The sequence below is a fragment of the Capricornis sumatraensis genome, chromosome 4 (assembly GCF_032405125.1).
Source record: "Capricornis sumatraensis isolate serow.1 chromosome 4, serow.2, whole genome shotgun sequence".
Lineage (NCBI taxonomy): Eukaryota > Metazoa > Chordata > Mammalia > Artiodactyla > Bovidae > Capricornis > Capricornis sumatraensis.
In genome coordinates this window covers 50,471,655-50,543,551 of record NC_091072.1, presented here as the reverse complement: position 1 = coordinate 50,543,551, position 71,897 = coordinate 50,471,655, and the positions used below count along the sequence as shown (strand labels likewise).

The window sequence follows — 71,897 nt, the reverse complement described above, 5'->3', positions numbered from 1 at the left end:
GTTTTAGAAAAGGCAGAAGAACCAGAGATCAAATTGCCAAGATCCACTGGATCATGGAAAAAGCAAGAGAGTTCCAGAAAAACATCTATTTCTGCTTTATTGACTATGCCAACGTCTTTGTCTGTGTGGATCACAATAAACTGTGGAACATTCTGAAAGAGATGGGAACTCCAGACCACCTGACCTGCCTCTTGAGACATCTGTATGCAGATCAGGAAGCAACAGTTAGAACTGGACGTGGAACAACAGACTGGTTCCAAATAGGAAAAGGAGTACGTCAAGGCTGTATATTGTCACCCTGCTTATTTAACTTCTATGCAGAGTACATCATGAGAAACGCTGGACTGGATGAAGCACAAGCTGGAATCAAAATTGTTGGGAGAAATATCAATAACCTCAAATATGCAGATGACACCACCCTTATGACAGGAAGTGAAGAAAAACTAAAGAGCCTCTTGATGAAAGTGAAAGAGGAGAGTGAAAAAGTTGGCTTAAAGCTCAACATTCAGAAAACGAAGATCATGGCATCCAGTCCCATCACTTCATGGCAAATACATGGAGAGACAATGGAAACAGTGGCTGACTTTGTTTTTTGGGGCTCCAAATCACTGCAGATAGTGACTGCAGCTGTGAAATTAAAAGATGCTTCCTCCTTGGAAGAAAAGTTATGACCAACCTAGACAGCATATTAAAAAGCAGAGACATTACTTTGCCAACAAAGGTCCGTCTTATTCAAGGCTGGTTTTTCCAGTAGTCATGTATGGATGTGAGAGTTTGGACTATAAAGAAAGCTGAGTGCTGAAGAATGATGCTTTTGAACTGTGGTGTTGGAGGAGACTCTTGAGAGTCTCTTGGACTGCAAGGAGATCCAATCAGTCCATCCTAAAGGAGATCAGTCCTGAGTGTTCATTGAAGGGACTGATGTTGAAACTGAAACTCCAATGCTTTGGCCACCTGATGTGAAGAACTGACTCATTTGAAAAGACCCTGATGCTGGGAAAGGTTGAAGGCAGGAGGAGAAGGGGATGACAAAGGATGAGATAGTTGGATGGCATCACCGACTCCATGGACAAGAGTTTGAGTAAACTCCGGGAATTAATGATGGACAGGGAGGCCTGGCGTGCTCTGGTGCATGGGTTGCAAAGAGTTGGACACGACTGAGCAACTAAATTGAACTGAGTATCAGCGGTCATAAACAGAAGGTATAAAAATCTCCATGTGCAAAAATGCTTGGTTTTCAGTTCATCCCACACCTATTTCCACCTCATTGTGATTTTAAAATTTCTTTCTGTCTTAGGTGGCCCTTTGGGGTCTTGGTTAACTTCCATGTCCCACCCTGCCCCAGTCTTTCTAGGAACTGAAGGCTGCACATCTGTCTCCAAGCTTGTCCTGAGAAGCCCTCCCTGCCCCACCCCCAGGACTGTAATATTCGTCTTCTTCTGTACAGTCACTAAGCAATGCATACTCTGGGAAACTCTGAACCAAACTGCTTCCTATCCTGCTCTTCTACAAAAAAAAAAAAGAGTACCAAACACAAATACAGCTGAGGGATCAAAATATACAAATAAAGAGTGCAGTTCTGAGGCATATGAATTGCCCTAGTCATTCAGTAATGACTTTGGAAAAACACAAAGGGCTAATGTATCCTTTTTAGTAGATAACATTTGTCTTTTAATGTTCTCCTTGGCGACATTTGTTTATTTTTAGAATTTTGTGGCTAGCAGACCAGACTGGGGCATGATTGACCTATTCATTTATGCTTTCTTTAGTGTTGAAGGCAGTTGTTACCACTGAATCAATTCTGTCATGAACCAGACCAGCGGTAATGACCACCAGTACAAACGGGCTAGCGGTGCCTTGGGCTTTTATCCTGTAGGCAGTCATCATCTCTCTCTGGTTTATTCAAAATCTGAGGCGAAACATTCTTTGTAGCTGCAGCGCATTTTCTTTGGAACTTAAGTGGGTAAATGTTGATTGTCTGAAAGCTTTTTCAGGTGATGACATTGGGTTGTTAGGTGTAGCCTATTCCTTTTGGGTATGCAGATCCTTAATTCCTGTTCTGTGTACACTTATCAAAGCGTTAGATTGTATCCCGGTAGAATCTATCCTTCAGGACAGAATTCCAAGTTTCTTGTGTTGTGCATAGCATCTATTCTCTGTTTTCCTTATGTGGAATCTTGTTAGGTTGAATTAAAAAAAAATCCTTTACCATTAAAAATGTAAAAAGCAAGGAGAACAAGGCTCTAAGTAAAATAAGCCTCCAGTATATAGGGAGCCCTCACCCTATGTGTGTAATCCTTTCTCAAAGTATAGACATTGACTGTTTGGGGGGAAACTATAGGGCAGGAAAAACAGTCTCCTAGGTTCTCTACTTAGAGCCATCTAAATTAGACTGACAGATTAACAAGAGGAAAGCTTATTAAATTATTTAGTATAAGTTTTGCATGACATGGTAGCCTTTTAAGGAAATGAAGACCTGGGAAACACTTAAGTCTGAGTATTTTTAAACTAGGTTTGATGCAGAGTGGAAAGTCATGGGGAAATATGATAGAAGAAAAAAAACAGTATGAGCTAAGGGTAGTAAACTAGGGAAACTTAGCAAGGCCGGTTCCCCCAGACTCCTCTATGCCTCTCAGAGAGGATTCTCCTTTCCTCTGGGTATAGGAGGGCACCTCTCTTGGGGGGATGTGGGGCAGAGGAAACGACCTACTTCAGAGGAAGATCAGAGAGTCCTCCCTATACCTGTCATTTCTCGGATTCCTTCAGTGTAAAATTTTCAAAATGTCAAGGTACTATATTGTGCATGTTCTGAACCTCACCGCAACTGAACACATTTTTGCTTAAACAAAGACTCTTTGAGAGTCTACTGTGCTCTCTACACCTTGTCTATGGAAACAATAGGATGAATACTGTTCGGATTCCAGGGCCAGCTCACTGAAGCCTTTTCACCTCACTTGGAGTGAAGCTGTGCCACGAGATGTGCAAGTCAGACCTCTGAGCCCTGGGAACGACAGGCCACTTGACAAGACAAGAAGAGGAGAGGAGGAGGAGAGAGAGCGGTCCCTTCTGTTGTGGGGACTGACTCGCCCTAGGACCAGTGATTGGGAGATGCTTACTGCAATCGTGTTGTTTGGGGCTAGGCACTGTTCTACACGCTTTATGTAAAATACCTCCTTTACGCAGATCTGTTTTGGTTTGTGCCTCCAGCCGCTTCCCTTCCTGTCGCCCTTCTCCTCTCCGCAGCGCCTGTCTCCGTGTGACCTGGGCGCGTACGGGTGTCCTGTGCGCTCGGCTCTGCCTCCTGCACTGGCCTGATGGGCACCCCACAGCCCTCCATGCTCTACAGTCCTCTTCTCCAACGCTCACTCATCAAAGTTACCGTCACTTCACTGTAGCTGATCTTAGGTGCTAAGAAGAAACCCTTCAGAGATGATTTCATTTGCAAAGAGGAGACCTCATACGTCAAATGCATTTCTGGTGGTGTTTCAGGCAGGTGGGTCTGGCAATGAGGAACAGACACACATGGGTTCCAGGTTACTGAGTGGAAGGGTTGGCCCTTCTGAAGAGCTTGTCTGTGGAGACCACACCTTGGAGCTGTTTCTGTTTTCATAGCATCTTCCCTCCTCCACTTCTGAACATGAGAAAAGCACAGGGGAAAACTATCAGCAAAGAAAAATTGGCACACTCAGCTTCTCTTAAATTTTATAGAGCAGACCAAGGCAGGGGAAGTCAAGGCAATGCTGTGAAAAAAAAATGGGGATCTTCTTTGGGCTTCCCTGGTGGCTCAGATGGTAAAGAATCTGCCTGCAATGTGGAATATCCAGGTTCGATCCCTGGGTCAAGAAGATCCCCTGAAAAAGGGAATGGCTACCCACTCCAGTGTTCTTGCCTGGAGCATCCTGTGGACAGAGGAGCCTTGTGGGCTACAGTCCATGGGTTTGCAAAGAGTCAGCAAGTGCCTAACACTCACTCACTTTCTATCATTGTTGTTAATGTTCTAACACCTATATCTGGGGATTATTGGCTGACCCATGTGAGAATTAGGTCATACTTATTCCTTTTCAGGCAAGCTCTAAGTAGAAAAGAAAGTCTTAAAAATTAACTTCTAGAACTCTTAGATCATGATGGTGTTTTTTTTTTTTTTTTTAATCTCAATTCTTAATGATGATAGCAGACTAAAGCCTTCAAAGGCAGGAGGTGGTTTTCCCTAGTCATTTTTTGGGTATAGCTTTCTGAAGTAAGAATTAATTATTTCACAAAGGCATGATCTTTGCTTGCTTATAAGGCATGATCTTCGCTTCTGAACAGAAGGGTAAAGTCCTATTAGTCTTTGTCTTCTCCACATTAATAATGCAGAGGTTAAAAGCGATGACATCGTTTCAACTCAATTTTCATTTTTATTGTTGTAAAACTGTTTTGCATACTTTCCAGGGGAATTTTTAAAACAAGATTTCCACTGAAAGAAAAAGAAGTGGGAGAATGATTAGATGGCACTTCTTGATAAGCAAAAGGCACATTTACACCTCTCATGTATTTTTGTTTTTTTTTCTTTTTTTTGTTTTTTGTTTTTGTTTTTTTTCTAATGAATTGATTGTCAAATTATATACAATGAAATATCAGTGCATAATAGAATTGCTGACTAATGATCGCAAAGTCTGCTTTCCGAGGTTTTTTGTACTCACTGACCCAGGAAACCACTATTGCCTGGCTGGGCGATGCCACAGTTCATTTACATTTTGTGGCTCTAATCACAATTATAGTTAATTATTTGTGTTATTCTTTATATAATCTCTTCTTTCCCTATTCAACTGTGAGCTCCCTGAGGAAATTTCAGTCATGCTCACCTCTCTGTTTTGCATCCCAGGTGTGATCATAGCCCCCTAAATATAATAGGCTTCATAAATACCTTATGTTTACATAAATATAATCATATGCTGAATAAACAGATGATAACACTAAACACAGGAGGTAAGTTCATTGTGCTAGTTTAGCAATGAACTTGGCCAAGTTTCTTGGTAGTGAAGACCCAAGTGGAAACCGATTGGGCTTTGGTTCTAACTGCAAATAACATGTACACGAAGAGACACTTTTCTCTCAACTGAACCCAAAGCCACCAAGGAACAGAAATGACCACACTTGTGATTTTTGCAGAACAACCAAATACTTTTCCAATGTGCTATTTTACAGATGCTCTCTAAACATTTACACTTGACTAGTGAGAATGCTTTTGTAGATAACAGATTACATGGCCCAGGTACACTGATACCAGTGAGTTAAGATGGAATATAGTTTGGTGTTTAACTGCTCAGACTGTGGGGTCAGAAGGCCCTGGGTATGTGCTCTGGCTCCACTCCATAGAAGCCGAGTGATCTGAGCAATACACTCCCTCTGAGCCTTGGTTTCCATATTATAACACTAATCTCTACTCTTCAGTGTGTTCTTTGAGTTAAATGAGAGGACTTATATACTCCTTCAGACAAAGTAAATGCTCAATAAATGAGAGCTAGTATTACTAGCTTACAGTACTGAAGCAAAACTAGGGGAAAATCTAAAAAAAAAAAAAGAATAATGGCCCTTCACTGGCAGTCCAGTGGTGAAGATTTTGTGCTTCCACTCCAGGGCGTGTGGGTTCCATCCCTGGGGAACTAAGATCCCACATGCCCTGTGATGTGGCCAAAAAAACGAACAAACAAGAATTAATAGTGATCAGAATGATAAAAGTTCCTTACAATCTCAGAGGCTTGTGTGAGTGTTATGAAGTAACATATCTCCATCAATTCTTGAGTGAATTTTTCCCACCACAGGTATGGGAAATGAAGATATTTTATGTGAATGGATAAAGGGAGTCATCTTATAGATACCAGGTAGGAGAGAGCAAATTTGTTCTGCTGAGGAAGAAAAGATACCAAGCTTTGGCATTCTGACCCAGGCAGAATTGCCACTCAGTTGATTGAAAGTGCAGATGGCAAGGGTGAGTGTAAATGTAATCAAGTTCTTTTATCAAACATTTGATTAAGTTCCTGATTGAGGCTCCCAAGGTCAATACCACATAAAGAGAAAGGGCAGCAGAACGTTATGCCATCCTGGACTGTGGGGACGAGTCAGGTAAAAGGGGCACCTCCCAAGCTGCTGCATGAACTGAGGTACCTTTGGAGTCTGCTTATGTTGTTCTGTTAAAATGTTGCAAACTGCCACATTTGTATAGGTATAACTCTTTGAGTTTGGGAGTAAAGATCTCTAAGACCTTTAACACCAACTAGCCAATTGGTCTGCTTAATTCTTAGGAAGGTTTTTTTCTGCGTGAAACAGGAACGCCAACAACACAGAGTCCTTACCCTCCTGTTTTCTATAGCAGGAAAGCATTCAGTCCATTCACCTATTAATCGTCAAAATGAAATGGGTCTGCGACATAGCTTTCACTTGTAGCTGTACTCCTAATATGATGGAGTAAAGCATTATAGTGATAATATGAGAATAAATGTTTCTGAAATTTATAACCAGATAATGGAAGAAAGCTGATGTAGTTCAAAACACTAATTGATCCATGATTTAGGAGTGAGAACAGGTCATACTTTGATTCCATCTAGGCCTTACCTATATAGTTCATTGGAGAAAATAGTTAAGCAGTTTCATTTCCTATCTTGCATTTAGGGCAGGAAATCTAAAAAATTATAATAAAGTGAGTGAAAGTCTCTCAGTCATGTCCAAGACTTTGCAACCCCATGGACTGTAGCCCACCAGGCTCCTCTGTCCATGGAATTCTCCAGGCAAGAATACTAGAGTGGGTTGCCATATGCTCTACAGGGGATCTTCCCAACCCAGGTATCATACCCGGATCTCCTGCTTGGCAGGTGGATTCTTTACTGTCTGACCCACCAGGGCAGCCCTCCTGATCATATCATCTAGAGCAGGGTTCCACACACTCCCCAATCTGATGCCTGATGACCTGAGGTGAAGCTGATGTAATAATAAAAGAAATAAAGTACACAGTAAATGTAATGCACCTGAATCCTCTCAAAAGCCACCCCACCCCCCACCCCAGCCTGTGAAAAAATTGTCTTCCGCAAAACTGGTCCCTGGGGCCAAAAAGGTTGGGGACTGCTGATCCAGGGCTCTTCTGTCTCACCTGGTAATCACCAGCTACGTGTGGCTACCTAAACTGAAATGAATTAAAATTAAATAAAATTAAAATACCAGAGAGAGTCCCTTGGACAGCAAGGAGATCAAGGCAGTCAATCCTAAAAGAAATAGACCCTGAATATTCACTGGAAGTGCTGATGCGGAAGCTCCAATACTTTGGCCATCTGATGCGAAGAGCTGACTTATTGGAAAAGACCCTGATGCTGGGAAAGATTGAAGGCGGGAGCAGAAGGGGACAACAGAGGATGAGATGGTTGGATGGCATCACCGACTCGATGGACATGAGTTTGAGTAAACTCCGGGAGTTGGTGATGGACAGGGAGGCCTGGCGTGCTGCAGTCCATGGGGTCACAAAAAGTTGAACACAACTGAGCAACTGAACAACAACAAAAATATCAGTTCCTCAATCACAGAAGCCACATTTCAGGTGCTCGAGAGCCATTATGTGGCTGCCATATTAATCAATGCAGATATTGAATGCATCAGTCATTGCTGAAGGTGGACAGAACTGGACAGTTCTGTTCTAGAATCACTAAAATTACTGGCTGTTTATTTGGGATGGCTCCTAGGACCTTATAAAATTCCAACATCATTCTAAGCTGGTAGAATTGAGGAAGGTGATTCGTCCAACTATGGATGGAAATGTACACTTGTAATTCCTCTTGTAAATGTCATGCCCTAAGTATTTCTGTCCTGACATCTAAGAACGATTTCTCATTCCAACTGTAATGCTATGCTACTCGGTCTCTACTAAACAAGGGTTTTCTCATTAAACCTACACAATAGTTCTATGAGAAAGGTATTGTTATTTTCAAAATGCAGATGGAGAAAGTAAGGCTCAGAGTGATGAATCTACTTGTCCCAGGTTATTCAGCTGGTAAGGGGACAATAGGAACTTAAACCCTATGCTGTCTTACTTCCAGAGTCCTCTGTACTCTTCACCACCCTCTCCAGTCTATCAGAGAAAATTGAAATAGTGCTTTTTGTATACGAGCCCCTTTAGATCTTTAGATCCTTGAGCCAGACGCTCACATGTAGTCGCTGTGTTACCTTGAGCAAACAATGTAACCACTCTGTGCTCAGTCCCTCATCTGGAAAATGGGAATGATGACAGTAGCTGCCGCAGAGGGCAGTGAAAGATGAGCGCCTGTGAGCACATGGAGCAGTGCCTGGCCCTGGGAAGAGCTCAGTTAAGTGTTTGCTGTTATTATCTCATTCAGTGTTTTTGTTTTGAAAGAGATTGAGAAATAGCTTTTGGTAATGTCAATTGCTAATTATTTATAGGTCTGAAAAACCCTTCTAAAGCAGTATGTTTTTCAAGATATCAAACAAAAGAGACTGGAAGACCAACTTTCCTTCATCTCCACCCCCAAAAGTTGGCTGACTTCAGCCAACCTGCTGAGTTATCACGAAAGGAGAAGCTTTTCCAAAAAGCCTGTGCGCAGCAGCAAAAAGTCCTCAGAGTGCAGGAGGTTTAACCGAAGTTTAGACAGAGTCTATTTTCACTCACCCTTTTCTTTTTTTTGCCCCGAGAATGTAAGAAACGGACATAGGATTCAGAATGTTAGGTGGAAAGAATATTATCAGAAAGGGACCATGTAAGGAGTGCTGTCAAATGCAGACCTTACTTAGGGTCATTCATTTTGCAGTTCTGAACCTAGAGGACTCTAGGAGAGCCTTTCTTGTTGGCACCTGGGAAGAGGAATTCAGAGTTCATAAACAGAAAACCTGATGGGTTTCTGGGGCAATATTTTTTGTGAACTGGGCAGAAAAATGGAATGTCAGAGCTGGGCAGCCCTTTACTATCCAGGATGGAATAATCTGAGTATTCTGCCTAGAAAGAGGGTTGAAAGAAACCATGCCAGCTGGCACACAGTTCTGAAGCTGACGGCCCCGTACTCCACAGACACAGGCCATATCAATAGTGCCAGCCTCGGGGAGGGGCTTCCCAGGTGGCACAGGTGGTCAAGAACCCCCCTGCCAATGCAGGAGACACAAGAGATGCAGATTCGATCCCCAGGTTGGGAAGATTCCATGGAGAAGGGCATGGCAACTCACTCCAGCATTCTTGCCTGGAGAACGCTGGATACAATCCTCAGCCTAGTGAGATACAATCCTTAGGGTCACAAAGAGTAGGACACTCGTTCCCAGCACGCTCGCTCACAGCTTCAGGGAAGAGGGTTCTGAAACAATCAAGTTCCAATAGCAGAAAAACAAACACCAAAAAATTCCCCAAACACACACAGCAAAATAAATATCCAGGCCTCATCATTTTATTCTCCTTAGAAGTACTCTCGTGATGACCTTCTGGAGTCCATTACATTGTGCAACTTAGAATAGTTCTAAGAAAAGAGGGTGGTGGTGGATTTCTGGTCCCAGAAGAAATGGAATAGCCCCTCACGGTAGGAGGAGCAGAGGGAGAAATTCAGAAAGTGGGGCTCTTTTGGAAAATCTACAGTAGCATTTCATTTTCCAGTAGGGCTAATTCTCCTCAGGACATCCCTTCTGCAGGCCTTAGGTGTTGCATCAGGAGAATAGGAAGATGGCATTAAAGCTGTAGCCAGAGGAACTGAAACCGCAGCCTTATTTAAATAAGTGAGAGAAAATTTAGGGACAAGAACATTTCCTCCTTATTGCTTTCTGTTTTCTCCAAAACTCATTATTCTAAAAAATTAAGATTATTTCTACTTAATTTTTCTCAATTGATCAGTATTCTGTTTATAAAAGAAAACATAATGAGCTTCTAAGTGCTTCCCTGGTGGCTCAGCTGGTAAGGAATCTGCCTGCAATGCAGGAGTCCCCGGTTTGATTCCTGGGTTGGGAAGATCCCCTGGAGAAGGGAAAGGCTACCCACTCCAGTATTCCTACCTGGAGAATCCCCATGGACAGAGGAGCCTGGCAGGCTACAGTCCATAGGGTTGCAAAGAGTCAGACAAGGCTGAGTGACTAAGCACACAGCACAAATGCTGATATGTGCCAGGTACTGTGCAAGCCACTGAAGCATGATTTCGTCCTGTCCTCACAAACCTTGAGCGAGATTGATAGAAAGTGTCGGAACCAGGATCACAAACCCACAGCTCCCCACCCTTCACCAGGACACTGTTCTGTCTCATGCGAGTGTGTGTAGTCCATTTAAGAAAATCACGTCTGTCACCCCATTCCCACCCCATTCCCAGCCACAGTGAGGCCCTCAATTATAACGAATAGAAAGTTAGCTTGTGAAGGTTTTCCTTTTGAACTGTTTGTCAGCATGGGGTCCCTCCCTATCATTTTCAGTTCAAATGGGACTCACACCACTGTCACGCACATAGACACACACACACACACACACACACACACACCCTTTGATGTTGATCTCCATCTAAAATTCCTTGAAAGAATATAACAGCTGCCCACTGTCTGCCACAAACAGAGAGCGGGCCTTGCTTCAGATGTGTAAGCACCCGCATCCACTAAACCACTGATGCTTCTGTTACCGATTCCAGTTTCTTTCTTCTGACTTGAAGCTGGGCTTGTAGGCCTGTGGGATGCAGTCCTACATATGTACAGACATACACAATATCCATCTACCTGTCTGTCTATCTGTCTATCTCTGTAATTTCCCAGCTCTCTTAAAAAAAAAAAAGAAAAAGAAAGAATATAGCAACTCCTAAACAAACAGATGCCTGCAGGAGGCTGAAAGGGGGAGGGAAGGACCAGTCTTATGTTTTCTATTTTCTTCATTTTATTTCCCCCTACATCCCACTGAAGCTAATATAGTTGTTTTAGGCTTTCCATGAGAATATAACTTTACACTGAATGCCAAATGTAATTTTTCCCATAGTCTAGACCAGATGTTAGCAAACTTTTCCTGTACATGGCCATACAGTAAACAGTTCAGGCTTTGCACAGTTTGTCTCTTTTGCAACAGTTTAACTCTACAATTATAGGGAAAACAGTCATCGACAATATGCAAACTCATATACGTGGCTGTATTCCATTACCGCCTAGGGTATGTCCTCATCTACATTGCTGAAGACCCTTTGCCACCAAGTCAATGAGAATGTGGAGAAGGCAACCCCTAGAAGCTGCACGTGCCTCTTCTGTTCGGATTCTATTGGCAAGAACTTGATAACACAGTCATAACTCAGTGTTCAGGGCCTGAGGAAGTTAGTCTCGGATGACAGCCATGGTCCCTGGAGGGAAACAGACTGGATTTTTGTAAGGAAGAGTCTCCACTAAGGGGCATTCTCTTCCCAGGCTGACGGGACTGTGAGTGCGGAAATCATTCTAATACCAACTTCATTATCCTATATAATGACTGTAACAGTCCTATGGGATCAAAATTATTTCCACTTTACAGATAAGGAAATTGAGACATTATGTAACTTTCATAGAATATTGTTCCTTGTTATAGTACATTTTTCCTTTTTTATGTTTGTTTCCAATATGTCCTCAACTAGATCATAAAATTGTGTCCCCAGTCCTAACAGAATAGAACTTTGTTAATTGAATGAGCAAATTAATGATTAACATATGTTTATGTGCTGATGCTTGAAATGAAGAGAAGCAGACTTCTTGCTTCATAAGTAAATTTTTTTTTTCTTTTTTTCCGGCTGTGCCACATAGCACATTCCCCAACCAAGAATCAAACGTACATCCCTTTTAATGGGAGCACATAGTTTTAACTACTAGACCACCAAGGAATTGCCTAAATTATTTTGGTAAAAACAAATGTTTTAAAATTCATGTACTCAAGACATCTATTAAGGAGTGTTAAAGATGGCTGCTAATTTCTTCTGTAATGCTGTCATGGAATCATGTTTATTTGATTAGTCCATTATTCTAGCATTTGAAAATAATCAAAACTTGTCAAAAAAGCTAATAGTTCAATCAAATGGTTTTTGCATATAATACATAAAAATCCACTTGGTTAAAAAAAGGGAAAGCTTTCTATAGCCAAGGTTGGTCCTTAGATTAGAACGAGAAAAAGAAAGAAAACTACAATTCCTGAGTAAATTGTATGATGGGCCCTTTATATATATATTCCTCACAAAATCCCATTAGGTAAAGTGAAAGTCAGAGAGTCGTGTCCAACTCTTTGTGATCCCATGGAATTCTCCAGGCCAGAATACTGGTGGGGGTAGTCTTTCCCTTCACCAGGGGAATCTTCCCAACCCAGGGATAGAACTGGGGTCTCCTGCATTGCAGGCAGATTCTTTACCAACTGAGCTATCAGGGAAGACTATCAGGGAATTTTTATTAATATTTACATGTGCAGGAGTTTACAGAAAATAAGTGAAATTCAAGGAGGCAATTATACGCTGGAGCTTTTATACACTTCTTAGGAAAGACAACTTGAGTTAAATTGTGGGGAAGTGACTAACAGGAAGCAACAGTTAGAACTGGACATGGAACAACAGACTGGTTCCAAATAGGAAAAGGAGTGCATCAAGGCTGTATATTGTCACACTGCTTATTTAACTTCTATGCAAATACATCATGAGAAACGCTGGGCTAGAAGAAGCACAAGCTGGAATCAAGATTGCTGGGAGAAATATCAAGAACCTCAGATAAGCAGATGACACCACCCTTATGGCAGAAAGTGAAGAGGAACTCAAAAGCCTCTTGATGAAAGTGAAAGAAGAGAGTAGAAAAAGTTGGCTTAAAGCTCAACATTCAGAAAACAAAGATCATGGCATCTGGTCCCATCACTTCATGGGAAATAGATAGGGAAACAGTGGAAACAGTGTCAGACTTTATTTTGGGGGGCTCCAAAATCATTGCAGATGGTGATTGCAGTCATGAAATTAAAAGACGCTTACTCCTTGGAAGAAAAGTTATGACCAACCTAGACAGCATATTCAAAAGCAGACATTACTTTGCCGACTAAGGTCCGTCTAGTCAAGGCTATGGTTTTTCCAGTGGTCATGTATGGATGTGAGAGTTGGACTGTGAAGAGGGCTGAGCAGTGCCTACTGTAGCTGTTTCATTACTGCCTCTTCCTTAACTGCCCACCCAAGGAATTTAAACAGGATTATTCTATTTAACCACAGACCTCTGGGGCATAACCTCCAGGGTAGTATGAAGGTCACTGTTCTAACATCTCACAACCTGGGACTGAGTGCAGGTTTATCCATATACTGTTCTGGGGGAATAACAGAACCCACCTGTGGGATGCACTTGGAAGGAGATAAGGCAGTGTGAATGTGAAAGTCACTCAGTCATGTCTGACTCTGTGACCCCATGGACTGTGCAGTCCATGGATTTCTCCAGGCAAGAATACTGGAGTGGGTAGCCTTTCCCATCTCCAGGGGATCTTCCTAGCCCAAGGATCGAACCCAGGTCTCCCACATTGCAGGCGGATTCTTTACTAGCTGAGCCAGCAGTAAGGAGTATTACAAAGGGGCCTCCATTTCCATGCCCTCTGGCGGTAGTTTTCCCTTTAGAAGAAACTCCACCAGGAGGTTTATTCTTTCTGACTGAATTGCTTATCTCCAGGGCAGAAGGGCATCAGAGGGCAGACACACTGAAACCATACTCACAGAAAACTAGTCAATCTAATCACACTAGGACCACAGCCTTGTCTAACTCAATGGAACTAAGCCATGCCCGCGGGGCAACCCAAGATGGGCGGGTCATGGTGGAGAGGTCTGACAGAAGGTGGTCCACTGGAGAAGGGAATGGCAAGCCACTTCAGTATTCTTGCTTTGAGAACCCCATGAACAGTATGAAAAGGCAAAATGATAGGATACCAAAAGAGGAACTCCCCAGGTCATTAGGTGCCCAATATGCTACTGGAGATCAGTGGAGAAATAACTCCAGAAAGAATGAAGGGATGGAGACAAAGCAAAAACAATACCCAGTTGTGGATGTGACTGGTGATAGAAGCAAGATCTGATGCTGTAAAGAGCAATATTGCATAGGAACCTGGAATGTCAGGTCCATGAATCAAGGCAAATTGGAAGTGGTCAAACAAGAGATGGCAACGGTGAATGTCGACATTCTAGGAATCAGTGAACTAAAATGGACTGGAATGGGTGAATTTAACTCAGATGACCATTACGTCTACTACTGCGGGCAGGAATCCCTCAGAAGAAATGGAGTAGCCATCATGGTCAACAAAAGAGTCCGAACTGCAGTAGTTGGATGCAATCTCAAAAACAACACAATGATCTCTGTTCGTCTCCAAGGCAAACCATTCAATATCACAGTTATCCAAGTCTATGCTCCAACCAGTAACGCTGAAGAAACTGAAGTTGAACGGTTTTATGAAGACTTACAAGACTTTTTAGAACTAACACCCAAAAAAGATGTCCTTTCCATTATAGGGGACTGGAATGCAAAAGTAGGAAGTCAAGAAACACCTGGAGTAACAGGCAAATTTGGCCTTGGAATGCGGAATGAACCAGGGCAAAGACTAATAGAGTTTTGCCAAGAAAATGCACTGGTTATAGCAAACACCCTCTTCCAAGAGAAGACCCTACACATGGACATCACCAGATGGTCAACACCGAAATCAGATTGATTATATTCTTTGCAGCCAAAGATGGAGAAGCTCTATACAGTCCACAAAAACAAGACCAGGAGCTGACTGTGGCTCAGATCATGAACTCCTTATTACCAAATTCAGACTCAAATTGAAGAAAGTAGGGAAAACTGCTAGACCATTCAGGTATGACCTAAATCAAATCCCTTATGATTATACAGTGGAAGTGAGAAATAGATTTAAGGGCCTAGATCTGATAGATAGAGTGCCTGATGAACTATGGACGGAGGTTCGTGACATTGTACAGGAGACAGGGATCAAGACCATCTCCATGGAAAAGAAATGCAAAAAAGCAAAATGGCTGTCTGGGGAGGCCTTACAAATAGCTGTGAAAAGAAGAGAAGTGAAAAGCAAAGGAGAAAAGGAAAGATATAAGCATCGGAATGCAGAGTTCCAAAGAATAGGAAGAAGAGATAAGAAAGCCTTGTTCAGCGATCAGTGCAAAGAAACAGAGGAAAACAACAGAATGGGAAAGACTAGAGATCTCTTCAAGAAACTTAGAGATACCAAGGGAACATTTCATGCAAAGATGGGCTTGATTAAGGACAGAAATGGTATGGACCTAACAGAAGCAGAAGATATTAAGAAGAGGTGGCAAGAATACAAGGAAGAACTGTACAAAAAAGATCTTTACGACCCAGATAATCATGATGATGTGATCACTAATCTAGAGCCAGACATCCTGGAATGTGAAGTCAATTGGGCCTTAGAAAGCATCACTACGAACAAAGCTAGTGGAGGTGATGGAATTCCAGTTGAGCTGTTTCAAATCCTGAAAGATGATGCTGTGAAAGTGCTGCACTCAATATGCCAGCAAATTTGGAAAACTCAGCAGTGGCCGCAGGACTGGAAATGTCAGTTTTCATTCCAATTCCAAAGAAAGGCAATGCCAAAGAATGCTCAAACTACTGCATAATTGCACTCATCTCACACGCTAGTAAAGTAATGCTCAAAATTCTCCAAGCCAGGCTTCAGCAATACGTGAACCGTGAACTCCCTGATGTTCAAGCTGGTTTTAGAAAAGGCAGAGGAACCAGAGATCAAATTGCCAACATTCGCTGGATCATGGAAAAAGCAAGAGAGTTCCAGAAAAACATCTATTTCTGCTTTCTTTAGTATGCCAAAGCCTTTGACTGTGTGGATCACAATAAACTGTGGAAAATTCTGAAAGTGATAGGAATACCAGACCACCTAACCTGCCTCTTGAGAAATCTGTACGCAGGTCAGGAAGCAACAGTTAGAACTGGGTATGGAACAACAGGCTGGTTCCAAATAGGAAAAGGAGTATGTCAAGGCTGTATATTGTCACCCTGCTTATTTAACTTATATGCAGAGTACATCATGAGAAACGCTGGAGAAGAAACACAAGCTGGAATCAAGATTGCTGGGAGAAATATCAATAACCTCAGATATGGAGATGACACCACCCTTATGGCAGAAAGTGAAGAGGAGCTAAAAAGCCTCTTGATGAAAGGGAAAGAGGAGAGTGAAAAAGTTGGCTTAAAGCTCAACAGTCAGAAAACTAAGATCATGGCATCTGTTCCTGTCACTTCATGGGAAATAGATGGGGAAACAGTGGAAACAGTGTCAGACTTTATTTTTTGGGGCTCCAAAATCACTGCAGATGGTGACTGCAACCATGAATTTAAAAGATGCTTACTCCTTAGAAGAAAAGTGATGACCAACCTAGACAGCATATTCAAAAGCAGAGACATTACTTTGCCGACTAAGGTCCGTCTAGTCAAGGCTATGGTTTTTCCAGTGGTCATGTATGGATATGAGAGTTAGACTATGAAGAAGGCTGAGTGCCGAAGAATTGATGCTTTTGAACTGTGGTGTTGGAGAAGACTCTTGAGAGTCCCTTGGACTGCAAGGAGATCCAACCAGTCCATTCTGAAGGAGATCAGCCCTGGGTGTTCTTTGGAAGGAATGATGCTAACGTGAAGCTCCAGTACTTTGGCCACCTCATGCGAAGAGCTGACTCATTGGAAAAGACCCTGATGCTGGGAGGGATTGGGTGCAGGAGGAGAAGTGGAAAACCAAGGATGAGATGGCTGGATGGCATCACTGACTCGATGGACGTGAGTCTGAGTGATCTCCGGGAGTTGGTGATGGACAGGGAGGCCTGGCATGCTGAGATTCATGGGGTCGCAAAGAGTCAGACACGACTGAGTGACTGAACTGAACTAAGGGCAGAAGGTGTGATGTTTGATGAGGAAGCTGGGAGAAAGAACTGGGCAAACAAACCCAGTCTCTTCTTGGGTTCCCTTTATTTCAGAGCTTGTTGTCCAGGTCTCTCTTCTGCCTTACTGAGGGGACAGGAGAACCTGTGCCTGAATGTGAAGCCACGCAACCCAGACTGGGACTGTGATCTCTTTTAGCCGAGATCACACCTGGTCTCAGGGCTTCCCTGTTGTCTCAGATGGTAAGGATGCTGCCTGCAATGCAGGAGACCTGGGTTTGATCCCTGGGTCGGGGAGATCTCCTGGAGAAGGGAATGGCCACCCACTCCAGTGTTCCTGCCTGGACAGTTCCCTGGACAGAGGAGCCTGGCCGGGCCCCAGTCCATGGAGGCAGAGTCAGACACGATTTAGTGACTAACAATAACCTGAGCTTAATGAAGCTCAGGTTCTTGATGTCTCACCACAGAAAGAATTCAGTGAGAGACAAAGTGATAGGAAAGAAATAGATTTATTTAGAGAGAAATACACCCCACTGGCAGAATGTGGCCATTCTCAGAAGGTGAGAGCATCAAAAGGGGTTATCAGCTTTTATAGGACTGGTTAATTTCATAGGCTAATGAATGGGGGGCGGGGAGTGTTCCAGCTATGTTGGCTAAGAGGTGGGAATTTTTGGAAATTTGTCCAGCACCCATCTTTTGACCTTTATGGTTGGCCTTGAAACTGTCGTTGCCTCTGTGGGTGTGTCATTTAGCTTGCTGATGTGTTAGGAAGGGTGTAACATCAAGGCTCAAGGTCTCGTAGAAGTTGCCTCTTCCACCATCTTGGACCCATCTTTGGTTCTAATCACTTTGTGTCGGGTCCTTGGGCTATGTCATTCTTTTAATGGTTGTGCCCTGTCCCCTTCCCTCCTGTTTCAGGCAAGGAGGCCTGTGTTAGAGGTGAGGTCTGAACAAGTACAAAGCCATGTTCTCCTACTTACTTTTCCTGGGCTATTTTGATCTCCGTCTGCTTACCTCCTGCATCTGTCTTTCAACTGGTTCTAAATTCAGGCAGGGAAAATGGATTTTATTTACTGGCTGCCTGGAACCCAAAAAGCAGATAGATTCCTTTGCTTTCCTTGCTCATAGGAGAAGGTGTCCTAAATTCACCAGAAAAAAAAAAAATGTGTCTGAGCAAAGTTATACATAATTTTTGATGTGTGAACCAAGTTTTAACTTGTAGGTGTGAAAAATGCTTTTATGTAATTATAAATCTAAATGGGTATGGCTTTTCCACTAAAATCACAGTTTTTATTATTGGTGGTTCTGGTGAAATTTGCTAAATATATTAGAACTTTCAATATGTCATAAAAGCAAACTGGATATAAAAAAAGAACACCTAACAAAATGGAAAAATAATTATAATGCTAATAAAATATTACTAAAGTTGGAAAAATGGAAGTGAAATCCTTCTCCCTTTTAAGTTAAAGCCTCAGAGTGATTAGTGGTAGGAAAATACTGGGATCCTCCTCTGGTGCTAATTTTGATACAAGAAAGTCATAGCCCATTTGGGCTGTGAATAATTTTTCTTCAAATTTGTAGTATTTCTTACTGAGATCTGGGATCTCTTTCACACAAGAGAATCAGCACATGAACTCTGAACAAGATTAGCTCTAGCTCAGTCACTCAGTTATGTCCGACTCTCTTTTGACCCCATGGACTGTAGCCTGTCAAGCTCCTCTGTCCATGGGATTTCCAAGGCCAGAATACTGGAGCAGTTGCCATTTCCTACTCCAGGGGATCTTCCTGACTCAGGGACTGAACCTACACCTTCTGAGTCTCCTGCATTGGCAGACGGATTCTTTACCATCTCATCACTTGGGAAACCTCCTGAACAAGACTGAGTTACTCAGTGGTGTCTGACTCTTTGTGATCCCGCGGACTGTAGCCCTCCAGGCTCTTCTGTCCATGGGATCCTCCAGGCAAGAATACTGGAGTGGGTTGCCATTTACTTCTCCAGGGGATCTTCCTGATCCAGGTATCAAACCCTGGTCTCCGGCATTACATGCAGGTTCTTTACCATCTGAGCTGCCAGAGAAGCCCCTAGTCTGGGAGATATTGCCTGATTTACCTTCCTCTTTTGGCATCTCAAATTCTACTCTCCTCTGCCTTTCTTTCTGCTCTAGGTCTCCTTTGCTTCTCCTCTTCTGCCAACTCTTTAAATGCTGGAGTTCGTGGTTCTCTTAATTTCTTCTTTCCTTTTCTATAAGAATGCTCATCTACACTCCCTGCATGGAGGATTTCTAAATCTGTACTTGCCACTCGAGTTAGTCTCCTGAACTTCATGCATCACAGCTGTCTCAAACACAGCATGTCCAGAGCTGAACTCGTTTTGTGCACTCCTCCCAATATTGGGAGATTTCATGTCTAAAAGTCAGCCTCTCTTGAAAAACTGGAAAATCTGATAACACTGAGCCCATGTGACTACAGCTGGCTGGAGTTAGGGAGTAGCTGCGCCCTGTGAAGGAGGCCAGTGGTCTCCTGGTGTTCACAGTCTTGTCCTCTAAAGGAGGCCAGTGGTCTCCGGTTGTTCACAGTCGCGTCCTCTCCCTTCATCCTACACCTGGCTGACTTCACACAATAAATTCTTGGCCTGGCAACTGTATCCGTTTGAGTCTGTGACCGTGATCTAGGCCACACTACACCATGTGATGAATAAAGAAATAAACTGAAGAAACAGACAGCACAACTCTTTTTATGTTCTTGCTGAAATCCTTTCAGCTTTGGCCATGGGGAACTCTTTCAGAGCAGCCCCTCTGTCTTTCTGACATGCTTCATCGCTTTTACCTTTTTTTCAAACTTCCTTCCTGTTTGGCATTAGAAGATATTCCAGACTCGTATTTTCCCTCCCCAGTCCTAGAAAATCAGCCATTTCTCCTTTTCTAGGAAAATGGTATTTATAAATAAAAATCAGGGTGCTGGGTGTGCTTATTGCTATTAGAATACCATTGCTTCTAGACCCTCTCAATGGACAAAGCTAGGAAATATACATATATATACTAAGCTATCTATCTATTCATCTATAACATGAATTTCTGCTGATGGCCCTAATTCAGCACCCCAGGGCTCATTTTAGCCTTCTGTCCTTGTTTATGACATTTTCTTTAATAATGAGAGACCTGGCTCCCATTATCTACAATTATTTACTTATTTGTTTGAGCCTACTATTATGAATTAAATTGTGTTCTCCCGAAGTTTATATGTTGAAGTCCTAGCCCCCAGTACCTTATAATGTGACTTTATTTGGAGGGTGGCTTTACAGAGTTAAGAGGTAAGCAACTTAAAATGAGATCATTAGGGTGGGCTCTGATCTAATATGACTAGTAGCCTTAAAAATAGGGGAAATTTGGACAGAGACGCATGCAAAGAGGGAAGAAGATGTGAAGATACAGGAAGGAGATGAACATCCACAAGCCAAAGGGAAAGGCCTGGAGCAGATCCTTCCTCACTACTGTAGACTTAGAGCTGTGAGAATCCAGAACTGTGAGACAATCCACCTCATGTGAAGAGCTGACTCATTGGAAAAGACTCTGATGCTGGGAGGGATTGGGGGCAGGAGGAGAAGGGGACGACCCAGGATGAGATGGCTGGATGGCATCACGGACTCGATGGACGTGAGTCTGAGTGAACTCCGGGAGTTGGTGATGGACAGGGAGGCCTGCCGTGCTGCGATTCATGGGGTCGCAAAGAGTCGGACACGACTGAGCGACTGAACTGAACTGAATTGAACATTTATGTTGCTTAAGCCACCCAGTTTGGTACTTTGTTATGGCAGCCCTAGCAAACTAATACAGATTTTCTAGTGTACAGGTAAATTAGTTTTGAAATTCCTAATACTCAGCCCTATGAGAAACAGACTTACCAATCAGAGTACAAAGTTTGTGTGTAGCTCTTTTTGCCTTTAGCCTTATAATATCTAGTCACAACACTGTTTTCCAAAGTCAGTTCCTTTTCTACCTACCCCTTCAATCAATTAGATCATATTCAGTTCAGTTCAGTACAATTCAGTCCAGTTCAGTTCAATTCAGTCGCTCAGTCGTGTCCGACTCTTTGCGACCCCATGAATCGCAGCACGCCAGGCCTCCCTGTCCATCACCAACTCCCGGAGTTCACTCAGACTCACATCCATCGAGTCCGTGATGCCATCCAGCCATCTCATCCTGGGTCGTCCTCTTCTCCTCCTGCCCCCAATCCCTCTCAGCATCAGAGTCTTTTCCAATGAGTCAGCTCTTCCCATGAGGTAGCCAAAGTACTGGAGCTTCAGCGTTAGCATCAGTCCTTCCAAAAAAATCCCAGGGCTGATCTCCTTCAGAATGGACTGGTTGGATCTCCTTGCAGTCCAAGGGACTCTCAAGAGTCTTCTCCAACACCACAGTTCAAAAGCATCAATTCTTCAGTGCTCAAGGTTTCTTCCCAGTCCAACTCTCACATCCATACATGATTACTGGAAAAACCATAGCCTTGACTAGATGGACCTTAGTCAGCAAAGTAATGTCTCTGCTTTTGAATATATTATCTAGGTTGGTCATCACTTTTCTTCCAAGGAGTAAGCGTCTTTTAAATTTATGGCTGCAGTCACCATCTGCAGTGATTTTGGAGCCCCAAAAGATAAAGTCTGACACTGTTTCCACTGTTTCCCCATCTATTTCCCATGAAGTGATGGGACCAGATGCCATGATCTTCGTTTTCTGAATGTTGAGCTTTAAGCCAACTTTTTTCACTCTCCTCTTTCACTTTCATTAAGAGGCTTTTTAGTTCCTCTTCACTTTCTGCCATAAGGGTGGTGTCATCTGCGTATCTAAGGTTATTGATAAATGCAGGCAGTGACAAACTATTATATTACAATATTTGTAATATAATAGTTTGTCACTGCTTCATTCCATCCCAGGATTTCTCAGCATCTTGGTTGATTTTTAAAATTTCAAATACAGCAAATGGGTTTTGACAAACGCATCATGTCTATTTGGCTTCCCTGGTGGCTCAGAGTTTAAAGTGTATGCCTGCAATGCGGGAGACCTGGGTTCGATCCCTGAGTTGGGAAAATCCCCTGGAGAAGGAAATGGCAACCCACTCCAGTATTCTTGCCTGGAGAATCCCATGGATGGAGGAGCCTGGTGGGCTACAGTCCATGGGGTCACAAAGAGTCGGACACAACTAAGCGACTTCACTTTCACTTTTACATGTAGATGAGTTTCTACCCTAAAGCATCCCCTCCCTCCACAGTGCCTTCAGAGTCAACCCTTTACCACTCCTGAAACCCTGGCAACCAGTGGTATGTTTTCCATCCCTATAATTTTGCCTTTTCCAGAAGCCATATAAAGGGAATTATATAATATATAACCTTTTGAATCTGGCTTCTTTCACTAGCAAAAATGCATTTGAGATTCATCCATATTGTTGAGTAAATTAGTAGCTTGTTCCTTTTCATCTCTGAGTGGTATTCCCTTGTAGCAGTATTTATCGATCCACTTGTGGAAAAAACATCTTTATTGCTTCTGGTATTTTGCAATTATGAATGAAGCTGCTATAAATATTCACCTCCAGGTGTGTGTGTGTGTGTGTGTGTGTGTGTGTGCATGCATGCGCAGTTTTCAATTCACTTAAACACCCAGATATGAGAAAGCTGGGTCATATGGTGAGTGTATATTTCGTTTTATAAGAAACTGCTAAACTGACTTAATGACTGTGCCACTCTGCATTCATGCCAGCAATAAATGAGAGTTCCTGTTGTTCCACATATATACCAGCACTTTGTATTACCAGTTTTTTTTTTTTTAATTTGAGCAACTCTAATAGGTGTGTGATAATATCTACTTGTGGTTTTATTTATTCAATCTTATTTTATTTTATATTTAGCTACACCATATGGCTTGTGGGATTTTAGTTCCCCAATCGGAGTTTGAAACCAGGCTTTTGTCAGTGAGAGCATGGACTCCTAAACACTGGACCACCACCAAGGAGCTCCCCTAACTGTGGTTTTTATTTTCCAAGCACTGCATTTTACAGATTCATTCCTGTTGCCACATTACACCCCAGGTTCTGCTGTATAATTCTCTATGACGTGCATCTACCACACTTCACTATCAATCCTCCCAATGACAGACACTCCAACTTTCTCCAAATACTACCATGAAATTTATTTTCTTTATTCATTATGATCTAGAGATCTGAGTATTTCTTTACATTCTTTTCATCATCAAGCTACTTCATACATGAGGGAAAATAATATCTAAACAAATATTCAAACAATATCCAAACCATATCTAAAAATCTTGTATTGACTAGGTTCTCAACTTTTCTCACATAGACTCTGTGATAAGTGTAGAAATAATGTCGTTGTCCTCAAAAAAGGATGATTTATTAAAGTATTGTGACTTCTATTTTGTTTTCAATGACATTTCTTTCCTTTCTCCCTCCCTCTCTTTCTTTCCTCCTTGCTTCTTTCATTTAATCTCCCCCTAAAATATTTACTGAAAATCTTTGCCTGTAGTAGTCATTGTTCAAGCCAAGTGTATACACAGAGACCTGGCCTGCTCTGCTGTGGTGTGTGTTGGGGAGAAGGAAACATGGGAACATACAGACAGACAGAGAGGAAAGAGTTGTCTGAAAATAGACAAGTGAGTGCAGCCAGATTGGCCTTGGTGAGTCAGCAAGGATTCCCCACAGGAGATAAAGATTTGAACTAGATATTGAAGAATTAATAGAAGGGGAGAGCAGAAGGCGTAGAAACACTCCTCATGTTGAGGGTCTACTGCGTAGTTCAAAATCATAAAATGTGAGGTTCATGAAGGTAGCTAGTGGGACACATGGCTAGAAAAATAGGATGATTCTGATTGGGATGGGCTTTGCGGGGCTTATTTTGTCATGTAGACATCAAAGAGCCATTAAAGATTTTATTAAAAAGTTGACTTTATTAGATTTGTATTTTAGAACCATAACTGTGGCATTTAGGCCAGAGGGGGATGAGACTGGTAATAAGGAGACCAATTGCAAGTCTATCGCATATAGTTCAGGTAAGAAATGTTGAACACAGACGTGGCCTGTTTTCTCACTAAGTTGTCTATTTGTGAGAAACAAGGGAAAAAGTAAAATCTGGGAAAGTAGAACTTTATTTAGCATGTGAGTTAAAGAAGAAGAAAAGAAAAAAGAATCGAAGAGCAACATAAGGTATCCTTGCGGTGAAGGAATTGTTCTTTATCTTGCCTGATGCGATACAGAAACTTACAAATAACAACATTGTGTACAACTAAATACACACAAGTGGGTTGAAGTAAAACTGGGGAAACCTGAATAAGATTGTGGATTGTTGTTACCATTGTGGTAAACTGGGTAAAGTTTACACAGATTATTTTATACAATTGTGAGTTAATCTACAGCTACTTCAATGGTTGAGACTCTGAGCTTCCAATGCGGGGGCCTGGCTTTGATCCCTGGTTGGGGAGCTAAAAATCCATATGTCACCTGGTGCAGCCAAAAAAAAAAAGCAAAATAAAGATATTTTCAACCACCTTCCCCTGCAAAAACCTATTAATCCTCTTTTGGATGTAGAGGGGAGATTTAAGGCAACTTTCCCACAATTTGCTCACTGAAATTTTGGTTGATTTTATGTTGCAGTTATATAATAATTTGGAAAAAAAGGAAACCAACCAGGTTCAAACTTAAGATAAGGTACTAAAATGTGCAGTTTTTAGATGATAATTATGATTGGTGCCATTACATATTTTACATATTGATTGCGAGGAGAGAAAATAAACATTGCGTGCTTAAATGCAATCATTGCTCTGGGGTGGGGGCTTACATATAGTTTCTATTTGATGCTGTCAAAGTGACAAATTTTATTAGAATTATTCATATACTTTTCAGATGGGGAAGCCTAAGGGTCAGTATGTGTAAGTACTTTTGTGAGGTCACAGTGTTAGGATGAAGCTAAGCCTGTCTTTCAAACCTGTGTACTGTCCTATGACTTAGGGACAGTTCTAGACACAAGCACATTCAAGATAGCATCTCTGTCACTGATGTGTCTGGTTGAGCTCTACAGTGTTTATATCCAATATTTAGAAATGTGGAATATAGTACTTTTCTAGTGTGGACTATTTCAGCTCAGGAAAATATGTTTTCAAATTTGTGACAAGATGGCTTTGATAAAATATTTACCAATAAAATTGAGTCAAATATGATTAGACTTTAGTATAGTTCCTTCAACCTTTAAATAAAACAAAACCTCAGTAAGAAGTTCATAATGTTTAACTTTTATGGAATGTTTTCTATCTATCAGGTGCCAGGTTAAGCACCTTACATGCTGTTTAACATTTTACAATAAAATAGGGATAAAATGGGCTATGTGACTTCAAAGGCACACTTCCAACCCACTGGGCTACAATGCTGTAAGCATCCATCAAATGAAAATAATGGGGAATGAAGAAAAAAGAAACTCTAATAAAAAGTTTTGCATGATCCAAAATCAGTGACCAGACCCACCATTTATTGTAAATAAATTACATGAGTTAACTCCATTGTGTGATTCCGGGGCCTAACGGAGTCGAAGCCACGTGAAAACCTCAGTGGTTTATCAGATTGCAAAGAGTGGGATAGGACCGAGAGACTGAACTGAACTGATGCTCAGATCAGTCACCTTCTACCCTTTTATGTCTTTTTATTTTCTCCACAGCTCTTTCACTTACTAATACGTAACATTATTTCATTACTTGTCTACCACTTGCCCTATCTCACCAGAACACGAGGTCAATAAAATTAAGAATCGTGTCTTTCTTGCTCAATGCTATATTCCCAGTGTCTCAAGTTGTTCCTGACAAACATTTGCTGAATGACTGCCTAAGTGATTGTCCTCCTCTGGGCTTAAATGGTAGAGGTTTAGATTTACAAACTGTGGTTCAAAAGATCACTTTAGCAATCTATTTGCGTTTCATTTCTTAGATTGGCTAGGATAAATGAAAGAAAAGGGAGGAGGAAACTGGAGGAAGGAGCTGAGGAAAAGGGAGAGAGAATATAAACTGGTAATGATAACCCTTTGAATAGAGGGTGGGAGTTGAAGAATCAGAAATTAGGAGCCTTAGATCAGTGGCTGAAATTGGTGGGGTTCCCAAGAGTGGGTTAGAAGCCATCACAAAGGCTAATTTCAATTTGATCTCAGATGGTCAAACCACAAAAGGTTACAGAAAGGAGGTACAAGTTATTTAGCTTTGATTAGACTGCATTGGGGCTTCCCTCGGGGCTCAGACAGTAAAGAATCTGCCTGCAATGCGGGATATGGGAGACCTGGGTTCGATCACTGGGTTGGGAAGATTCCCTGGAGAAGGGAATCGCTACCAACTCCAGGACTCATGGGATCACAGAGTGGGACACGACTGAATGAATTTCACTTCGGACTGCATTGCTCTTGAGGCTGCCATAGAAATCAGTGCCAAGGGTACTGACATACTGGGCACTGGTCTACCTATCTTGTATATTGTAAATTCTTGAGGAGTCATTACTGATGTTATTATAATCCTTGTGAGTTTTACATGACTGTCGAGTAGAACGTCAATGAAGACAAATGGTTGAGAAACCAAAAGAATCACATGTGAAGAACCAAAATGAATGGATAAACTGAGGCATCTGTAGCATAGAGTGGGAAAGGCAACTAGTTTCAGTGAGGCTGGGAGCACTGAGGAAAAAACCTGTATCCTCTAAAGTGGAACTGGGTTAGTTACAATAGATGACTCTAAGTAGTTTGAAGTTTCAAGAACTACAACAGAGAAGAGTTGTTAAAGTTTTTAATCTCAATGACCTCTTTATAGTCTTAAAAATTTAGGAGTTCAGAGATGTTTTATGTGCATTAACGATAACTATATCATATTTGAAATTATTATTCTTTCATTTTAAACAACTGATTAAATGTTAACAATCTTTTATATGAAAAGTAACTACTTTCTAAAATAAAAAAATTGAGCAGAGTGGTTTTATGTTTTTGCAAATCTCTTTAATGTCTAGTTGAACAGCAGATGACTGAGATTCTAATATTTGCTTCTGTTTTCAGTGTTTCCATATCACATGTCATGTAGCCTCTGGAAAATTCCACTGTATAATTATGACAGAATGAGTGTCAAAGCAAATAACATTTTAGAATTATTATGGAAATACTTTTGACTTCCCCCTTGAAAGAGTACTGGAACCCTCCGACCACACTTTAAGAACCACTGTAAAGAGTTAGTATTAGTCAATCCAGCTTCAACTGAAAATAGCCATGAGGTTGGATTTACTTTTTCAAAATGAGGAAACAACGCTGTCCTCATTATAAAGCGTCCAGACCGTACACGAACATGCCATTTTCATCCATCAAACATACGAAAGCAGAAATGAGGGATCGCAAGTCAGGTAAAAAGATGGAGAAGTTGGAATGAAGAGCATCCCCGGAAGCCACGGTGACCCACTGAGTTCGGAAAAGCAAAACCGGCAAAAGACGCCGCCGAGGCGGTTAGGAGGAAAGAACTGTTGTTCTTACGGGGAAAAATGGGCGGGGAGAGGAAACGGTTACCCGGGATCGGAGACTTTGTAGGAATTAGGCCCCGACACGGTAGGGAACTAAGGAGCGCTCGCTGTCCGGATGCGGCAAGGCAGGACCCGGAGGTTGGCCTCCCGCCCTCATCCTTCCCGGTACCAGGCCGGGGTGGGAAGTTGGGGGAGGCGGGGGCCGAGGTGGGCCGTGAGCGAGGCTGGGGTCTGGGCTGTACCCCGGAACGGAAGGGGCGGCGAGTTCCTTTCTTGCTAAGAGCGTAGAAAAGAGATGGCTGGAGGCGTCGTAGGGGGCGGAGGCGGGAACCCAAGTCTGGCGCTGCGAGTTTGGAGGTCGCCGGGGGAAAGGAGGAAGGTTCCGTTGCTAGGCGACCGGTCCTGGCCCCGCCTCCCAGCCGCGTCGCTAGGAGACGGGGAGGCCGGGGGGCGGGCGGCGGAGCGGGCCCTGCGTGCTGACGCTGATTGTATATGAGCGCGAGCGGCGGGCTCTCGGGTCTTTTTTAGCGCCATCTGCTCGCGGCGCCGCCTCCTGCTCCTCCCGCCGCCGCCCTGAGTCACTGCCTGCGCAGCTCGGGCCGCTTGGCTCCCCGCGCTCGCCACCGGTAACGGGCTGGGGCCCGACGGGGAAGGGAGGGACGTGGAGGCCCCGGGCGGCCCGCGTGAGCGGAGGGGTGAGGGGGCTGGGGACGGCGAGCGGGGCCTCCGGGGCCGTCCGTGGAGGCCGGAGCCCGAGCCGCTGTGGGAGCCGCGACCCCGCCGGCGGAGAGGGCCTGCGGCTCGGCCGACGCTTCCCGGGAGAGCCGACTGGGAGGCGCGTGGGGCGGGGGAGCGTCGGCGCGGCCCGGGAGGGTCCGCCCCGGGGCCCTGTGAGCCCCGCCGGCCTCTACGCGCCCACGAGGGCGCGGCCCCGGCGAAGCCCTGGCGCCCGGAGCGGGGAGGCGGCCTCCCCGCTGGGAGCCGGGAGGCGCCCGGGGCGCAGCCCGAGCCAGGGTCTGGAGCCCACCGTCGCCGCGACGCCCACTCCCTGGAGGGGAGGCCGCGGGGGGAGGGAAGGAGCCGCGGAGGCTGCGAATTCCGACGGGAGGGAGGGGCTGCGCGGGGACCAGGCTCCGGGGCGGGGAGGCGGCGAGGCTCCGGGCTGCCCGCCCCCGGGAGGTGGTGACCCGGCCGGGAGGGGAAACCCCCGCGGCTTCCCTCTGCACGTGGCCGGGGCCCAGGCGCGGGTGCAGACCCCCTTCTGGTAGCCCTCCACTAAAAGTTGAGGAGGTGGTGGGATGCGAGGGTGAGGCAGGGAGCCAGTCAGTCCAGCTCTCGGGTTTGCAACTCTTCCCTGCTTCTCTTTGATCTTAATCTTTTTAGGTACCACAAGAAAGCGTGAATGTTACTTGGATGAAGGAGCGGGGCTTTCACTGCTAGGATTTTTAAGAATTATCGCGTGTAAAGCATTTAGGTTAGCTGTTATTAACAAGAGATTCTTTTGTGTCCTCTCAAGTACAAATTAGAATTAGGATGGGTATCTTGATCAGGGTTTTTATTTGGGAAGCGTTGATCGTAATTAGTCGACTCCTGAACAGTGGAAGTAAAGGATTTGGCCTGCAGTGTCTTTTTAATTCGTCGAGGGCTTCTGTTGTTTTCTTACTGGTTCCTGTATTCACGTTCCCACTGTAAGATAGCTGTTGGGTTTTTAACGTTATGGTGGAGGCGGTATGGGGTGAAATGAGACGCACAAGTAAACGTACTGAGCCAGGTTTGTAACCTGCTGCCTCATCAGTGCTTCATGCTTTGCCCTCAAAAAAAAAAAAAAGAGGCCGGGAAAGGAGGCGGGGAATGAAGGCCTGTAGGGGAGGGCTGGGTGTTTGGAGGAAGAAAGAGCCGGGCACGTGATGTCCTCAAGGAGCCCCAGTTTTATTCTCTGTTTGATTGTGGGTTTTGTAAGGACTGCATTTTAAAAGCTCACAACTTACACTGCTTATCTGATTTCAGGAGAGCTGAGCTGGAAAACGAAATTTGCCATTTTTGAAAGTAGGTGGCATCAAAAATACTTTTTCAAATTAGTGTTTTAGGTCCTGTTTTGTTGTTAGTTGTCATAACTACTTGTATACTTATTTTCCTTAGGAAGTAATACACCTTTGATTGGATAAAGGAAAAGCCTTATATTTAGAATAACTTATTTAAAGCTGACAGGAGATAAATGAGGTTTACAGTGACCTTCTGGGACTGATGTCTCGGGCTTATTTCAAAGTTGTCTGAGTTCGGGTTAGCGGCCCAGATCTAAAATGGGCCTTTTACTTTTTAAGAAGATTGGTCCTTTCATACTAGTCTGAAAATTTTTGTAAGTTTTATCTGTTGTAAGGTACCTGTTTTTGATATTGGACCTATTGACAGGGAAAATTGTTAAGCTGATATTAAATGTGACAGATTGTCTTTGTCATCTAAAGATTAAAAGAACAAAACGAAACCCACACGTGTACCAGAGCTAACTTAATCCACAGTGTTATTGCCTGTTTCCTTACTTGCTCAACTTGCCCATATTGCCTTGAGATGACTGATTCTGAACTCTACCAAATGTATTCAGTACTTATCCTTTTGTAGGAAAAGTGGCTAAAAAAGGTAGAATCTGTTTGACTTCAAGGTATGAAGATGTGAAAATTAAACATTGCTTTTCTTACTTTGTTTTCTGCTTGATAATTTGAAATACTAATGAAAGAGGCAATGAATCCTGGTCAATTTAGGAAATAATGGTCAATCCGTTCATACCCTCAAGTCTAATCAAATCTGTAATTGCTTATGTTCTTAGTTGATTCTTTGAGTAAATATTTTGGCTCCTATTTGGACATATATCTTATATCATGAGCCAAACAGGCAAATTGGTTATTTGATATAAATTGTTGAGTGGTAATGAGTGTTCTGAAGAAAAAGAGAGCTGGAAAGTGGGAGATGGAGGAGTATCTATAACCTCTTTACGTGAAGGAATTTGTTAAAATTACGCTAATATTAAGTCCCATTTCGTACTAATTCCATCTGAATAAGTTGGGCAGAGTAGGGATTAGAGCTTGAGCACTGCTGTTTTTACTCATCCTTGTAAGTTACTTAGTACTTCAACTGCACATCAGTAGATCACATTGCTGGACTTGCCAGGTCGTCTCAACCCAAAGTTAGTTCTGGTTACCAACTCTGCTTTCTACTGCTACATAGTTTGATATATTTTTACTTGTTCAGAAGTTTTATACATTTTGATTTTTATTGGAAAAGGGGTCATAATGTTGAAGAGTTTATTAATTACTTTGAAAATACTGTCTCAGGTACGGAGGGTATAGACGAATGAATACAAGCATAAAATAATAGGGTTTCTTGCATGATTATTCAGGCGATGTTTTAAAATTATTCTACATATATATAACTCAGTGCTCCTAGAGATAAATAGTATCAACATTTAAATGAGGAAACTGAGGTACAGAGCAGTTAAAGAACTTATTATCCAAAGTTACATAACTGAGAAATGATGGTTTATAATAAGGATTTTATGTTGGTTTAAGGGAGGTTCCCTTGACTTAATTGTACTATACAGTATATAGAGCTTCTCCCATAGCTCAGTTGGTAAAGAATCCGCCTGCAATGCAGGAGACCTCGGTTCGATTCCTGGGTCGGGAAGATCCCCTGGAGAAAGGGATAGGCTACCTGCTCCAGTATTCTTGGGCTTCCTTTGTGGCTCAGCTGGTAAAGAATCCGCCTGCAATGTGGGAGACCTGGGTTCGATCCCAGGGTTTGGGAAGATCCCCTGGAGAAGGGAAAGGCTACCCACTCCAGTATTCTGGCCTGGAGAATACCATGGACTATACAGTTCATGCGGTTGCAGAACTGAGCGACTTTCACTTCACTATACAGTATATATCTGCTTAGAATTTAAAAGCACTCTTGGCTTGGGTTCCACTGGGCTTCAAAGGATAGGTAAAGCACTTACAGTCATGAAGATTTCTTCCAATATATGTCTAATATGTGAATACCTTGTAGTTTTGTTAATGCTGATTGCATTTTCACCAGATTATCAGTCTGTTTATGTTTCTCTGCTGTTTGGTCAGATGGTACTATAGATAATGCGATTACTTGAACAGAAGATAGAAATAAGAGTGTATTTGGCTTGGGACCTGTATAGAAGCCAGTTCTAGATTGACTTGGTATCTCTGAAGTGAAAAAGTGAGCATAAAGAATGAGATGTACTGCTACTACAAGGTTGTGTTGGAATCAAGTTCTGAGCCCCTGGCCCACCGAAATTGTTGGTAGAACAGCAGTGTCCAAAATACAGGTTTGTTTAAAATGCATTCAGCTTGAGATAGGTCTCAGGTAAAGGGAAGTTCCTTTTGGGGTTTTATTGGTTCCTTTGAACCTTTTTGCTTTAAAACGTGTGTGTGTCCTTGCGCACTCAGTATCGCAGTAGGTTTCTCTCTGGAGTTTTCCAAGCAGGAATACTGAAGTGGATTGCCATTTTCTCCTCCAAGGGATCTTCCCCACCCAGGGACTGAACCCAACTCTCTTGTCTCCTGCGTTGGCAAGGTAGATGGGTTACCACTGTGGGCTTCCCTGATGGCTCAGACAGTAAAGAATCTGCCTGCAATGCAGGAGACCTGGGTTTGATCCCTGGGTTGGGGAGATCCCCTGGAGAAGGGAAAGGCTACCCATTCCAGTACTTTTGACTGGAGAATTCCATGGACAGAAGCACGCTACAGTCCACGGGGTCGCAAAGAGTTGGACACAGCTGAACAACTAACACTTGTTATAGTTTTCTTTTTGTTACCCTTTAAAACTTTACTTTAAATTGTTGATTATGCTGCATGGCTTGTGGGATCTTCGTTTCTCAACCAGAGGTGGAACCCAGTCCCTCACAGTGAAAGTACAGCGTTTTAACTGTTGGATTGCCAGAGAATACCCCAAACGTGTAGTTTTTAATGGTTGGCTATTTCACTGTGAAGCAGCTATTTTCTGCATTATATAACTGTAGGTTATATAATCTGTGTAGTAGGTGATAGGTTTGGCTTTTGGAATAGTGGAATTGGCATGGGTATTGGAAGTCAGGTTTTAATTCCTGCTGCTAAGTCACTTCAGTCGTGTCCGACTCTGTGCGACCCCCTAGATGGCAGCCCACCAGGCTGTCCCGTTCCTGGGATTCTCCAGGCAAGAACACTGGAGTGGGTTGCCATTTCCTTCTCCAGTGCGCGAAAGTGAAAAGTCAAAAGTGAAGTTGCTCAGTCGTGTCTGACCCTCAGCAACCCCATGGACTGCAGCCTACCAGGCTTCTCCATCCATGGCATTTTCCAGGCAAGAGTACTGTTTAATTTCTAGTTTTTTCATTTTTGTGTTGCTGAGCAAGTTGCTTACTATTTTATCTGCAAATAAGAGGAAAGCCTGTAAGTCTTAGAGAGTAAGCTCTGTAAATGTTACTTTTCTTTCCTGCTCGTTGGAAGTAAGAACAGAATCAAGTATACTGGAATGGTAGGTCATTTGATTTCTGGATGTCTAGCTTTTACACAACCACAAAATAATCAGCTAATGATCTGATTGAATCACTCATTTCCACCTCTTTCTCCATTGGAAGACTTTCTTCATGTTCAGGTTTTCTGGTAAAGATTTGCCTTCAGTCTTGTTAAGAACCCTGTCTTTACATTGAGATCTGTAACACAGTACTGGGTTGAACCTTTTATTGTAAATGTTAATCCTTAGGAATGTTTCTCCTTTAAATCTGTTTTTTTTCCAATGTTAGTACAATGATACCAGCTTTTGGTTAAGGATTGTATTTTACTATAAGTGGGATGCAGTTGAATTTTCTTCAATCTGATAGTTGTAAAAGGAAGCCTTTAGTTGGTTTATGTAATCACTATGATTAGGTTTAATTTTAATTTGTGTGTGTGTGCTTTTTATTTGTCCAACCTGTTTTAGATTGATGTAAAAATAAATATAGCTTCCCCAGTGGCTCAGTGGTAAAGAATCTGCCTGTAGTGCAGAAGTTTCAGGTTCAGTCCCTGAGTCGGAAACCCACTCCAGTATTCTTGCCTGGAAAATCCCATGGACAGGATCCTGGTGGGCTCCAGTCTATGGGATCACAAGAGTGATCTGTTTCTGGACTTTTGGGGTCACCCTAGAAATTACGTGTTTATTTAAGAACAGTAGAGTAATCCATTTCCTCCCTACTTACTCTCACTGCTGACTTAATATTATGGTAGTTTAAATTTGACACATTACACAGTGGTAATCTTTCCTTCAAAATACTTTATTTTGATAGTATGCTAATATCCTTATTGCCTCTCATTTCATCTTATGTCTTTAGACCTTCTCTTTGGGATCATTTGCCTTTTGCCTGAAGAATATACTTACAGAATTTATTAATGAGAGTGCTGGAGATATTTTAGCCTGAAAGTACCTGTTTGACCTTCTCAAAGGATGTTCCAGTTGGGTGTGTTAGTCTAAGACCGTTAGCTACTTTCAGCACATTGAGCACGCAGACCGTTCTGTCATCTTTTGGTCTCTGTTGAAGAGAAAACAGCTGTCAGTCTTAATGCGTTTGATGTTAATCTGAGTCTTTTTTCTGAATGCTTTTGAGGTGACTTCTGTCTTGTATTTTCACTCAAGTATCTAAGTGTGGGTTTTTTATTTTGCTAACTGGGGTTTGAAGGACTTGTCTTCCATTAGTTCTGGAAAATAACTTGGCTATTTGTTTCTTCAAATATTCTGTCCATTCTCTCCTCTACTCCTAGAACGTCTATTAAATCTTTGTTAGCCTTTTATTGTATCCTAAAATGTCTTTTCCATATTTTTTATTCTCTAGTCCCTGCCATACTTGGGAAGATTTCTACTAAGCTCACTTTCAAACCACTTAATTCTCTCTCCAGCTGTGTCTGGTTTACTGTTAAACCTGCCCATTTCGTTTGATTTCTGTTATTTTTATTTCTGGAAATTGTTTAGTTCTTTGCCAGATTTGCTCTCTTCATCTTTAGTAAATGAGTTTCTTATAGATACTGTTGCAGACACATACTTAAAAGGCATGGTTGTTTTTTCTGTGTATGTGGTCTTTTAGACAGTATTGAACTCTTCCATAGGATTGGCTTCTGTTGCTTTCTGTCGCTCCTGTTCTTGCAGATGACTTCATGAACTATGTGAGCTCTAGCGTGGTGCTCTCACTTACATCTGGTTATGCAGGTGCCAGGGAGTGCTGATGATGGCTCTAAGCTCACAGCTCGAAGTTCGGGGCAGGAGGCTGATGAGGTGGATTGGGGTTTTGTCCTGGAAAACTCGTTTATTATCTCTGAGAACATAGCACTTTAAGGTTTCTGCTTAATTTGGGAAGGTTGCTGTAAAGATTCCCTACCCTGGTAAGTCCAGGGTTTTTGGTTTCCACAGACTATTCACGTCTGAGGTTGGCAGGATTCCTTTTACTTATCCCTTGTTTCCTCCTTGTTTTGCCTTCAGTTTGGGGTTAGTAATTTCTTATTATGTTACTTTTTAAAACAAATATTTGATTCTGTACTTTTAGTTAGTTTTCATTAGTAGAGTTGGTCTGCATAATCTAGCTTGTCACTTCCAGGAATGGAAAGTCTTCAGATCTCTTAGAAAGCAAATTCATGTCTGGTAAGTAAAAATTGGCACTGATTTTACTTAAAGTTTTGACTTGCAGTTAAAAAAAAATCTGTAGATATTAAACTAAACTTGTGGTTTTTGATGTAATCTGATTGCCTGAGACCACCTGTCTCAGAAGCTGGGTTTCTTATTTAGATTTTTTTTTTTTTTTTGCATTTACTCTCTCAGACATGTTAGTTTTGAATCTGCATATGGGAATTGGTCCCTTATTTTTAGTTTTTTAGATTTATGGGAAACTTGTAGAGATAGCTCAAAGTTCCCATTTGCCCTTTACCCAAAGAATGCTCAAAGTGCTGCACAATTGCACTCATCTCACACGCGAGTAAAGTAATGCTCAAAATTCTCCAACCCATGCTTCAGCAATACGTGAACCGTGAACTTCCAGATGTTCAAGCTGGTTTTAGAAAAGGCAGAAGAACCAGAGATCAAATCGCCAACATCTGCTGGATCATCGAAAAAGCAGGAGAGTTCCAGAGAAACATTGATTTCTGCTTTCTTGACTATGCCAAAGCCTTTGACTGTGTGGGTCACAATAAACTGTGGAAAATTTTGAAAGAGATGGGAACTCCAGACCACCTGCCCTGCCTCTTGAGAAACCTGTATGCAGATCAGGAAGCAACAGTTAGAACTGGACATGGAACAACAGACTGGTTCCAAATAGGAAAAGGAGTACATCAAGGCTGTATATTGTCACCCTGCTTATTTAACTTCTATGCAGAGTACATCATGAGAAACGCTGGGCTGGGAAAAGCACAAGCTGGAATCAAGGTTGCTGGGAGAAATATCAATCACCTCAGATATGCAGATGACACCACCCTTATGGCAGAAAGTGAAGAGGAACTAAAAAGCCTCTTGATGAAAGAGGAGAGTGAAAAAGTTGGCTTAAAGCTCAACAGTCAGAAAACGAAGATCATGGCATCCGGTCCCATCACTTCATGGGAAATAGATGGAGAAACAGTAGAAACAGTGTCAGACTTTATTTTCTGGGGCTCCAAAATCACTGCAGGTGGTGACTGCAGCCATGAAATTAAAAGATGCTTCCTCCTTGGAAGAAAAGTTATGACCAACCTAGATAGCATATTAAAAAGCAGAGACATGACTTTGCCAACAAAGGTCCGTCTAGTCAAGGCTATCGTTTTTCTAGTGGTCATGTATGGATGTGAGAGTTGGACTGTGAAGAAAGCTGAGTGCTGAAGAATTGATGCTTTTGAACTGTGGTGTTGGAGAAGACTCTTGAGAGTCCCTTGGACTGCAAGGAGATCCAATCAGTCCATCCTAAAGGAGATCAGCCCTGGGTGTTCTTTGGAAGGAATGATGCTAAAGCTGAAACTCCAGTACTTTGGCCACCTCATGTGAAGAGTTGACTCACTGGAAAAGACTGATGCTGGGAGGGATTGGGGGCAGGAGGGGAAGGGGACAACAGAGGATGAGATGGCTGGATGGCATCACGGACTCGATGGATGTGAGTTTGAGTGAGCTCCAGGAGATGATGATGGACAGGGAGGCCTGACGTGCTGCGATTCACGGGGTCTCAAAGAGTCGGACATGACTGAGCAACTGAACTGAACTGAATTTCCCCTAATGTTAATGTCTTACCAAAGTGCATTTACTGGTCAGTCTGTACATTTATCAGAACTGAAAGAATCTGATTTTAGCTATCATGCCAGCTAATTGTTTTGCGAAGGATAGTTCAAAATGGACAGATTGAAAGAAACTCTGTTGAGTGTTGGATCTTTTACATGAATTTGCTTCTTAATAAGAGAAACTAATGAAGGAACCATTTTCTCCTGTTTTGAAGATGAAATAAGGCCAGAAGTTGTTTGCCTGAGCTAAATTCCCACAAAGCTGGTGTTAACCCAAATGGTCTGACTGCAGAATTAGGCATTGTGTGTGTGTGTGTGTGCTCGGTTGTGTCTGGCTCTTTGCAGCCCTGTGGCAGTCTACAGCCAGGCTTCTCTGTCCGTGGGCTTCTCCAGGCAAGAATTCTGGAGTGGATTGCGATCTCCAGGAGATCCTCCAGCCCCGGGATTGAACTCGTGTGTCTGCATTGCAGGCAGATTCTTTACCAGTGAGCCATCAGAGAAGTGGACTTTAAAAAACAGAAGTATGTATGACCAAGAGATGTATCACTGGAGCCGGAACGCCCAGATTGGAGAAGGCATCTCTGAGGAAATGACTTGCCCTCCTGTTCTATCGTGAATCTCTGTAATAATGCATCAAAACGATAAGAGTTCGAACTCTAAATGTAATGGCAGCAACGTGGACTCTGAGGGAAATAGTGTAGCCCGTCTTCCGTGAACGTGTTAGAATGTTACAGAATTTTGAATTCAGAAGTTTTGGGTGTTTCTGTTTTGTTTCATACTTTTTGATAATTGCTGGATTTAGTATATTATATATTCAAGGGAGCAAATTCTAAACTATTAAATAGTATCTGGTTAGGAAAACCTAATAATGCAGTATGAAATGTAAGCTCTCATTCACTTCCAGTCTTTTCTCTCTCATAGACAACTGCTGTTAGGTTTCTGGTGTATTTTTTAGAAATGTTGTATTCATAAGAAAGTACGTGTATGAGAATGGATATTCGTATATACTCAGGTGGGTTTTGCCATACGTTCTTTACTCCCGCTTTGTTGCTCTTTCCATATCAACTCAGATCTGCACCTTTGCATTTTATTTTCGGCTCTGCTTGCTCTGCAGGCCTTCCTTGTGTGGGCTTCTCAGTGTCGTGGCTTTGGCTGCAGAGCAAGGGCCCTATGGTGTGCAGGCTTCAGTAGCTGCAGCTTGTGGGGTCTTCCCAGATCAGGGATCGAACCTGTCTCCTGAGTTGGCAGGTAGACTCCTCACCACTGAGCCACCAGGGAAGTCGCTTTTTCTTCTGTGGTGGTGGTTTTTTTAATTGCAAAGCATTCCATTGTATGCAGTAGTAGTTTAATTTTGCTGAGTAATTGTAGCTGCCGTATATGTGTCTATATATATATATATACTTCGTATAGTACTCTGAAGGATACAATGCAGTGGTTAGAAAAAGCAGATATAATCCCTGTAATTATGAATGTTTATGGTCTTGTCACTGGTGGAAGACAGACCTTAGTCAAATAATCACAATAATCTATAATTACAAACTGGAGATATCTTATGATGGAAAGAAATGGGACTTTATAAGAGTGTGTCCAACCAAGAAATCTTACTTAGCCAAGATGTACAGATTGGAGAAGGCATCTCTGAAGTAGTCAATGCCAGTCTGTTTTGTCTTGAAGAAGTAAAACTTTGAGCTGAGAGTCAAAGAATATGTAGGACTTGGATTTTAGACGAACCTATTAGACGAACGTGACGTGTACAGGCACTTAGATCCTTTACTTCTCTTTTTTTCAGGGTAGGTTCTCACAAATTGAATAACCACGTCTGGAGATGGACATGTTTACGGTGTTTGTTATTCCCATAGCCAGATTGCTCTCCAGAAAGATAACAGTTTATGGAATTCCTTGGTGACGCAGTGGTTAAGAATCTGCCTGCTAATTCAGGGGACATGGGTTTGCTCCCTGGTCCAGAAGAATTCCACATGCCTGGATCAACTCAACCCACCTGCCACAACTGCTAGAGCCGCAATAAGAGAATAGCCCCCACTCACCACAGCTAGAGAAAGCCTGTGTGCAGCAGGGAAGACCCAGCACAGCCAAAAATAAATAATTAAAGGAAAGAAAATAGTTTATATAAACAGTAGCCATATTTAAGAATGCATATTCACCATAATTTTCCCTGCATTAAGAGAAAACCCTTGCTGACCTGATAGATCTGAAGCCCACTTGTGTTTCTTTGATTCAATATTTTTGTTATTTTTTATTTAGTATATTCGTAATTTTTTGCTGTTTCGTTAATGCTGACTTAATTAACCAGCATCACTAGAGAAATACATCAGTGCTGTTAGAGGTTATTTACAGTAAATAGAAAATATTTAAAAGAAGAGTAGGCTACAGTAGGAAAAATTATTTCCTTTATACTTGTCTAAAGGATGGATGTTGGATTAGTAATAATGCTCCAAAGGATAGCACTTGACTGCTAAAATCAGAAACTCAGTTTTTTAAAGTGAAAAGCGTATTAAGCATATTGATAGAAGGAATCAGACCTTATCACTTGTGAGTGAAAGACTAAGGTGTGGGGACTTCCCTGGTGGTCCAGTGGTTTGGAATCCACTTTGCAATACAAGGGATGTGGGTTCGATCCCTGGTTGTGGAACTGACTCCACGTGCCATGGAGCACAGAAGCCTGCGCTCTGGGGGCTTGGGCCACAGCTGGCGGTCCGCACGGCCAGGCTGAGACCCGGTGCAGCCAGATTAATAAGTAAAATGCTTTTTTAAAAGATAAAGGTTTTAAATTTTCAAACATTAAAAACTGGTTTTAATGGAGTAAGCCTTTTTTTTTTTTTGTTTCTCATTAAACTTTTTTAATGGGTCTCAAATTCTGTGAGAGATTTTTGGTCGTTTCCATTAAAAAGTACTGATTTTAAAAGTTAATAACTTGAAACTGCCACACACAAAACTAATGGTTCACAAAACACTCTTCTGAAGGTTTTGCAATGCTGTTACCATTAACCAGACTTTTACTGTAAAAGCTTAAATGGCCAATTGAGACAAACACCACTGATGAAGACTGAGGTGGCACGTATAGGGGGTAATACTCATGTAGCCGTGAGCTCTCTGGGCAGACCTGGTGGCCTTGCCAGTTCCCGTGCCGCCTCTTGTCCACTGCTTTGCTGATACCGCCAGCAGCTGCCTGTCTCATGTCAGGAGCAGCCAAACAGCCAGGAGGCAGGTAGATAGTCCAAGAGACTCTCAGCACACATGGCCTTGCCAGGAATTGTATCAGTGGTGCAGCATCACCAGATGTCAAGAACTCGGGGCCACCTTGTAGCTTTTTCCAGAACACTTGGTCTTCAGTTCGTCACGCTTGCATTAGAGCTGTGTGATGGTCCAGCACTGATTTGGGCCTGGATGGTTCAAGATCGTCACCTGAGCTGTGAAGTCAGCTGCTTCCGTTGGTGGGTCATTTTTGCTGTCACCAGCCACATTGCCACGAAGAACATCTTTGACAGACATGTTCTTGAAGCTCACATCGTCCCCAGGAGGGCCATTACTCAGAGCATCATGGTGCATTTCAAAAGGTGACCACGTTGCCAGGCTTGAGAACCCCAGGCTCTATTTGACCCACAGGGACAGTACCAGTACCAGTACCACCAATTTTGTAGGCATCCAGGAAGAGCAAACCCAAGGGCTTATCAGTTGGGCAGGTTGGTGGCAGGGTGCAGTCTGGAGCTTCAGGCAGTGTGGTTCAATGGGCATTGCCATCTTTATGGGTGACTTGGCATCCCTTGAAAGGCATGGTGGCACTTGGTTCCAGCAATGTTGTCACCGTGACAACCAGAAATTGGCACAGATGCTTCTGTGTTGGGATTGTAGCCAATTTTTTTTAATGGAGGCTGACTTCCTTAGCAGTTATCTCTGGCTGTAGGCTGGCACAGTGCAGTCCATTTCATTACCTCCAGTGTAACGAAGGTTCCACACCCACAGAGGAAGCGAGAAGGGCCTGCTCGTGGGTCTGCCCTTTCTTGGAAATACCAGCTTCAGATTCGCCAGCACAGGCGCCGAAATGTGCCTGTAGTTGTGTTTTGATGACCTCTCTGTGTCCTGGGGGCTTCCTTGGTGGCTCAGTGACAAGCTGCTTGCAGTGGGGGAGCGGTGGGTCTGATTCCTGGGTTGGAAAGGTCCTCTGGAGGAAATGGCCACCTACTCCAATCTTCTTGCTTGGGAAATCCCATGAAAAGCAAAATCCCATGAACAGAGGAGCCCAGTGGGCTGTAGTCCATGGCATCGCGAAAGAGTCTGACACGACTTAGTGACTGCGTCCCCGGGCGTCAGCTAGCTCACAGAGCGCTTGCTGGCCTTAAATTGACACAGGGAGATATCATTGGTGACAATCACTCGTGTTCAGCTTTCAGTTTGTCCTAGACCCAGGCGTACTTGAAAGAGCCCTTTTCCCATCTTGGCAGCCTCCGTTTTGGACTTTTCAGTGGTTCCCAGGTGAATTCCACAGCGTTTGTAGATCCTACATATCCAGTGACAACAGTGTTGACTTGGGTCTTCTTTCCCATTTTTGCTCAGGTTTAGTGGTGGTTTTTACGATACTTGTGTCCTGGTGGCAAACCTGTTGTGAAAAAACTAAGCTTATTAAAAAAGTAAATGGCACTCAGCTATTTTTCTGGATGAATGTAACACATTTTGTCCTGAGGTTCGTTTTTCTCAAAGCAGTCTTCTCTAAGTTAATCCTGATCCTATAGTGTGAAAGAGTGTAGGATATGCTCTGGCCAGTCCTAACCGCTTAGTCACTCAGTCATGTCCCACTCTTTGGACCCCGCGGATGGTAGCCCGCCAGGCTCCTCTGTGGAAGTCTCCGGGCAAGAATACTGAGGTGGGTTGCCATGTTTTCCTCCAGGGATCTTCCCAACCCAGGGATCAAACTCAGGTCTCCCACATTGCAGGCGGGTTGGTTACCGTCTGAGCTGCCAGGGAAGCCCTAATCACCCAGAACATTATGGACAGTGCTGACATACTCAGGGTAAGCTGGAGGCATGGTAGTAGTCGGTGATGTGGCATGAAGTGCATTTGAAGGGATGGGGAATGTTTACTTGGTGGATCTGGACCAGAGCTTTATAGCTGCCATTGAATAGTTTAAAGGGCTGACATTTAATAACAAGAATTATTAAACTTAGGGGGAAAAGAAAGATCTCCAGGGGATCATGAGTGCAGTATGTGGCAGATTTTGGCTTTTAACATGAATTTGATAAAAATTAATACTGTTAAAAAATCGAGTGGGTTTGAGAGAAGTAAAGCATTTTGTCCGTGAAAGAAAGTGAAAGTGAAGTCGCTCAGTCGTGTCGCACTCTTTGCAACCCCGTGGACTGCAGTCCACCAGGCTCCTCCATCCATGGGATTTTCCAGGCAAGAGTACTGGAGTGGGGTGCCATTTCCTTCTCCAGGAGATCTTCCCGACCCAGGGATTGAACCTGGGTCTCCCGCATTGTAGGCAGATGCTTTACCATCTGAGCCATCAGGGAAGTGCATTTGTGCATACAAAGAGGCAAATGCTTACAGCCGCTCTATTTGTAATACCCCCTCCCCCAAAAGAAAACCCAAATGTCCATCAACAGCTGAAAACTTAAACATAGAATAGAGTGTATGTTATCAACGGAATACCACTATACAATAAAAATAATGAACTATGTGGTAAGTACTACAACATAGGTAAATCTCATTCTGGATGGAAGAAGCCAGACCAAAGGGGAAAATGCATACTCTATGATGCCATTTCTATAAAATTCCAGAAAATATAAGCTATAGTGACAGAAGACAGAGCAACTCTTGCTTGGCATGGGAGGCAGGAAGGGGAGGAGGGAGGTATTCTAACAAGGCAGAGGTATATTCGTTATCGTGACTTTGATGGTTTCATGGATATATATTCATCAGAACTCCTGCAAGAGTACTGGGAGGTACTAAGCAGCCCCAAAATTGACCGTTCATGGTTAAAGGAATTTGAATAAAGACTCTTGGTATGAACTCTTCCTGTGATTCTAGCATACCTCAGATTCTTTTAGCCAACAGTTCTGCTGTAAAAATCCTTGCCCAATAGATTCTGAGTGCCAAGTAGTAACTTTCTTGATTTAAGTAGCATCCTCTGAAAATTCACTGACAAGTGTCAGTGTTCACCTCCCTGCCCCTGATTTTAATGGGTGTGTGTGTGTGTGTGTGTGTGTGTGTGTGTGTGTAAAATAGCTTTAGCATGGTATTGATTTAAAGAGTTTTGGTTTCAGATGTTTTTACTGGTTTTAAATAAATTGTATGTTTTCTTTTTTTAACATTGATATTTCTCTCCATAGATACTTGGCATTTGTACAACATGGCAGACATCGACAAGTAAGTGACAGAAAGTTGGTTCTTTTTTCAGAGATTTGGCTTCACTGTGTACTGTGTGATTTAATTAACAGCAGTACTAATTATGTATTATGAAAATGTATGGTAATGACTAATGCTTAGTACCTATTTTAAAAGTTGGGTACAGTGTATCCAAGACAAAATACAGTATACATAATCACTGTCATAAATATAGTAAACCATTTGTCGGTGTTTGTTCTTAGGAAAGTGCTGAGCACAATAATGAGTCATAAATATTTGGGGATTTCGTTTTTTACCATTTCTCAAAGATTTTACTACTTGCATTGTAAAGTATCGTACATAAAGATAAGTTTTTAAAATCTAATGTGTAGAGTTGAAAGGACAAGAGGACACTTGTGCAAGTTTTTAAGAATTGCAGCATTACTCTCAGAAGCCCTGTGTGACCCTTCTCAATTGCTTCCTCTTCTCTCCAGACGTGTCAGTACTGTCCTGGCTTTGTCTAGTTCGCTTCTGTGTTTTCCTGTAGAGTTTCAGCACCTACAGATTCTTAATTAGTGTTTACTTTTGAAACTCTTAAATGGCAGTCACAAACTTAGCTGTGTAAAGAAAAATTGCAATATAGCTGAGGAGTCAAAAGTGGGAAAATAAAAAGAGACTGTCTGGGCCATGGTCTGCCTTCAGCGTTCCTGAGTCTTTACAAAGGCTTATTTTGAAGAAGTCACTGGGCAAGGCCATACATCCTGGAAACAGGTTTATTGATGTCGGCATCTGGCCGGCTTGTAGTGTGGAAGGATGTCTTGCGGAAGTATGGTCAAGGAGAATGGGATGAGCCGCACTATCTCTTGCTGTTTGTAATTCCATGGTAGTCTGCCAACTCAAAGGAGTAGGTAAAACAACCTTTCAGGATGAAGGGGTTATAATGGGATTATCCACAGCTGTTGTAGGCAGCAGAGCATGGAGGTGGGAGGGCAGGAAACTTGATTACAAGGGTAGCACGTTCAAGTACTTCTAAGAATCTGGCCAGTCCTCCCATGCACACTGTCTTCATTAAAAGGAGAAGTATGGGTGTCAGTGATAATGGCTCTCAAAATGATGGTCTCCTGAGTCACACTGCCACGGTGTGGATTGCTTGACCTTGGCTTCACAGTTGTCATTGTGGATTTATTTTATCTTTCTGGGGTTTCTTTTTCTCCTCTCTGGAGTTTGCTATATCCCATGTTTTCTTTTTTTGTACTTTTGGTTTAGCACCTTGGAAGAGTACAAGGGAAGTGAATTGTTCGGAGATGGCATGACTGAAAATGACGGTTTTGCCCTTCTGCTTGATAGTTTGGATATAGCGTTCTAATTTGGGAATCGCTTTCTTTAGAATTTTGAAGGCATTGCTCTATTGTCAGGATGCTTCTAGTGTTGAATTTCAAAGTTGTCATAATTCTTAATCACTTGTATGTGACACTTTTGAATAAATACAGACATTTATATCTATCTATGGAAGCTACTTAGGGTTCAAGAGTTCAAAGTTTTTTACATTGTTAGGTTTTTGTGTTTCTCTCTTGTGTCAGGCACACAGTCGGGGGGCCCTCTCATCTGTCAGCTCTGGGGGTATTCTTGACTTCCTCTGTTGAATGTCTCCTTCCTGTCTGCTGTTCTGGAACTTCTGTTACATGTTGGACTGCTGCTTTTTGCTCTAGTTTCTGCCTTTGTCTCGTTGCTCTTCTTTCTGGGTAAAGCAGAAGAAACTATCTTTTAACTCTTGTGTTAAGTTTCTAAATTTCTATTATTTTAGTTTTCACACATTCCTTTGTTCTCTGTTCCTCTTTTTATAGCATCTTGTTCTTATTTCATTGATTATATCTTTTTTCTGGATGTTCATTCCCTTGTATTGTCTGTTCAGTCTTAAATTTTTCTTTCCTCTGTTTTGGTCTCAGTGTAGGAGGCTTTCCTCAGATAGGAAGTAATACTTGTTTGCTCATTAAGGTTTGGGTGGGGGGAATGCATAGTTGAAGGATTTTTTTTTTTTAAAGTTAATTGGAGAGTTTGAGTGTTGGGGAGGGAAGGACTTACCAATTTGGTATTTAATCAATTTAATACCCATTAGGGTGGGTATTTGTTGTGAGAATCCCCAGTGTTAGAATGATACTTTTTTCCTGGGCTGGTCACATGGCCAGTGAAGAGTGTTTAGGGGGCTAACTTGGGAGAGGGCAGCTAGGGAAGAATGTCTGTATTTGGGATTCTAGTATGCTCTCTGTGGTCCTCTAGTCGGAGCTCTCAGTTCCCTTTCCAAAGCAGAACCTATTCTGCTAGAGAGAGCGAGCATCCTAAGATTTAACTGTTTTATCAGTTTTTGCTTATCCTCCCTATTTTACTCACCTTCACCACCAAGCCCTAGTTCTAGTTGTATATTTTTAAAGACACTTTAGGCTGGTTCTCAGCTCTACCACTACGGACTTAGATTTCAGTTCTCAGTGAATTTGTTGGCTCTTATTTCCCTGTCCTTCAGTATTTGTTTTAAAACTTCTATCTCATAATCTTAGTGGAGATTTTAGAAGGATTAAGATCAGATGAGTATGTGCAGTCTGCCATCTAGCCTTCATTTTGTTTTAATGAAAAAAGAAATACATTGGTTGTGATAGCTTGATTCTACCCTACCCCTTCCCACTCCATTATTTACTGTGGATGCCTGTGAGCTCTTAGCAGGGTAGGAGGAGAGAGGATCCTTGCTCTTCAAAGCAGGAGTCAGCAGACTCTGTAAAGGATCTGATCATAAATATTTTTGGCATTTTGGGCCATGTGGTCTGTGTTACAGCTATTCAGCTCTGTTATAGTGCCACCAGGGAAGTTCTGCTGTACGAAAGAAACCATAGCCAGTAAATAATGTGGCTGTGTTCCACATTATGGGCTGAAATGGGCTGAATTTTGCCATATGGCAGTTTGTGGCCTCTTGTTTTAAAGCTTTAAGGTTTAGATGTTCAATAAGTGATTGAATGAGATGACACCTGGGGGAAGAACTGTTCCATATTATCTTTAGTTAGTGACCTTAGCTCTAAATATGGTTAATTTTATAATAAAAGATACTCCCAAAATAATCTGTGTTGCTTCTGATGGGAAGACTGCTTTTTCCCCCCCTTAGTTGACAGAAACAAATTTCTATAGAATACAGTGGACCTTTTCAGTAGTTGTTACTCTATGAAAATTAGGTGGTATTTGTTCCTATATGAAAATTAAGTTTTCAAATGCTTTTTCAAGATATGAAAGCACCTAATTTTCTAAACCAAATACTAAAATGTAGAATTATAGAATTACATAAGGAATTGTATGATGGTCTTTATATTGACTTAGATATCCCTGTTTTAACACTGATTGTAATATCATGTTCAAAAACTAGATTTTTAAGATGAGATTGGAAGGATATTGTTACTTTCTCCTAGTTTTACTCTGAGCATGAAGTAGACTCAGGTCTTCCCCTTAACTTTTACTGTCCTTCCCCATCTCCACTGTGGAGTAAAGAAAAAGGAAAGTCCAAAGATAGGTACAGGCTTATGTGGTGTTTCTACAGCTAAGAGAGATTCAGGAGCCTTCTGTTTTCCCAGACTCCTTTATTTATTCTTAGCTGGAGACTTCTCCAGGATGCCTCGTGGCCCTGCATGGCTGCTGGAACTAGCCATCATATCCCTGTTGCAGGGAGAGAGCAATACCAAAAAAGCCTCCAGCTGTTGGCCATCCTATTCAGGAGGATGGTAAAATTCTGCATTGCTTCTCCTTTTTATCTCACTGCCAGAATTTGGTTATATAGCCATATCTAGCTGAAAGGTAGGCTGGAATATGTAGACTTGTTAGATTGATGTATTATCATCGCATATAAAATCAAGTAGGGAGAGTGAAATCAGTAGATATTGAGTTGGAAGCACATACTTTCTGATGTTATAGTCTCTGAATCACAACCCATCAAACCATATTTTTAGCTTAAAGTATAAACTTTATATTTGAAAAGCTTTTAAATGAAAATTTAAGTACTTCCAATTTGTACTTATTTACATATGAAGTTGGAAAACTGAATTATCTTTTAGATTTGCTATTTCGTATTTTTGAAAGAGGCATATTAACCTAGAAAATGAATTGAAGTTTTCTATAATTTTTTTTTGTTTTTTGGGTAATTGGTACATTTGAACCTTGGTGTGATACTATAATATTGTAGCAAAGAACAGTCTGAACTTGATCAAGATTTGGATGATGTTGAAGAAGTAGAAGAAGAAGAAACTGGTGAAGAAACAAAAATCAAAGGTATTATTTTAAATTACTTCAGGAGCCAGTGATTGCTGGCTCACGTCTTCTGGAGGACAGTAATAAACAGCATTCTCTTTTTGAATACCTGTCCACTTTTCTGACTAGCCACACCCACAGCAGCAGTTTTTCGTGTGAATGTATGTTTGGAATGGGGAGGGAGAAATAGAAAGGGAGATGGAGGTGGAGTAAGGGAGGTAGATGTGGGTCTGGTGACCCATCAGCGGTCCCTGTGCCCTCTGCTGCTGGTTTGACATCATGTCTTGACAAGCATTTCCCTATGAGTTTTATCTGGATTTACAAGTGTCTTAGGTAGTGGTAGGAGTTGTTGGTAGTGGTGCTTCTAAACATTAGCCTGGACTTGAAAATGTTTAACATGTAGGAAATATGTGCTATGTATGTCTGTCTTTTTTTAATCCATTCTAACCAACCAAAAAAAGAACATTTATTAAACGTAGACAAAAGTCACTCAGCATTTTCTTTAGCAGTTTATTTTTAAAAGGGGCAATAATGGTTAGTGGGAAATTACACTGCTTAAAGGGGCCAAGAATATCAAGGTACCAGATGACTTGACTTTGGTTTTTAGGCCAGAATGAGGTTTATTGTGAAAAGACTACTGAACTAATGATACAGGACTGTATCATTATGGCCAGTATTGGTACTTCTAAAAGTATGTTGGTTATCACAACTGTATGTCATCCAAGAATCAAATTACTATTAGAAATAAATTGATCTTTAAAGACATAAACTGGGAAATTAATGCAATTTTTTGATAAAGTCTGTATTGACAGAGCAGATAAGATAGCAGGATAGTTTGTTTTGCACAAATCTAGCTTATTTTTGGATAGAGTATAATTTTGAGAGGCCGTTAATAACCAAATTTTGTTTGGCTTTAGTTACAGCCTTTGACTGTCACTGTTAACTTTGTTCAGATGCACATAACACATTGCACAAGCTCAAAGAATCATTCAGGTCATTCATTTGACCGTCTTTCTCCCAGGCTTGAAAGTGTTGCTATTTTTGCAGTTTTCTTATGTGTTGTCTGACTTCAAAGGGTACAGATAGGCATCGGGATGAATCTTTGAACTTCTCAAAATACAAGGTGGGTTCAAAATACAAGGTGGGTAAAACACATAGGAAGATAAAGGATAGTGTTCATAATAGTTGTGGCAGTGGCCTTAAGAAGTGGTGTGCCTTAGACATCTTTAGGAACCTGAACTTTATCTATACGCTAGGTTTTCCTAGAGTGAATTTTCCTTAGCTTGCTATTCGTCTGTACTTATACCAGCGATTTATGGGCTAGTCAGGAAAGGTTCATGATTAGATTGCCCTAATAAAAATAGCATAATACATTTTCATAAAATCCTTCTTTCGATGCCCTTTTTTTTTTTTTTTTTTTAAAGCGCGTCAGCTGACTGTTCAGATGATGCAAAATCCTCAGATTCTTGCAGCCCTTCAAGAAAGACTTGATGGTCTGGTAGAAACACCAACAGGATACATTGAAAGGTACACGTTCTTCTTTTTCATAGTCTGTCTTTCTATAATCAGCGTTGCAGGTGAATATTTTTAAGGTCATCTGGGACTTAATGTATGTCACAGTGGAAAAGCGAATGTTCATCATAGGATTATTAGGGGTTTAAAATTTTGCTAAGTACCAATTTAGAGTTGGTCTTTTAAAGTTTATTTTGGTTCATCTCCATAGGAAGTATATGAATCTTAAATCATCCCTGAGATTTGTTTAGAGATTTGTTAGACATGCAGAGAATTAGAAGAAATACAGATTTCTTATTTATTTCATTGGTGATAAAAGTCATTAGTAATAACCCAAATATCTTATTCTGCTTTTTCACACAACTTTGATTTTAAGATCTGCCCACATTGTTGTCTGTATGTATCTCTAGTCAGTAGTTTCTCTGTGTTCCCTTGCTCTCTGTGATGTGCGTCCACCATGCTTCACTGTATGCTTTTTCTTTGACGGCCATCTGGATTGTCTCCAAGCTCCATCAACACAAATTCCATTGTGATGGTCATTCTGGTGCCTGTCCTCTTAAGGGGCTGTGTGAGAGTTTCTCTGGAGTATGTACTTCCCGGTGGGGTTTATAGTTATGGGATATGCAAGCCTTCGGTACTTCCAGGATATGTGAAGGTTGATTTAGCCTTGTGTCCTTGCCAGCAGTTGGCATCATTCAGCCTTATAGTTTTTGTCTTTACCAGCCTAAGAGATGCAGGCTCCTTTTGTTTTGTTTGTATTTTCTGATTTTTAATGAATTGACTTTCTTTGCATGATAATTGGGAGTGAGCCTTTTAGGTTGCTCATTTGTATGTACCCTTTGGCCCATTCACTTTTGGGGGTTTACTGTCTTTTTTGTTTTGTAGGAGTTCTTATGTGTTCTAGATTTTAATCCTTTCTCAGTTTTAGACTTCGTAACTAATTTTTTGTGTCCTTTCTATTAATTTTGTCCATGGTTTCCTCCATTAAATCCCTAATTTTTATGTTCATTAAATTTTTAACCTATGTCTTGTTCTTTTGAAGATGTCTTTTCCTTGCTCCTACATTTCTTATTGACTTGATTAGTTTTATCTTTTACCTTTAGACCATGAATCCTTCTGGAGATCACCTTTCTATTTCTTAGTAAGTTTTTATAACGCTTCACTCCACGGTTCCTTTTTCCCCATTCATTTCTGTTAACCACCTTTATTACGTATCAGATTCTTATAAACGCCTTTGTCTCTGAGCGCTCGCTTCTTATCCCTCAGCAGCACTCCTCGTTGTTTCTTTGCCTGTTCTTTTGCCATTGTCCCACTTACTGACTAGGGCTATAGAGTATGTCTTCATATCTGACAGTGAGTTGCTTTCTCCTACCATCTCTCACTCATCATGGAACACACTCTTAAGATTAATCTTAACCGTCTGTAGCCCGTTATCCCATGTATGGTTGAGGGTGAGTTTATTAGGGTTTTCTTAAAAAACAAACAGAACCCCCACAATAAAGCAACTAAAATTTTGATAGGAATTCCACTATCTTTTTGGTATTAAATTGTCTCATCCATGTCCTTGTATTTATTCAGATCATATTCCGTATTTTATTACAAAGTGTTCTTAGTTAATTTGTATTGTTATTGTGACTGTTACTTTATTTTTTACTGTATTTTCTGTTTGACTTTTTTTTTTCTGACTCTTAGTTTTGTTATTCAGTGTATATGTATATGTACTGTGCTTAGTTGCTGAGTCATAGCCAACTCTTTCATGACCCCATGCACTGTAGTCCCTCAGGCTGGTCACAAGAATTCTGGAGTGGGCTGCCATTTGAGTTGTTCATGATAAAGGAGTGCTGTTGATTAGTATTAAAGTTGATTTTGTATCCAGAAACCTTGCTGTTGTTGTTGTATAGTAATTTGTTTTATTTTTCCCATAGCCCCAAAGTCTCATCTGTAAACAATGGCAGTTTTAATTCTCATCTTCCACATTATATCACACTTCATGGTAATTTTTCTTTCTTGATAACATTGGCCAGGACTTTCAATATTGTGTTAAGCATTAGCATCAAAATGAGCATTCTAATCTTTACCAGAATTGAATATATAATCTCTTCACTAATTTGGTGTCTATTGGTGATTTTTTTTAATGGTCTTTTTGTCGTTTATAGATTCTGATGATCTTTTGACCTTTTCTTTTAATTTACTAATTATATTAAAGATATACTTTTGGAAATATGAGTTGGGTAGTTACTTAGGGTAGGTAGTTACTTATAGGTAGTTACCTTATTCACTAGTGAAAAGAGCTTACGTGTGCTGGTAAACTAATGTCTTCAATTTCTCTTGTCAATTGTGGAGTTTTATTTTCTAAAAATATGCATTTTATCTAGGTGTCAAATTTATTAGTATCTAGTTCATACTTTTAGAAAACCTAATTGCCCCTCCATATTCTGTACCCTGTATTTTCATTAGTTTTGTCAGTTGTCTCAATCTTGATGTTTTAAGAACAGCCTTTGATTTTCCATTTTCATGTATTTTTGTTATTGCTGCTTTCCCCCCCCTTGCCTTTAATGTTATTTCCTTATTTGGGTTTGCTCTATTCCTCTTTCCAATTTCTTGATTGCATGTTTAGTTCAAAAAACCTTCAACAGCTATAAAACTTTTTATAAATGTTACGGGTATGTTAAGTGGAGATCTATATGCCAAAGTCAATAGCTTAGGCATATTAGTTGTACTGTTCAGATTCTTATTGAGTAATTGCTTTATCAGTTTTGGGGATAGATGTGTAAAAAATCTTCCTTCACTTAATTTACCTCTCTCTTATTATAGTAAAATAGCTTTTAAACTAATAGCTTTATTTACCTTTATTGGTCTCTTAAATTCACCGATAATGTACTTCCTGTGGGCTTCTGTTTTTTTTCCTTCTAGGCAACAGTAAATTTTACCAATTTTTAATTCACCCATACCTTATGTGACATCTGGATTTTTTTTTTACTTCCTCAAAATTATTTTTAATGAATACGAGTGTGGCATATTTCTGGAAGCTTCATAGGCAATTTTTATTTTACCTTCATATCTGAAATTTTACTTGGTCTTCATATCTGAAAATTTTAGGTTCAAAGTCTTAAATATCTTAAAGATTTAACTTCATTTTTTTTCTTCATCATTGTATATTCTTGTGTTTCCTTTGAAGCTTGATGTCACTTTGATTCCTTTTCCTTTATAGGTTATTTGCTTTTTTCATTAACACCTTTAGAATTTCCTTTTGTCTTTGATAGTTATACGTCTCAGTAACGTCTCAGTGCTTTGAGTAAGGTTTTTCATATTTCTTTCACTCTGAGAAATTTATTATACTCATTGCTTCAGATAATCCACCTTCCTTCTCTTTTTCAGCTGTTGTTAAAATTTATCATCCATGTCTTCATATCTTACAGCTTTTTTGTCCTTACCACTGCCTGTCTGAGAGCTTTTAAACCTCATGGATTTTTTTTTCTTCAGTTGAACCTCTGTTGTTTATCTTATTTGTTCGTTGTTTTAGTTACTGTATTTCTAATACTTAGTATTCCCACCTTGTTTTAGAGTTCTTGGTCTTGTTTCATAGTATCTATCCTCCTTCATCCCTTTAAATATATATTTACATTCTTGTTTAAATCCTTCATCTGTCTAATAATGCTTCAGATGCTAAATATTTCATTCTTTCGTAGTACTCTGGAACCGTCTAGTTATTCTGTTTCTGTGGCTTACTGGGCGATATCAGTTACTCCTGTGAGTATTAAGGGAGGGATGGCAGTTAGACTTCAGTTTTGACAGTCTCATGGGGTTTAGAGAGAGGGGCGAGGATGAACCTGAGGAGAGCCCAGTCACCTCAGTCTCATGGGGTTTAGAGAGAGGGCAGGATGAACCTGAGGAGAGCTGTCACCTCAGCCTCATGGAGTTTAGAGAGAGAGGGGGCAGGATGAGCCTGAGGAGAGCTCCCGTCACCTCAGTCTCCTGGGGTTGAGGGGGGGCGGGGCAGGGTGAGCCTGAGGGGAGTTCCCGTCACCTCAGTCTCATGGGGGGTTTAAAGAGAGAGGGGTCAGGATGAGCCTGAGGAGAGTTCCCGTTACCTCAGCCTCATGGGGTTTGGGGGGTGGGGTGCAGAATGAGCCTGAGGAGAGCGCCTGTCACCTCAGTCTCCTGGCGGGGTGGGGGGGGGCAGGGTAAGCCTGAGGGGAGTTCCCGTCACCTCAGCCTCATGGGGTTTAGAGAGAGAGGGGCAGGATGGGCCTGAGGAGAGCTCCCGTCACCTCGGCCTCATGGGGTTTAGAGGTGGGGGGGCAGGATGAGCCTGAGGAGAGCTCCTGTCACCTCAGCCTCATGGGGTTTAGAGAGAGGGGGCCAGGATGAGCCTGAGGAGAGCTCCCGTCACCTCAGACTTGTGGGCTGGCAATTGCAGACAGTTTTCTTGGGAGGAAGCAGTCTGCTTTGGTTGTAATCGTTGCTCCTGGACTGGAGTAGGGGCAAGAGTGAGTGCTTCCGGCTCTGTGCCCGTCCAGCTTTGGTCAGCTCTTTGTGTTATCCTAAGAACTGGGCTCTGTGAAGGGTGAAGGGGACAGGCAATGAGTGTTGAAAGCAGATGTAGAACTTAAAAGCTTTTCTGCACAAAAGCTTTCTTCCAACTTGACCTCACCGTTTCGTACTCTGGTTATCACCACCACCCATCCCTGCCTTTGAAGTTGCAGCCCGCTCACCCTGTCTGTACTAGTTAAAGGCAGCCTGCGGTCTTACTCAGAGTTTGGTCTTGGGGGGGGGGAGTGGTGTGTGTGTGTGTGAGTGTCTCAGTTTGCTCACGTTGTGTGTGTGCGCGTGCATGTGTGTGTGTGTTTATCAGAGAGAGATAGAGCCATGGAGCCTTCTTGTTTCCATAAAGTTTCTTGGGTTGGTTGGTGTTTTTTTGGACATGTGAAGTTGAGGGTAAAGCTAGGTGACCAAGTTCTTTGACCGTCTTGACAGAACATTTTACTTTCAATTGTAAGAAGTAAAACTTGATACTTCAGGTTTTTGTTTTTTGTTTGTTTTACTTACCTTAAGTGGCTAAATAAGAGAATTAATTTGATTACAACAATATGTCTATGGCAGGAAATTTTTTTTTAGCTTTTGAGTTTTTTATTGGAGAATTGTTGATTGTGCTGTGACACTGTCAGGTTGACAGCCAAGGGACTCAGCCATACATACACATGTATCCATTCTCTCCCAATTTCTCCTCTCATCCAGGCTCCACATAACATTGAACAGAGTTCCCTGTGATAACAGAGTAGATCCTTGTTGGCTATCCATTTTAAATCTAGCTGTATGTACGTGTTGATCCCAAACTTGCTAACTGTCCTTTCCCCTCATATTTTCCTTCCTCCCTGACAACCATAAGTTCATTCTCTGTGAGTCTGTTCTGTACATAAGTTCATATGTAGCATTTCTTTTTAGATTCGACTATAAGGGATGTCATACGATATTTCCTCTTCTGTTTGACTTACTTCACCCAGTATGTCAATCTCTAGGTCCATTCGTTATGGCAGGAAAATCTAATCTGGATTTTGCACAGGTTGTACAAACTGCCTGAGTGAATGTTTTTTGGGTGTTAGAGGGATTTGTAAGTTTAGTAATTTTTTGAGGGGCGCATAAACTAGGTGTGTGTATTGTTTAAGAAAAAAAAATGTCCCATAGTGGATCATATCAATTATACTTCAGGAAAGCTGTTATTTTAAAAATCCTCCTCCCCTCTTCATAAAATACTATGTACTTACTTAATGTAATCTCAAATTCCAAATTAAATATTGAGACTAGAAAAAAAATAATGCTGTAGGATACTGTTCTTTTTCCAGAAAGAGATATGGTCCCCTCCTTTCCCCTAATAATAATAGACACAGGAGAGAGATGCGGTTGACCCTTGAATAAGGAACTAATCAGTCTGTAACTTTATACATAGTGTATAACAGTACATAAGGAGTGGCCCTTTGTAACCAGCCACACACTGTATAGTACTGTAGTATTTACTATTGAAAAATGTCTGCATATAAGTGATTCAAACCTGTGTTCAAGGGTCAGCTGTACATATTTTATTTGTGTTTATTCAGTGATTTTGGCATGCCTTGTGGCATCTTAGTTCCCTGACCAGGGATCGAACCTGTGTCCCCTGCAGTGGAAGCTCAGAGTCCTAACCACTGGACTGCCAGGGAATTCCCTCAGTTGTTCATATTTAAAAAAAATAATTCAGGCTATCAGGATAGTCAGTTCATGACTTTTTAACTGTATGAGATAGACTGTTTCACACCTGAGATACCAGCACTGACAAGCTCAGTGCTAAGGTTTGATTACAATGAAAGATTTAGGATTTGTGATACAATTTACATTTTCTTATCAGTTTAAATTTGCTACCTGGTTAAATTTGCTCTTTTGAAATGCTTAATGGTCATGAGGTCTGTATTTGAATGTACCTTTTGCTTCAAAGAGGAAACCTGTCATTCACTAAAGGCTTCCCAGGTGGCTTGGTGGTAAAGAATTTGCCTGCCCATTCAGGAGACCTGGGTTCGATCCCTGAGCTGGGAAGATCCCCAGAGGAGGAAATGACAACCCATTCCAGTATTTTTGCCAGGAGAGTCCGTCCCGCGGGCAGAGGAGCCTGGCAGGCTGCAGTCCATGGGGTTGCAAAGAATTGGACATGAATGCGCATGCATGTTGCTAACTATGAACGTCATTCACTAACTTTTATGCTTCAGTTTCAATATGACAAAAGTGACTTGTGTTTTACTGTGATGCTGTATAACTGGTATTTTCTAACCTTTCAGCTTGCCTAGGGTAGTTAAAAGACGAGTGAATGCTCTCAAAAACCTTCAAGTTAAATGTGCACAGATAGAAGCCAAATTCTATGAGGAAGTTCATGATCTTGAAAGAAAGTATGCTGTTCTTTATCAGCCTCTGTTTGATAAGGTAATGCTTTCTAATACTTTTTATCTAAAGTTCAAGTAGATAATAATAAAGCTTTGAAAATATAAACAAACTTTTGTTTGACCTCTTAGCAAAATGGTTATTAAAGATATTTGGGGAAACTATCAGTAATAACAATTCAGCTTGTGGTATGAAGTCATTAAATCTATGAGTGTTAATGAGAGACAGTTTTTAGCTTGGATGCCAGAGTTTTATGCAATTTGTTTTTTTTTTAATTGTTTCAGCGATTTGAGATCATTAATGCCATTTATGAACCTACAGAAGAAGAATGTGAATGGAAACCAGATGAGGAAGATGAAATTTCGGTTGGTATTATCTTTAGTGTGTTTTTATACTTCGGGAATATCTCTTTTATTGTGAGATGGATATGAGTGCAGATGAGCCACTGTTAGCCTGGCACTGTCTATACCCAAATTTACTTTTTCCTTGTATTTTTATAGTACTTAAAGTTTATAGATTTATATAAACTTTTACTTTGAACTTCCTTATGACATACGAAAGGATTGTTCCTGTTTTTTGAGTGGAGGTGAAGGCTTCTAAGTGACCTGTCCACCTTTATACATGGCAGAACTGTGACATAGATCCAGTGCCCTGTTACGTGATTGCATTTCTCCAGTGTTCATATTTTAAGCTTGATTAAGAGAATATATTTTAATTTAGAAAACCAGTGAGTGAGGCAGTAAACGAGGTTTATGTTTTTTTGCTTTTTACTATGCTCAAGTCTTTTTTTTTTTTTCCATGAAGCTAAAATTTTTTTCTCTACATCTCATGGGTCAGCCTAGTAGCTTTCTTTTGGGAGGAATATGGTATAGTAAATATTTATAGAAGTAAAGGTTTGCTGTGGGTAACAGCAGTGTTTACACAATTAGACTAGAGTTTCTTTGGCTGAATGTTAGAATTAGTTGAAGGTTTGTTGGGTCCTGAATGTAAAACATTTTATCAAGATGTCTAATCTAGGTATCCAGCATTCATTAATGCTGTCTTTTATTAAGGAGGAGCTAAAAGAAAAGGCCAAGATTGAAGATGAGAAAAAGGATGAAGAAAAAGAAGATCCCAAGGGAATTCCTGAGTTTTGGCTGACCGTTTTTAAGAATGTTGACTTGCTCAGTGATATGGTTCAGGTAATTTTATCCATAAAACACCAGTTTACCTCAAAGAGTAAACTTGTGGAATTTAAATGACTGTGATGGCTGGTCTCTGTATTGTTGACTTTTATAGAATGATTGCCTTTGAGGGGAAAAGAGGCTCCAAGGCTTATGGGAATCTTAGTTCCCCGATGAGGGATCAAACCTGGGCCCTTGACAGTGGAAGCACAGAAACCTAACCACTGGCCTGCAAGGGAATTCCCATGATGGCTTTCTTTTGAAAGAGCTGTTGTTGGCAGAAGGGGAATTGCAGCTTTGATTAATATAATTGAATAAATTATAATTCATTTCCAAAAATTAAATAATGAAACAGTTTCTTACATAATTGGTCATTTCACTGTAATTCTCACATAGCCCTGTGCCTTTTGGTTTTAGATGGCAGAGTATGGAGGTTATGGTGGGTTGTTTTGATTGTCTGACCAGAGAGACCTTTTTCAGTCTGAAGCTATTCCAAGGAATATTTGCATTGTCAAAGAACACTGTAAACATACGTGTGTGTGTGTGGGTGGATGCATGCCCAGTTATATTTGAGTCTTTGGGACCCCATAGCCCGCCAGGTTCCTCTGTCCATGGAATTTTCCAGGCAAGAATACTGGAGCGGATTACCTTTCCCAGCTCCAGGGAATTCTTCCCGATCCAGGGCTTGAACCTTAGTCTTCTTGTGTCTCCTGCATTGATAAGCAGGTTCTTTACTTACCTATTTTAATAATTGTCCTTTTCTTTGGGAAACTTTGCCTCTCCTAATCTGAATCATTTCTTGGGCCACTTTCATCTGCATTATTACTTGTTATCTCATGTTGTGATTGTTGGAAGTTAATGTCAAGAAAAAGAAATTATCTCAAAACAATGACAGCTTATTGCATTTCTGTTTTTTAGCGAAGTAGGAAAGGAACAAGAACCAGCTGGAAATGGTAGCAATTATGATCAGGAAACATTTTTAAACTAGCTTCATATAAGGCATAACCTGGAGAGTGAATCTTAAGGTTCAAAATTATACATAAAACTTCAATAAAATGTCTCAGTTCGTTAAATGCATATCTTCCAATAGAAGAACACTAGTCTTAAAATGCCATTTAGATACTCGTTTTGATCTTTTTTTTTTTTTTTTTTAATTTAAAGGAACATGATGAGCCTATTCTGAAGCACTTGAAAGATATTAAAGTGAAGTTCTCAGATGCTGGTCAACCTATGGTAAAAGAATCTTGAAATATTTCCAGTTTTGTAGCATTAGATGTTTACATAGTAGATCACTGGAACTTTCTAAAGAAAGGTGACGTTCAACAATTAGACAAGGGAGTGAAAAGAAGTTGAAAATGATATTTGGTACTTTCAATTGTTAGTCAGAATTACAGTTCGCATGTTGATAGTTGTGATGCTGTATTTATTCCTTTTCCTCTGATTGTAAAAATCATCCATTTTTGATACTGAATTTAAGATGTATTAAAAATAACAGCAAAGTAACATGAATAAGGAAGTGCTTATTCTGTATTAAAAAAACATGTGTCTGAAAAGTAAATAGAACAGAAGGTGTTAGAGCGTCCTTACTTCTTCATTATGGAAGATCGGCCAACAGCTTTTCCCTGAAACCATCAGGTTTATGGAAAGCATGGGCAAAGGTTCTGTGGGCTGTAGGTTCTTGTATTACATCTGCTAAGGTTGGGCCTTTTCTCTGTCAGTCTAAGATTGAAAGTCCTCTCTGGGGAGATGGAGGGAAGAAAGGAGAGATTGTTCAGCTTTACCTAACCTATTTCATAAACATGTTACTAAACAGTATAAGCTGAACTAAGTTTTGCTCAGTTTATTTGGTGCCATATATTGCTTTTAAGGTAATTTGGGATTTACATGACTTTCCCAGAATAGGACTTTGTCACTTAAAATTTTATGTTTATAGAAATCATACATTAAGCTTTATTTACTAAAGCATTGAAATTTTATCATGTAAAAATTTAATTTAATGTTGCTTTTTTTTTTAAGAGTTTTGTCTTAGAATTTCACTTTGAACCCAATGAATATTTCACAAATGAAGTGTTGACAAAGACATATAGGATGAGATCAGAACCAGATGATTCTGATCCCTTTTCTTTTGATGGACCAGAAATTATGGGTTGTACAGGGTAAGTTTCATTTTACTACTTTAATAGAGTGCTACATCTGTTTTTGTTTAACTTATGATTTGTGATATTTATTATTTTCTAGTCTGTCCGCTAGGTACACACATACATACCTAGTTTATCTCCAAATATTTCAGTAAAATGTTTTCTGAGAAGAGCTTAACCATTTGTGCAGGATTCTCCATGGACCATAATAGATATTTTTCCAAAGGAGTACACATTTAAATGTATTATATTGTGAGTTTGTGGTAATTATAAATACATTGAAAATTTTTGTTGAGAAATAAAAATTTTCTGTCTATACTGCTACAGAAAGCAGCACAAATTTCCCCTCTAAAATTGGAAAATAAAACATTTACTTAGAAAAATGTCAGCTTTCCAGCAATTGAAAGTATAAATGCATTGTGATAGACATTCTTTTCTCTTTGTTTTGGAAGGTGCCAGATAGATTGGAAAAAAGGGAAGAATGTCACTTTGAAAACGATTAAGAAGAAGCAGAAACACAAGGGACGTGGGACAGTTCGTACTGTGACCAAAACAGTTTCTAATGACTCTTTCTTTAATTTTTTTGCCCCTCCTGAAGGTAAATAGTGTTTTGCTTTGAGTATTTATGGTTGTTTTCTTATGAGCTCTGTTTAAGTTTTACTCATTTGGATTTCTTTTCTCAATTTTGCAGTTCCTGAGAGTGGAGATCTGGTAAGCTGAATTGTTTATTTGTTGAATTGTTTACTATATATAAAATTAAAAGATTGGTTCTCAAATGTGAGGAGTGGGGAAGTGGCCACTAGTATTTTGTACTGAGGCTTGTAATGCAGAAAAGAGGACCTTTACACGTCTGAAAAATTACTCCATTGAAAATGCTTTTGCTGCTTCCACTGAGAAATGGCGGGAGACTAAAGATTTTCTTTTCTTTTGAGACTTGCAAATACTGATGTGAGGGATTCAAGTTTTCAAACTATTAAGTTTTCTTCCTTATTGAAAATAGAGTGTTTTAAGTCATTTATACTGTTTAGAAAACACTAACCACATTCTGCTTAGATTTCTTTTCTGTGGTTATTACTCCAGTAGAAATGTGGTTATTTTATATATGTTGATCATATAGCTGAAATGTCCTTGGCATACAGTCTGGAATGAGGAACAGCCTTAAAGAAATCTGTACATGCAGTGTAGGCTAGACATGTTTTGAATTTGGCTTAAGTCTGTTACCAAGTATTGATGAAAACAGTCTTGAGTAGTTATGGATAGAACATCTCTGTCTGCGATTAGAATTTCTCCTTGAAAGTCTTCTCCCCTAATCCTTCGGTGTTTTGTTGTTGTTACTAGATGGGATTGTATTGATGGATCAAAAATAAACATTCAGGATTTCACAGAATATTTACTCATTGTTTAGTATCACAGAATTGGAACTTTAGTCTTATCCATAATTTTAATTGTGAATAATGTCAGCAGCATTTCTCTGCTGCCTTTTGCCATTAAGTAGTAATCTGAGACTGACTTAGTCTTTATCAAGTAGGACTTCGTGACATTTGGCACTACCCAGCTGCTTGGATAAGTCTCTTTCAGGAAGTATGAAGTGATCCTCTCTGGTCTATATTATGTGCCATATACATAATCTTATTTATAAGAGTCTAAGATCCTTCCTTTTATTCCATTCGGTGTTTTCAATAATATTAAAAATTGCCGTCGTATAGCAAAGTTGCTATTGTAACTTTCAAACTAGAGGAAACTAAGCAATGATCAGTAGGCACACTGACCTCCTAACATTTTCTTTTTATTAAAAACCTGTAACCCTAAGGCACATGTAGAAGACTATTTGATCACGCACACATGAGCTACTTTTAAATGTTTAAAGTGAAGTGAAGTTTCTATGAATGATTTAAACCAAGCAGTCCCACATATGCCAAATTTAGTAAGTTACTGCATTTTGTGCTTCTGTTTTTCTTTAACAGGATGATGATTCTGAAGCTATCCTCGCTGCAGACTTTGAAATTGGTCACTTTTTACGTGAGCGTATAATCCCAAGATCAGTGTTATACTTTACTGGAGAAGCTATTGAAGATGATGATGATGATGTGAGTGAATCTGAATCCTGCAGTGAAATCTTTTGCTGAGGGTGTGGTAGTCAGAATTGGTGAGAGGTTTAATGAATAGATGGAGCTGTTAAAAAGCAAGGCAGAATAATTCAAAATTAGGCTCATTACTTACATTCTTTTCAGTAACTTCTTTGAATTGTTTTAAACAGATTCTCTTAGAATCTGTGTTTGGTTTATTGTAGTTTATATTTTCCTACTATTAGGAAGGCTACTTTGAAATAGTAAAACTTCAGTATGTTGGGTTAGTGTTGTAAATCCATTACATGTTTTTGACCAAACAAATCATAACGTTGGACATTTTTGAATTCTGATAAAAATCTTCATTAGAAAGCATGGAATTTTTATTCATAGAAATACAAAGGAACAATTTAAGGTAAAACTAGGTGGGTCTCCAATATTTTGGACATCTTTCTTGTTAAGTGGCAATCATTCAGATAGGCTTTAGGTCCTTTTTTTTACAGACAAGTAATATTATTTACAGACAAGTCATAGTTACCTGCTCACACTTTACCCATGATTATCCTGTGTTCTTTATTTTTTAAGTTGTTAAATTTAGATCATGGCACTGAGCTGGGTGATTCATGTAGCTGTTGTCCTTGTTTTAATCAGTTGCCAAACGAAAGTATTTTTTCCTTTTTTTTTTAGACATTAGTGTATACAGTGGTGGATATTGAGTAAATGCTACTTTCACATGTTAGCTTCATTCAAATGTCATCTTTTTTCCCTTTTTTAGTATGATGAAGAAGGTGAAGAAGCGGATGAGGTAATGTTTACCAAATGAGCAAATAATTCTCTGTTTAACACATTGAGAAGCAAATTGAGTGACTCATGTATTCCATTGGTATATTCATTATTCCATGATATGGGATAAAAACGTTTTTTTTTTTTTGGAAAAACATGGTTTTAGAATTCTACATCCAAGCAATGTATGTATGAGGTTTCAATAAATAAACTGCAAAACTCAGAACACTTTTTTTATTTCAAATAATTCTGTTCTGCTGCAGGGTTATCAGCTCTTTGAAGAAGTCAAAAGCTGCAGTAAACTTTTTCAACGTTGGCTGCAGTAAATCTTTTCAATAAAACCTGTCTGGATGTCTCAAGTTGTGTTGGGAAATTTTTCATATTAGAAGCTTTCAAATTAAATTGCATTGTCACCAAACTCTGTAATCATGAAAAATCTGTTGACTTATAGAGTAACTTGTATTAAATTCTCCCCACATTATGAGCCATTTCTTCCTACTGTGTACCTACTTCATGGATGCATTTTGAACTTTAATATAGGAAGGGGAAGAAGAAGGAGATGAGGAAAATGATCCAGACTATGACCCAAAGGTGAGCAAAATTAGTGCTGTTTTCTGTTAAATTTAAGGCAGGTTAAGTATGTTTCTGAATATAAAATTTATTTTTGCCCTTAAAGTCTTTAATAAATGTTTCCTCACTGGCATTTCAACAGTACGTGTAATTTCAATGTACCTTTCCTAAGAAACTTTTTTTTTGGTTCTGAAATTTCAACAGTACGTGTAATTTCAATGTACCTTTCCTAAGAAACTTTTATTTTTGGTTCTGAACTTAGGTTTTTCATAGTTTCAGCCTAAATACCCCTAGGATTCTATTTTAATGGTGCCTTATCTTGGGCATTTTTAAGCATTCAAAATTACTTACGCTGCTGCTGTTTAGGATGTTTTCTCTCCTGAGGAACGCTTGTGAACAGGTTTTAAATCCTCTGCATGCAGGAGTGCACAGAAACGGGAGCGGCCCTCTCAGGTTCTCCAGTCACCTCTTCTCCATGCCCGAGTCTAGTCTTCCTGTCCATAGGAAGGTGTCATATCAGGGTTAGGAAAGGACTTGATCTCCTACAAAATGCTGGGTTTGTTACCAGGGTTCACTTGAAACTTCCAGGTTCTCTTTAATGCATTTATTCACTTGCTTATGCTGTAAAATACCCAGAAGACGCTTTAACTATTCATCAGGTAAGAGAGGGTGGTTAAAAAATCAAATATTCTGACATGTCTGAATTGGTCTTAACAGCTAAATATGAATTAAATTAGTATTTTTGAAAGGCAGAAACAGTTGGTAATATGACGTAAGATAATTTGTTTCGCTATTTTAAGATTATACTTTAATGTGTTTCACTTTATGGCATTCATTCTACAGTGTAAAATCAGGACTTTGTTCTAGCATTTTTGTGACTGTAATATTTGAATGAGTAATTTGCTATAAGTACTATATCCCTTTTTTTAAATTCGGCAAAAATTTTGACAGAACAGTGAGATAATGTGATAATTAAAATAATTATTATTGAAAAATTAACTGAAGCAGATAGAAAAAGATAGATTGACTGTTGTTTTCCTTTAACAGAAGGATCAAAACCCAGCAGAGTGCAAGCAGCAGTGAAGCAGGATGTGAGGCCCTGAGGATAACCTGCACTGTAATAGCCTAAACACAGCTATTATTTACTTACAGCCTTATGTTTTTGTATTTTCTTGGTAGACTCAGAAGTTTTTTTTAAAGGAAAGGAACTGATATTTTGAAGACCAAATTTGTTCTACTTAGCATTTTAACTAGTTTTTCTGCCAGCTGCATCGAATGCGCAGAATCTCTCACGCATGTTCGTCCGTTGCTATATAGTTTGGTTCTTCTTGGAATATTTTTATCATGTAACTGTTAGATTAAAGCTATGAAAATGAACAGAACTGTGAAATGAACCCGATTTTTTTGTCTTGCTAAGTTTTTTCCTGAAGAACCAAAGTATTTTTTCAGCTGGTTGAATGGGTTTCAGTTTGCTTGCAAGAGCTGTGCCTTTCATTACTTTGTTACAGTAATACAATGACTTGCATTAAGACAATTCATCGTTCGAAAAGCAAAACTTGTCAAGACAAGTATATGGTTAAGAATTTCCAGTAAGACTACACCTGATAATTTAGATTAACAGGTTTTTGTATGTCAGGTGACATTATTTACTATAAGAGAAGCTGATTAACTAATAGTATGGTTATTGATTATCTTAGGGAGGTGAATAAAACCTAGTATTTTCAGAAGTTATGCCTCATTATTTTTATTTCAATTGTACTTTTAAAATTTGACCTCCATTAATTAAGCATCTTCTCTTTGTGGTAGGATCTGCCTTCTGCTTCCATGGAAAGGATGAATTTACACCATTTGACAAGCCTATTTCAAGTTTTTTGTTTGTTTGCTCATTTTTGTTTTTGCATCCTAAAATAAAAATGTCATATAATTTTAGTTCTCAAAAGATAATGTCTTAACTTTGTACTAATTCAGGTAGAAGCAGAGGCCTAGCTTAAATTATGTACCCAGTTTACCATATTACTGAAGAAAAGGGTGCCAGATTTGGAAGAGGTACTATTACATCTACTAATAAGAAAGTATTAAAAAAAAAAGACAATTCTTAAATGATTTAATGGTTTTCATAGAAAAAGTGAAAGGTTAAATTTCATTTCCTTTGGTCATAACTAGACTGAAGGCCCCAAGCCTCTACAGTTAATTCCAATTCTTATTGCTTAACGTGTGTCATTTATTTACCCTTGCCTTTTGTTTTACTGTGTATTAAAATGGGTAGTACTGTTGACTTAACTACCTCACAGATGTGTTAAGGCATATTAAGTTAAAAATTTTATGAAATGTTTCTCAGTTGCATTAAAAGCTCAAAACTTTGGACCTATCGTACCATAAGTATGTGATATTCAGCATCTTAATTATACCAAGGCTTGATATGAATAGTTAAACTGGTTAACCAAGTTTAAGACCCTTTATTCTGGATCCAGTCAGGCAACACTTGCAGATCTTTGTGTGGCTCCTGTTTCAACAGAAGTAGGTAATGAGCAGCTGTTTCAAGGGGTCCTAGGATTTTTTCCAGCTATTTTAATTTTTGACTATGTTGTAGTAAATACTATAGATGGCATGGGACTAAAGTGGAAATAAGACCATTGTTAGAGGGGGGAAATAAATTAGGGACTGTAGAGCCACATTCAAAATACCTCAGGCTAAATACTGTTACTTTTGGGGATGAATATTAAAGGTTGGACAGAGTGGACTAATTGGGTTGTAATTATAGGAAAGCTTAGAATTCCTGGTTTTAATAAAATTATTAGGCTCATTTTTAGAGGTGATAGAACTTCTGTTTTAAAAGCTTAAGTATTAAGGTCTTAGAATATAAACACATTTTGTTATTTGTATAGTACTATCCATTCCTCCTGAAATTTTAACTACTGGAAATCCTTAACCAATTGCAGTAGTTTATAAAAAATGCCATGAAAACACCTGTTTTTCCTCTTTATTTTCAAAATGATTTTGCTTGTTTTAATTAGACATTCTGCACTGATTTTTTTTTTTTGTACCCATAGCTCATCTGAACACAGCTTTTTCTGAACTAAAAAATTTTAATCTGAAGATAGAATCCCATTTTTAATGAACTTAAAAGTAGCAGCAAAATCATTCCTTTAGGAAATAGCTATTGCCAAGAACAACAGATCTATCTGTTGTGAAGAGATAACTGTTTCTTGTTATATCAGGGGGGAATATGGTCTGCAGAGGAATTTTTTTTTTTTAATAAAGTTGGAGTTTCAAGGGATATCAGTGTTCATCAATGCCATCTCTCCAGTTTCAAAATGGTTTTATTCCATTTTAGAAATCTGACATGTAATTTGAAATCCTTAATAAAATTTGAATTTAATTTTATAAAATGTACTGGTGATATTTTGGGTCGTTTTTGAAAAAGAATAAGTATACTTTTTTTTTTAAGAGTGGAGGTATTTTGAGTAGGCTATTCTGTCCTTAGGCCATGATGGCCTGTAAAATGTATTATTTTAAAAGCAACTTCCCAAGCCCTGCTAAGTGGAGTTTGTTACTGGAAGACTAGAAAGGAAGGAATTTCATGTTCTGCAGATTATCCTCTCAGTTACTACAGATGTTTTTGAAGCCCTTTGAATTCTATCTTTACATTTTCAATTTATAGTTTTCTGTAGTCCAGGCTGTGACTACCAAAAAGTTCTCTCATTTCTTTCTAGAAATGGTAAAATCCCATATGAATACCTCCAAAGTAATACAGTGAAGATTTTTTTCTATCTTTATGGTTACTCAAATATGGTAATAAGCAGAGAACAACAGTTCCATAAATTGTTTAACATGGCTCTCTGAAAGTTACCTAGTTCACTGAAGCTGTATTAATATTTACGTGACATAAAAATGTCTTAATAGTGTGAAATTGGCTTACATAGCAGTACTTTAAGAAATGGGATTCTACCTCATTCCTTTATAACACATTTAATAGCAACACGTAAACCTTGAAAGGACACATTAGACTTGATAGAAATATTTTAATTATTCAGTGAACAGGTTAATGGTATTGATTTGGTAGATAATGAGGTCTTTAACTGAATTAACTGTTTATATTACTGTTGCTTGTATGGGCTATCTTGAGTTGTAGCCCATTCCTGTCTTTGAATAATAAAGCTTATGAATTACTGTTTGAAACCTCATCATACCATGCAGAAATGCTAAAACTATTCAGATACTCTTTGCTTGGCTTTAGGACTTGGTTTAGAATTTGAGTCCTATTTTTAATGAGTTAGTCTTATAAAAATTTTAGCCTTTATATTTTTGACTAAGTCAAGCCAAATGTTGTTTTAAATGTACAGAATTAATGGCTAGTATAGAACAAGCATACATTCTTTATAGGAACCTTAGGAAAAAGAAATCACATGCTAATGTAGTTTTTAATCTGCACTGTATATATGTGAACTGGATACATGTTTATAATTTAGGTAGTTTGCTACTTAAAGCACTAAGTCTCTAATAGCTGAAAAATATAAATGATAATGGCAAAATTAACATATATATATATAGTGATGGTTTTATATACTAGTTTAAAAATCCAGATGCTAAAAATTTAACTTAGAGGAAAAGCCAAGTTCTTGGACCAATTAAGGTTTGCTTACTGACTTCAGAGAAATGGGAACATCTTTGTTGGGATGTGGAATTACTTTCAAGGATAAATGTTTATTAGAAAAATTGATGTATTCAGTTAATTATTTTCAAAAATACAATATAAGCTGTATCTTTTTTCTTCAATTTGATGTTATACTGTACTTTGTTTTTCAGCTTTTTAAAAATTTGAGGTATTGACTAATTTTCTTAAGTGTGAAATAAATGAGAAATGGAGCTTAACAACTTAGCAACAATAAATTGCCAGCAGGAAATAAGTTGGTAATCATATTGCTTAATTTTCATATTGAAAAATGAGAGTTTATAGCTTTTGTAGAGCTTTATTATTTTGAAACTCAGCCCCACTAGCCTCCTACCTACCTGGCCTTGCGCAGGTGCATTAGCCTCGAGCGCTGCTTTCTCTGCAGTTGGCGGGGTTGCCACCGCCTCTGCCTCTTGCATCCTGTGAACTGTCTGCTGCTCATAGGTCATACCCAGCAGTTCCACTTCTGCCACCTTGGTTCTTCAGAAAGGCTGCTTTTAAATTAAAAAGTAACTAGGTATAGGTGTTGAAAAATGCCAATGCTGAAAGCAGATCTCGTATCAAGAATTAGTGGTATTAATACTCATGTGTTTTTACTAATGAACTTCAGGTAATTGTGGTTTAGAAACTTACAGAGTGGTCGTGTCTGCTAAAGTACTCAAATCCTGTGCTTTTAGCTGGGAGTACAAATTTGTGTAGCAAGGGGTGGAGGATAGAGCAGCTGAAGGTGAACATGGGACCAGGAAGTTCTTGAAGTAGGACTGTCTATGGCACCTGAAAGGCCGTAAGAGAGTGGGAGGCTCTAAGTGAGGATAGGGATGACTTCAAGACATGCTGTCAACTGTTCGTAAAGAACATTGGGGCTGGCTAGAGGCTAGGACTGAAGTTAAAGGAAAAGTAGATTCAAGGCTATCTGCAACAGATCTGCTTAAATTTCCAGGTTGCTTTTTGTGGGGGCGCCCTTATCAGTATTGCAACTTTTCTCAACTCTAAAATTACAATCTTTAAAAGAATTTCTACATATTCTTTGACACAAAATCGCCGTTTATTGACTTTCTACATAGTTCTAAATTAATGCATATATCTTTTTCCTAAGCTATTTGGCAATGTTGTAGACATTGTGCCCCTTTATCTAAACGCTGTATTCTTTCACTAGGGTGACATTCTTAGAGATCACAGTACACTTAGTCAAAATCAAAATTTTACAACATACAATTCATTTTGATGCTTAAATCATCTCAGATTCGATCAATGGTATCCTTTTGCAGCTGGTTCCTGTGTGCTTTCTGTGTGTCCATCATTTGCACACTTGCATACTTTATAGCCCAAAAAGATTTTCTGTACTTTGATCTCAAAATTCATTTGCTAAGTCATGTCTGACCCCATGGACTGTAGCCTGCCAGACTTCTCTGTCCAAAGGGTTCTCCAGGCAAGGCTACCTGAGTGGGTTGCCACTCCCACTGCCCAGGGGATCTTCCTGGGTTGGGGATTGGAACCCATGTTTGTTGCATTACCTGCATTGCAAGCAAATTCTTCCGGGTTCATCATGGGCTTTTTTTGGTCCCGCCTCTGAAACTGGCTATTTCCCCAAGGATCCCTGATTCCCTTCAGTGGGAGTTATACTTGGAAACCAAGTCTAGATGGTGAGTTAGCTTGTTCCTGGGATGTTCTTTTTTCTAGGTCCTTTCAGGTGAGTCTTAGGAAATATAGTAAAACCTTAGTACACACTGAAAACCTCAAAACTAATCCAACACATTAGGATTTTATTCTAGGCTTACTCCAGTACATAATTGTAATTACCTTCAAACAGGTAGGGTTGGTAATAACTGATCCAGCTGGGAATTAATAGGTGTTGCTCCATAGGAATAAGAAACCAGGAATAAAAGTGGAAAAGCTCAGACTTAGACTAGAAACCTTGCAGCCCTAAACAAGTACTGTACCACCCTTCTAGTGAGTATGGGAATGAAGTAGTCGGCACATTGGGTAGTGGAGTGGTCAGATACAAGTTGGGAGTCCAGTTACCGCTTGCTCTTTCAGCTTCATTGCTGTGACGCCTTCACATTCGTTACTGAAGTAGCTCAAGTACATAGAACGTGATATGCATGTGTTTTAGTACATAATGAGCAGCTAGGAAACGTGTCTGCTAAACATAAGAAAACCTAGAATTTGGTCTGGATCACCTTGGATAGTTGATTCTGACAGTTTCAGAATTAGTTGGTTATTTTTTCTGTTTTGATGTTTGGTTGGTTCTAAAGGCAGAATGGCTCTTGGCTAAGTGGTGGCCCTCGGTGTACAAAAGAACCCTGAGACTAAGACTGGATAATAAATATAAATCTGTGTCCCCGTTTTGAGGGGTTTTAATGTTATATAAAGGTAAAAATAGAAAAAATAGTTTGTTACCCTCATGTAAAGTCAGTTTTTAAAATTTATATTTTTCAAGTGCTGATTTATTTTCCTTTGTTAAATCCAGAAGTCATGTAGAATAAAATTAAATGAAGTTCGGTTGATACCTCTTGCTCCAAAACCAACAAGCTGTCATGACTCAGCCCATCTGACTCCATCCCTAACGTTTATTTCCCTCGATTCCTGGACGTGGCGGGTGGACAATGAGACGCGTGTCTGTCTTCAGTCCAGATGTGGTTTTAAACTTGGATCGGGCTTGTTGTCTTTGCTATTCAGTTGGTTTGGTGAGTGGACCCAAAATCTTCAGGACAACCTGAATGTCAGCCACCTGTCCTGTGTAACTTGTATTTGTGTTCTGTTTCAGTTACGTTTGGCTGCCTTTTCTTTCACTTACTAGTGATTCTTGTGTGCATTTATCTCATTAGCTTAACAGTCTCTCTTTGCATTGAGTTAGCATGTATTTCATTTGGTTTCTTAGTTCTTTCCTGGTTTTAACAGTTGAAGAAGTACTACTGTAGGAATGCTTGTTCACTACTGGATTCCCTAGCTTCTGGTCTGGGGCCAGGAAGATGATAGGTGTGCAGAAAGTTTTTGTACAACAAATGCATCAAACAACTAGGGTTTATCTGGTTGCCTCCCAGTTTCCCACCTATAATACTGAATGGGGCCGTGTAGTAAAGGAAGTGATTGGTTCTCGGTTCAGTCACTTCAGTTAACCAAGGTGCTCTAAGATCCTTTGTAGTCGTCACGTTTCTGCATACTGACTACATGCTGATTTGTGTATGTACACAAAACTAGACTGTATATTAGGTTGTCTCAGTGGGAATGTGGAGAGTTGAATCAGTGGTTGTTCCAGTTACTTAGTATTATAGTACATAACAGAACCACTCTTCAACAAGATTTATTTTTGCTGATGCACTTGAGTAGTTCATTTTCTCTCTACAGAGCATCATCAGGGGGCAACTTTGAAGGCTGGGGACTAGACTCAGGTGGTCAGTGCTGGATGGGACTTCAGCTGGGGTGTGGCCAGAACTCTGCCTAGACTTGGCTCCATAGCATGATGGCTGGGTTTTAAGAATTAGTTTTATCGTTTTTAAGTCATCTCTTCTGTACTCTATTGGTTACAGTCAAACCCACCAAAGTTTAATGGGAGAGGTCTCACCATCTTGCTGGAGAAATGATAAAGTTTGGGGAAGGTGAGAGGAACTGGAATCTTCTAGTGACCATAATTTGTCTTTAGAAAAATACAGTTGGCAGTAATAGTATTGATAAAACCTGCAAAAGTTTCCCAAGTACGTTAAAACACGAAGAAAGGTTAAATTATATATTGTATGCCTATCTATGGAGAAAGAATGTTTTACTTTATCATACTGCACTCATAATTTGAATTTATCTGGACCATCAAGATTATGAAGGTCAGACATGGTGGCTCAGACAATAAAGAATCCCCCTGGAATGTGGGAGATCTGGGTTTGATCCCTGGGTTGGGAAGATCCCCTGGAGGAGGGCATGGCTACCCACTCAAGTATTCCTGGAGAATCCCCATGGACAGAGGTGCCTGGAAGGCTACAGTCCGTGGGGTTGCAAAGATTACCAAATATACACATAATTAGATCATTCTGGACCATGATAATGTCAAGCTTGATTGGTAAAAGAACTTTAAATGCTGAGTATAAATGACCATCAAGTTCAGTCACCAAGTCCTGTCCGATTCTTTGTGACGCCATGAACTGCCGCACTCCAGGCTCTCCTGTCCTGACATTTTTTAGCATGATTTCTGTTGTCATTTCAAAAGTCCCACTTTTGAAAGCATCCATCTTGTTGCAAACTGTTTGCTACTGCTAACAAGAGTAAGCAAAAATTGTATGGAAAGAATTGTAATCTACTAACAGGAACAAAAAGGTAGACAACATTTCTCTATTGATGTTCAGTCACTCTGTTGTGTCCAACTCTTTGCAGCCTCATGGACTGCAGCACGCCAGGCCTCCCTGTCCCATCACCAACTCTCAGAATCCTGGAGTCCACCATTGAGTTGGTGATGCCATCCAACAGTCTCATCCTCTGTCGTCCCCTTCTTCTGCCTGCGGTCTTTTCCAGCATCAGGTCTTTGCCAATGAGTGGGTTATTTGCGTTAGTATTAGAGTTTCAACTTAAGCATCAGTCCTTCCAATGAATATTCAGGACCGATTTCCTTTAGGAGGGACTGGTTACAATCATACCATAAAGTATACATTTCTCTTCAAAGGATGGGTATGATCCATAGTTAGAAGTTCAGCAGGAAGTTTCATTGGTGTACTGCTTGTATTTCAAATTAGGTAAGAATTTGCATTGTAAATCTTCAGCATCTTTAAGAAAACCCAAATGTGTTTTCAGATATTTAAGATAATAGGAATAATGTTTTATTTAGTACTAATTGAGGATGGTAATTCCCTCTCCGTATGTTGCACAGTTGATCTG

The 71,897-nt window shown here is 40.4% G+C and overlaps 1 protein-coding gene and 1 pseudogene across 4 annotated transcripts; one reads left to right on the top strand and one right to left on the bottom strand.

Annotated features, from left to right (window-relative positions):
• The first annotated feature begins 27,882 nt into the window (after nt 1-27,882).
• Nucleotides 27,883-65,691, top strand: NAP1L1 (nucleosome assembly protein 1 like 1). 4 transcript variants are annotated; one of them, XM_068971998.1, is made up of 16 exons: nt 27,883-28,003; nt 42,955-42,991; nt 47,163-47,248; nt 48,652-48,754; nt 55,546-55,687; nt 55,930-56,010; nt 56,698-56,826; nt 57,970-58,041; nt 58,825-58,964; nt 59,399-59,544; nt 59,638-59,657; nt 60,911-61,033; nt 61,788-61,817; nt 62,336-62,386; nt 63,413-63,482; nt 64,172-65,691. In XM_068971998.1, the coding sequence occupies exons 2-15, from the start codon at nt 42,975-42,977 to the stop codon at nt 63,446-63,448; spliced, it is 1,176 nt and encodes a 391-aa protein (XP_068828099.1). In that variant the 5' UTR covers nt 27,883-28,003; nt 42,955-42,974; the 3' UTR covers nt 63,449-63,482; nt 64,172-65,691. The 4 variants fall into 4 exon arrangements, with proteins under 4 accessions (XP_068828099.1, XP_068828098.1, XP_068828100.1 ...); XM_068971997.1 differs by lacking the exon at nt 64,172-65,691 and having other exon boundaries at nt 63,413-64,165; XM_068971999.1 differs by lacking the exons at nt 62,336-62,386; nt 63,413-63,482; nt 64,172-65,691 and adding an exon at nt 62,059-62,293.
• LOC138078568 (elongation factor 1-alpha 1 pseudogene) lies at nt 39,638-41,172 on the bottom strand (annotated as a pseudogene).
• Nucleotides 65,692-71,897: the final 6,206 nt, after the last annotated feature.

What these genes read in the sequence shown, in the direction of transcription:
- NAP1L1 (XM_068971998.1), top strand. An exon ending in TGAAGAAACAAAAATCAAAG is followed by an intron (nt 47,249 to 48,651) that starts GTATTATTTTAA and finishes TTTTTTTTAAAG; the next exon opens with CGCGTCAGCTGACTGTTCAG. An exon ending in TTTTTTTGCCCCTCCTGAAG is followed by an intron (nt 59,545 to 59,637) that starts GTAAATAGTGTT and finishes TCAATTTTGCAG; the next exon opens with TTCCTGAGAGTGGAGATCTG.